Source organism: Necator americanus, chromosome II, assembly GCF_031761385.1.
Source record: "Necator americanus strain Aroian chromosome II, whole genome shotgun sequence".
Classification (NCBI taxonomy): Eukaryota; Metazoa; Nematoda; class Chromadorea; order Rhabditida; family Ancylostomatidae; genus Necator; species Necator americanus.
In genome coordinates, this window is record NC_087372.1 from 40029431 (window position 1) to 40090546 (window position 61116).

General features: G+C 35.4%; 3 protein-coding genes across 6 annotated transcripts; 2 read left to right on the plus strand and 1 right to left on the minus strand.

The window, feature by feature from the left end:
• Positions 1-24950: 24950 nt before the first annotated feature.
• Positions 24951-44362, plus strand: RB195_020874 (uncharacterized protein; the record flags this gene model as incomplete). Of its 3 annotated transcripts, XM_064189395.1 has the most annotated exons (9): positions 24951-24975; positions 37942-37991; positions 41378-41560; positions 41629-41730; positions 42593-42699; positions 42824-42893; positions 43841-44096; positions 44159-44210; positions 44284-44362. In XM_064189395.1, 9 exons carry the CDS (start codon positions 24951-24953, stop codon positions 44360-44362), a joined length of 924 nt encoding a protein of 307 aa, XP_064045276.1. The 3 variants fall into 3 exon arrangements, with proteins under 3 accessions (XP_064045276.1, XP_064045277.1, XP_013292742.2); XM_064189396.1 differs by lacking the exon at positions 24951-24975 and having other exon boundaries at positions 37950-37991; XM_013437288.2 differs by lacking the exons at positions 24951-24975; positions 44284-44362 and having other exon boundaries at positions 37950-37991; positions 43841-44209.
• A 1018-nt stretch (positions 44363-45380) lies between these two features.
• Positions 45381-53468, minus strand: RB195_020875 (uncharacterized protein; the record flags this gene model as incomplete). Of its 2 annotated transcripts, XM_064189398.1 has the most annotated exons (11): positions 45381-45508; positions 46247-46322; positions 47003-47126; positions 47615-47733; positions 48514-48588; positions 49240-49322; positions 49403-49485; positions 51198-51268; positions 51805-51916; positions 52418-52454; positions 53432-53468. In XM_064189398.1, 11 exons carry the CDS (start codon positions 53466-53468, stop codon positions 45381-45383), a joined length of 945 nt encoding a protein of 314 aa, XP_064045278.1. The 2 variants fall into 2 exon arrangements, with proteins under 2 accessions (XP_064045278.1, XP_064045279.1); XM_064189397.1 differs by lacking the exon at positions 45381-45508 and having other exon boundaries at positions 46218-46322; positions 53432-53465.
• A 6643-nt stretch (positions 53469-60111) lies between these two features.
• On the plus strand, positions 60112-60453 carry RB195_020876 (uncharacterized protein; the record flags this gene model as incomplete). Its single annotated transcript, XM_064189399.1, has 1 exon — positions 60112-60453. One exon carries the CDS (start codon positions 60112-60114, stop codon positions 60451-60453), a length of 342 nt encoding a protein of 113 aa, XP_064045280.1.
• Positions 60454-61116: the final 663 nt, after the last annotated feature.

Genomic DNA, 61116 nt, shown 5'->3' on the forward strand with positions numbered 1-61116 from the left:
AAACAAACAATATTTAGGATTTTCTCTACAGGAAGGAGAAAAGATTAATTAGTACTGGACATTATCGAATTTTTTGGGACTCAGACTTAAGAATCTTTTGGGACATCTCAGATGAGTTTTTTGGTCTCTTTGATCATCTTTCCTTGCCTCTTACTCTGGGCACGCCTTTGTGCGTAATAAATAAATAAATAAATAAATAAAAATGAGATGTCACTATATGTAGATTTAATAAAAACCGCAGTACAACGACAAAATTGGAGAAATTCCAATAAATTGGGGCGTCAATATAGGAACTGTTTATTATTTGTCTGAATTTTTTCGTTAGTTATAGTGTTGTTTCGAGAAAAAATAACAAATTATTGCGATTATATGGATTGATTGAGCTTCAATACAAATCGATTTTCTCCCTTGAAAATGCCACTTTCTTCACAAAAAAAAACAATAGTGGTAGGGGTTTGAGACCACTTTGAGTTTTTTTTGAGACCAGTTTGAGAGGGTTTTTTTTCTTTTTGAAAAAACCCTATCTTTCTGTTTGAGCGTACCGTGTCCTACGAAGAATCGATACATTTTTCTTCGGATGTCGGATCGCTGCGTAAGAAAACATGGATTTCTCCTTGGTTACACTTTCCTAAGGGCGAACAAATGGAAAAAGTGGAACTGTTCCTATAAGTGGAGCATGGACGTATGTATATGTTTCGTTTCAGGTGTTTAGGAACAGATATGAGTCACAAACTGGCCTCTGTGATGAGAATACCCTCAAATGTGGTGGATACACCTAAATGTGACTAACACCATGTCATTGTTTGCTATTCTAAGACACACACACACACCATTCTGGAATAGGGCCTTATTGTTAAATGTTTCGTATTCCGTAGAATTGACGATGAGCAAAAAATAAGCGAAGGAGAATGCAAACGAATAATTCGAATGATCGAACAGGAGAGATGAGAAAAATGAAACGAACAGGACGAAAGTAAGGAAAAGGAATGAAATAGATGTTCTTTCCCAGAAAACGGTTAGAAATCTCACGGAGCTATATGCATATGCAGTTTAATTGTAAATACCGCCATGTAAAGAATAAATAAACAAATAAATAAATAAATAGCATAGTTATTGAGAAGATATTCCAGGAAATCGCTGTGTATGTCAATATTTCACGGAATAATTCGCCAACAGAGTTGGATAGTAAATCTTAAGGACGTTAGCACTGAATGATCAGTTTAGAAAGATTTTTCAAAAAGAAATAAAAGACTGAAAGGTGAAGAAAATTATATTTGGATCGATAATGATCGGCCAACGACGAAATACTTGGTGAATAAACGAATGAATGAACGAATGAATAGACGAATGGATGAGTTGTCATTTAAACTTTGCGAAAGATATTATCCAAATAAAAGAAATGAACTTTGTTCTACAATTAAATTTGTGGTAGCAAATAATTTAGGGCGATCCACGAATGCCATAGAAATTTCTTGAATTTAAATTTTTTAAAAATAAATTCCGAAATTGGAATGGAACCTACTGGTTATATGTGTGGTCATTGCTATACGGCTAGGATCGTAAAGAATAACGTGTGGATAACGTAGAGAAGCATAGTCAACCAGGGCCTAGTAAGTAAAGAAAAAAAACAAAGAAAAAAACTACAAGAGGAAAAAAAAGTAAAAAAAAAGAGAAAAAATTTAACGAAATATTTGATCTTAACTACTGCAGGAGCAGACCGCGAAGGCAATAATCTTTCCTGATGTATTTATTTATTTATTTATTGAAAACACCTGCAGGTGGGCCATAAAACAAAAAAACAAGATGGAACAGAAAAATTTCGTCTGAATAAAAAAAAAATGTATCCCTAAGTTAATCAACCGATTAGGATAATCTTCCTCAATATTAGATCTCATTTCTTCCGCTTAATGTAGGTTTTCCTTCAAGAAATGGCTGTGTGAAATAGAACTGTGATGTTTCCTGTGTTTTTCAAACATTTCTTTCATTTTTATCGTAGTTTTGAATTGTTAACGAGGTTAGAAACGAGGAAATCAAAAAGAAGCAAGAGAACGCAAGAAGACTAGGCGAATTTTAAACGAAGACAAAAAAAACGAAAGAAAAAAAACCTAGGCATAAAATAATACGACTGTTATCAAAAGATTTTTTTGAAAGGCAGATTTTCAGCTTAAAATTTTCAGTTGGAATGAATGTTGCCTGAAAATCAATGTGTGGGAAACAGAAAAGCTGTATAAATAACTAAAATTCAGCGAAAACATGTCTTTCTGGCTTTTAGTTTTCAAAAAAATGATAATTTGTTAATTTCGACGAAGCGGATTTTCTGGATTAAAATCCGCAGCATGATTTACGTTTTGCAAACATTTTTGTCCAATAATTACGTCTCTATAAAGAGATAGCACTTTTCCCACCAATCAATCATGGAAAAATTACATGTCGGTAAGAAAATGACGCTAAAAAATGGCGGATCCCCGCTGATCGGATCAGTTCTCCCCTTGATTTCGGATTTTATGAAAGTGTTCATAGTTTTTTTTTTTTTTGCGCGCGCTACACTACATGATTAGAAGGATGAGGATGCGGCAACTGAGGGCTCCTGGCTACTGTAAATGAGGTCAAGAATTCTCCTCAACGCTTTTTGTCGTGCGCCTGACCTGTAGCTGACAGTCACGTGTGGACGGTTGCGATCGTGGCGGGACCCTTGCTAGCTGCTAAGGGGTTGCGGACCTGCGCCTGGCTTCACCGGACCACTTCAAAAGCAACAAAGTACGCAATTGCACCATACGTCAGGTACGTGTTGTTTTCTGCGCTTGCGTGAGAAACGAAATCCATAAATTTCCTCCTTTTGCATGTGATTTTTTGGGAACTCTGTAAGAAATCCAGCAATTAGGAAAAAGTAGAAGGAAATGACTACCCGAAGAAACTGTAAAGTATAAAGATAAGATATAAGTACAGATGTAAGTATAAAGAGTAAAAAAGAGTCAGAAAGAAATTAATCCGACATCACTGCGTATTTTACGCCATACAGTACCTTGATTGAAACTTAAAGACGTCAAAATAATAAACTCTTTCAAGCACAGTAAACGCCAATAAATTATTGGAACTCACAAAAGAGGTGGTTTTTGAACCTAGAACTGGTTGCAAACCCACCAGTAGATGCTCATCCTTTTTCAAGTTTGGTTTATTGATTTGATCGTTGATGCCGCCTCACATTAGAATCACATTCGAAAACGGTTGTTAGAAGTAAGAAAAAAAAACGAAGAAACTCATCACAAACTGCCTCTTAACCAAGTAAATAGTACCGGTTCTATCATGCAAAATGACAGAAGTTTCTGGAATAAAATCGAGAACTGTTACCTGTAGGGACTGCTACCGTCTTTATGTACCTCATATACGGATTCTAAGCAGGGAAAAGACATCAGCACCATCCACATCACCAGAATTCAATCTTATCTTGGCAAAAAAAAACTTTAATAGTTGTTTTAATTGATTTTCTTGAGCTGTACCTAAGATTGGTATTGATCGTCTTTATTAAAGAACAGCTAACGTTTCGGTGTTATCGCCTTCGTCAGAGCCTGGAAAAAATCAAATCCATTAGTGATTTATCCTCTCAAGCGCCTCATCACCCTACAGAAAACATCCATACGGTAGGCAAACTCTAAAAGTGTTTTGATTTCCAGGACGATGTTTATCCACACAGTGATTCTCGATTGCTTTGAATGTTTCTTGATTGTTTGCCATTAATCAGCTAAAATTTGCTACCTCAGCTGTTCCGCGATGAGTTTTTTTTTTGTTGTTGTTGAGGTCAAATCCATCAATTCAAGCTCCGTTGATTTTTGTGAATTTTATCTGGTTTTGTTGTGAGTGATTGATAAGAATGACCCTTTCTCTTTCTATTCATCTCTTTATTTTTCTACTATACCTGTCATTCTGTTTTTTTTTACTCATTAAATAGTCACAAAAATAGACGTAGTTGCAAGCACAAGCATTAAAAAATTAAAATTAGAAAAAGAAGCGCGCAAGAACCAAGGAATAAGGTAGCATAAGGTTGTTTTTATCGAAAAACTTGAAAAACTGAGTTTTCAGAAAGAACAACGGAAATTTTTCTTTAAACCCTCTTTCAAATCCAGAAATAACACTCGTCTAAAGAATCAACGGTATTTATTTACTTTCTACCACCCATCACCTTGCTACTTGGATGAAATCATCCGTTAATGATTTCCTCGGATCCAAAATCAGCAAAAAAATCTTTCACCAAATTATCTATTATCATTATCAAAATTATCTACTAAATAAATTTAAAAAATAAATTATATCTAAACTAAATATCTAGGTTATTTCTTTAACACCACTAATTATGAAAGCAAACCAAATTATCTATTAGAAGAAATCCTTCAAATCATTCCACCCGTAGCTAAGCTTAACGGATAAAAGGAGAACAATTTTACTGTGACCGACAAAATTTTGCCCTTGAGCGTTTCAGTTGAATTCTCGCATAGAACTTTTTTTTTTAGATCAGTTAGGCTTTTTTCAAACTGAATGAGGAATGATAATGATCCCAGGATAATAAATAATAAATAATGAATTTAAGACATTTATTCGAAAACCGGAATAGCTTGGAAGATTAGAGAGAAGCATTAGAAGAATTGCAAAGTTTCACTGTGTAAACATTCAACAGCAACTTGAAAAGATGAATGTTCAAGTGTTCGAAAAGTTCGAATAGTTGAGAATGATCCCAGGATAATAAATAATGAATAATGAATGTGAGAACAGCGATAATTCGAGTCCGAATTTGAAGTAAAATAGAAATAAAATAATAATAATAAATAATAATAACAAAATATAAAATAGAAAATAAATTATTTGAAACAAAAATGTCCTACAACTCGGGACAACAATATAACATAATATTTTTTTAATAATTAATAAATTTAATAGTTAATTAGCTTTTAATAGTAATACACCCATGCTATTACCTCGAGGTTGTGATAACAAAAATTTGATGTCGTTGACTTTGAGTGAAAGATAGGAGTGGCATGAGATCAATGAGGTCCAATGGATTTATCGACACCAATATGATCTATGATCAATCGAGAACATTCCACTGTTGCATCGCGAAGATCACCTTATAAAGAAAGATAATAATAATAATAACAATAAAAAGCTAAAGTGACGATCTAGTTCTAGCCGCAACGCAAGAAAAATCGATATCGATGTGAAATCACCTGCAAACAGTTCCATGCCATAGATAAACACAACTCTTCAGAGTCATTCAGTTTGACACTGAACCATTAACTAAATCAATCAATACGTAATTTACGAAGGTAACCGTGCCAAGTATCTTTTTATTACTGTTTATTTCCATAAAATACCCCGTAGAAAGATAAGCATAGCGTAAACCGCAGGCAAAAAATCAAAAATAGAAAAAAATAAATAAAAATAATCAAATGAAAATCAATTAGAGACACATTGATTTTCCTCGATCTAGAGTACCGAAAGACAAAGATTTTTCTTAAAAAAAAGTCTCAGTTCCATCATTTAACCATTGGGAACCATTTAGCGCAAAGTACGTTATAAATTTTCTTAGTTATGATTCAATATCGCGTACGCAGTTGCGTACAAAACGTTGCGATTTTCATTCGTTCGCTTATGACTGCCTTGAGACTTGAGGATAGGACTTACAGGACGAAAGCGAAGTCACACGAGGAGATCTTATCGCGCGAACGTGTACCGTGAATCCGAGTGCACACCGTGGAAAGTGTTATTCAAGTTTTTTTTTCACTATTTATTTATTTTTCATTTTTTATCCCGAGGTTTTTTTTGTCGGAATATACATCAAATAGTGTCATCGAGCAAATCCAACCAGGTGTCGACGATTCGTTTCGATAGTTCCAGGGGCAAAAGTAGTTGAAAGTCTTCCAGAAAAAAAATCGTTTTGGCTTCTGCATCGCGGTTACCCCGTCAGAGATGAAAACGAAAAAAATTTTCTGAGCTACATGTGTCCGGACCGTCGTACCTCGGATTATCAACGGGCAAAAAATAGGGATATAAGGCCCTAACATAAACTAAAATCAGGGTTTTATATAAATAACCACAGCGAACCATAAGGACCATCTACAGGCACAGATACCAATGAAATATTAATATGTAAATATTTTTTTAGAGCAATTTACATAGTTAATACAACACGAGAACGTCCAAAGCAGAAAAATTCAATATGCTATCAGAATATACTTATTTCATTTTAAAAAAAGTTGCACCTGTAGATCATATTTGACCGGCAGCAAACGATTTCTACTCAAAATTAGAACGATATGGATAGTAGAAGATTTCTGGATATCATAAATTGTGGAGTCCAGTGAAGGAATCGCAACATTGTGGTCTCTACAGAAGCAAAAAAGTGTGTATTCCACTTGTGGTACCAATAGCAGTTCTACCGGAGTAAAATCAAAGGTGGAGTTGGTGGAGAAGGATTTGAGGATCCACTATGTGCGCCTAAAGATGGTTAAATCGACGGTTGGTCAAAACGGACCTTTTCGCTTGGGTCGATCTCGTTGCGGTCAATTATAAAAATCTTCCGCGAGACTTTATCACTTCGAAAAAAAATTCGAAAAAGCAGATACGCACGAATAACTGAGTCATGAAAATGAAATAAATCAGAAATGAACTTTTTATACGGTTGAGAAAATTAACACGCGAAAAAATTCCGGTTTTCTAAAGGTCTTAGGTACTTTAAAAATCTCTGGAAAGTGTACACAAACACTGCGGTGACAGCATTCGCAGATAGATTGGAAACATGAGAAGTACGAATTTTTTCTGCTTACAAAGAATTAATTAATTAATTTTCAGGGAAATAATTACCGTAACAAAAAAAACTTAAACACACTACACTATAAAAAGCTGCTCTAGGGGAACAGATAATCAGTTTGATCAGTTTCCAGGTGTGATCTGTGAGAAATCCATGAGAAAACAATGTCCATGTATAACAATGTTTTATACTGTACCGTAATTAGATGGAACTGTAACCGAAATTTGCGCAGAACCTGCAGAACGTCTGAATTTCGATTTGAATTCAGAATTTTTAAAGCGATAAAGAATTTAATATTACCAAATCATACGAAAAATGCACAATGATTTCGATTCGTATTCTTTATCAGATCACCGGTCGTTTGATTGATTGATTGATCTGATTTCAAGGTCTCACTGTTATGCGATGATTGATGATTGAAGAAGGGAAAGGTGGAAGAACAGTGCCTTCTTTATATTTGGTGGGGGTGAGTTAAATATTTAAATTTAAACTTAAACCATTTATTTATTTAAGTTAATTAGGTTGGGAAATTCAAAAATTAAACAAAAAACAAACAAACATAAACAAAAATGAATATAAAAAATATATAACATAAAATTCGCAAAAAATGCACAGAACCCTTCAAATAGCGTCAGAAAGAAGAATGAACAATAAAAAATTAATCTAAAAAATCAATTAATTAATGCCTAATACTTTTAAACGAAGATTGCTAAAATGATCTGATCTAATCAATCATCATATAGAAGGAAGCAGAAGCACTCCGCAAGCTCTGCAAGGGAAAATTCCAGTGAATCCCTAAGAAATCCCAGAGAAATCGCGCAGACACCGGCCACGCCCAACGAGAAGATTCTACTCGAATTTATCACACAACAATAAAACGACACTCCACGGACGGCACGCACTCTTCGCGGCCGCCCGCCCCGCAAATGACCGAAACCGGTCGCCCCGAGAAAACGCGGCAAGATTATCCGAAAATGGCAAACAACCTGGCACAACCCTACATACCAACTTGTCAGGGCCGGGTTTTTTCTAAGGCCATAAGAGAAACCTTGGGGAAGGCTTGGCTTTGCAGAGGACAAGTTTTTCATCCATAATCTCCGGTTACGTACGGATGATTTCTCATCCTTTAAGTGCTTGTGGCTCATCTATTAAACACTGTAAAAAGTTTGTAAGAGGGATCGTATGGAGAAGAAGAGGAAAATTATCCGAGTCCTACTCCTCTATGATTACAGATTTGCGCTTGTATATTATGGACCACAAGTTTGCGACGGCGCGACGCGGATGCGTTGCATCCGCACAGTCTGACCCCAGCTGCTTTCATCGATCAGCGCACGCGAGCGCATCGCAGCGGATCTAAAGCGCAACGGATCTCATAATATCCAAAAATTACTCGGAGATACATCGAGGAAAGAAGGAATTTCGCCAAATTTCAAAGAAAAAAAGTTCTTTCCAAAATTCTTTCTTACCTTCTAAATCCAAATTCTAAAAAAAAAATCTTTATTTTTGAAAAAAAGAACCCAATTATTTGTTACTAGTTGTCATTTAATTGTTAATTTCATTTAATCGTTCTAAGCTTAAGATGTCGTCATCAATGAAGGATTAGAAATATTTTCCACTTCTAATTTTCCGATCCAAGAAAAGTGCAGCACAAATTTTTTCCCTGATTTCTACGGAAAATGCGAAGAAAGGCAAATCAGAGTGTTTGCTGATTTTTTCCACTTATTTCTCATCATCTTTCCATGAGCGAACCTTTTCGTGCTTCCAGTATATCCAACAATTATTTTAAGCAACGTTTTTTTTCTTTTCTTTTTTCCTTTCCTTTTTTCCGGATATCACCACACCTCGCCAAATTTTTTCCCTCGTTGTCCGTCACCCAAATGTAGTAGCAAACAAAAAAAAAAACGCCATACGGGACCTATGGACGTCACAACGAAACCCATGTTCTGGCTCAGCATACGCGTATTTGTGGATTAGCGCCGGCATAGGACGCTGGTAGTTTTGCCGAAAAGAGAAAAACTACCCTGATTCAAGTCAGCGGCGGCTGGAAGCGAAATTGTCATCGAATTCTATATACCAGTTGTGGAAAATCTATATAGATTTTCATCTTCCTGAAATAATGATCTCCAGCAGCCACTGAAAATAAGAAAACAAGGAAACCTAGATCCTAGAATACTACCGTAATCACGACGTAAAGCTTGTATTATTCGTTTACTTCTATTGCTGAGCTTATACAATGGATTTTTTTCCATGAAATGAATAGTTTCTTGGATATGAGACATGACAATCTGCTTCCGAGGTTTGAGGAACGGTCAAAAAAGAAAAAATCTTGCGGATTTCTTTGACGCCATTGCTTGAATTATTTCCAATGGTCGTTAACCAACCGTATGCTTCGAGTATCCCACAACGAATAGACTAGTCAACTTGTAGAGAAATTTCTGGAAAAGAAAATGGGCTCAAAGTTTTACGAATCACCTGGATGAGGAGAGGAAAAAGAGAAGGGGATCGTCGACGAGCACTAAGAACATGAAAAATGATGTTTATTTGAATTCTCAGCTTTCCATCTCGGAATTTTTCTTCCCATTTAACCTTTAGCACATGTCGTTATTACGGTACTGAAATCCTCAAATCCTACAGTATCCAATATTTTACGAACACCGTTTATCGCTACTGCATACGTTGAAAATGTGAACATACGTAGTTGAGAACAGATGTTAGTGCATTTTCTGGATTTTTGTCAGATGTTCTGGAAATTTCTCTCCATGTACCTCGTTGATAGGAAGGGATTTTTATGGTTTACTTAATTTCGAGTTCCTTCTACATATGTCATAGGGGTGGTGCAATTGGAGTAAATTACTGGAATATTTTTAAAAAAATTATGTGAAAAAGACAAAAAAAAAAACTAGGAAAGGAAATGTTCGCTTTCAATAACGACTCGTATAAAAATTACTTTGATATTTTATTGACTCCATGTTTTATTTTCTTTAAAAAAACAGCTTTAGCAGCACCATTACGAGGTCGTAGTAGTAAGTCCTTGAAAATCCTTCACATTTTCACTGTCATATACAGAAGTCGTAGAAACTAACTGCCTACTTTATGGGCACTTTGTGAATGCGTCGTTCTGTCTCATGACCTCATTTAGAGTTTAAGTTTTTAGAGAGGTAACCATTTTCAGGAAATGAGAACTGCTGGAAGAAATGTTCCTTAGCAGTTCCAGAAATTTTCCGTATGGCTAAGTGCTTGCTTAAGGGATTTGAAGCAATTTCTTCTACTGAAACACGCATTTCTATGATATGTATCCCAGTTCTTCCGGACAACAATAAAATTGTCGCCACCAAGGGGCGATGAAGATTCGTTGCTCGTAAACTGCGACATTTGCTACAATTAACGAAAGATATTTCGCCTCATACATGCGTAAGTACGAAGGAGAACTTAGCAGCTGCCCGGTAGAAATCAAATCAAAGCACAAGATCACGGAATCACGGAATCGAGGGGAAAAGAGAATCCTCGTTGAAGATTCAGCTATGTAGTAGAGGTAGTGAAGCTATTAAGGCGGGTTTGGTGCAGTCGGTTAGAGGTCCGTTGTAGCCACACGGTCGAGAGTTCGAAACCAACTAAGCTTTTCATCCATCCAGAATCTTCGGATAAATTGGCATTAGACTTGTCTGGGAGGATAAGAACACTGACTTGATCATCGGGTGAACTCCGCAAGTCAGGAATAATACGCCAGTGACATTACCGTTTATCCTTTTATTGATGATATGCGTATTTATATTATTTATATATCATTTATATTATTATTATTTATGTATATTGTTTATATTATTATTTGTATATTATTTATATTATTATCTACATTTATATGATTATTTAATTTTTTTGGTGTCGGAATTATTTATACATAGATGAGTATTCAGGGAGCTGCCTGTTTTTCTCTGCTGGTAAGGAAATGAGTGAAGTCGATATAAAAACCCGTACAACAGAAATATAGTTATAGAAAATGAGTACTGTAGAAGATAGATTATATTATATATATATTATTTACATTATTATCATTCGCATATTATTTATATTATTATTTATATTTATATGATCATTTAATTATTTTTGCCGGAATTATTTATAAATTGAGGAGTTATAACAATATTTTTTAGTGTTTAGTACTCGGCAAAAATTTATTTATTTATTATTAATCTATAAAGCTGTCTAATTACTAATTTATTTTTACTAATTTGTACTATCACATCATTAAAGCTTATTCCAAGTTTTTATTTGAAAAATGCTAACACCTCACAATTGAGCGAAACAATTCATTTTCGATCCGTGACCCAGTTGTTGGTCAAACTATCCGTTGAGGGCAACAATTCCTATAGCACTGAAGTGTCAGAAAAACGTCATGGGACCATGTCATGGGACATTTCGATCATTCACTATTTGAGGATTTCAGCTTAGCTCCTTACATTGACTTTATAGCTTACTTTATAAAAAATGTGAAAATTTCACACCGGTCAACAATGTAGTTTTGACCATCAATAATCAATGTTATCGAGCAAAAAAAAAACCCATCCTGCACCTACACCTGTGCATCCTTACATAACTCCTCACATAAAACATCCAGGCCAGTAAGTTAAGGTTGTTAGGGGTTAGGGTTGTTGCATATGTATTTTTAAAAAAAAATAAAAAGGGTCTGCTCAGTTTCTACAATAATTCCATTCTTCTTATTTACACATTCATTTGTTAGAATTTTCACTTCATTTCAGTTAATTTTAATTTCTTTCGAAAGGAAAATGTATGGATTTTGCAACGATTGAACTTTCTTCCTTTTTCTTTCTTCCTTTTCTTTCATTCTTTTTTGAACAACCTTTTTCTACGAACCTCTAGCTCTGAAAAAAGTTCGAATTGGAAGAGTTTGGAAATTCTGGAGGGATCCGAATTCCGCACGATTATTAGCTTTGTCCTTAAGGTTAAGGTCCCTAAAAACCTTGACTGAGTAGAATCATTTCTTTGGTTGTTTCTATTATGGTATTCTGATGTTTTTCGACGTTTGAACACTTGATAGCGGCAAAAATTTGCGAATGATATTCGTTGATCTTTGATCACTTCTAGAAAAATCGAACTGTTTACGCTTAGCGAAGAAATTTATCCATGGAGGAACTCACAGAACTGTTTTACGGTTATATTTGTATGGATTAGCGGTGAATTATTGCTTTGTACACAACTTCATTCGTAAGAATTTTTTTTTACTGGAGAAAGTCCAATTCCATTCAGTTATCAAAAAATACGGGGCAGTAATTTTAAATAAGTGGAAAAATTCCAGGAAACTGAACAAACTTATGCATTCTCCCAAATCCTGCGGCCGGAGAGAGCCCAGAATATTCCAGTAGTGTCTTTTGTTGAGTTCAAGCTCACCAGCAATCACAAAGAAAATGATCATCCATCTTAATCAATCATTTATTTGATTATTTATCCAGATTTTATCTCCAACGATCAACACACTCATTTAGAAGGTAAGAATCTCCAGAAAATAATTTTAAGCATTCAGGATAATTCCAAGAAAATCATTGTTTATTTTGGTCACCTCCGATAGCCACATACTGTCCAGTCCGCTCTAAAAGATCGAACTCGATGAAAGCGGACGAAAAATCCGGAAACCCTAAGAAAATTCGAAATCAAGCGATTAACTTGTGTATTAAACTTCATGTTTTTTTGTGGACTTATCCATGAACTTTTCTGTTTACTCGCTGCAATATGTTTATGTGAATATCTGATTGATGCAGCTGATTATTTCATGTTCAAAAGCGGATTAGAATTTTTGGCGAACAGCAAACACATGTTTTCACACAAACGACCTCTGAGCTGCTTTAAAATTCAGTTAAATCTCAAACATCTAAAAAAACATGCTCATGAATAACATAAAAACAAGGGTTTCCTGATGGAATTTCTTTTTGTTGTAGGTTTTCTTTCTTTCTTGTAAAAAAATATTATTAAGTCATTATTAAAATTTATCCTTTTCTTTCTTGCAAAATTTTATCTCTTGCTTTCTATAATAGATTATTACATAAATTTACAGATTAAAGACCAATGTGGCGCGACGTTTTAGGCTTCGAATGTGAAGAAAAACAAGTTGAAGGAAAAATATTGTTTTTTCTCAAATAATTCATAATGCATCACTTTTTTTTGCGCATAGAAGAGAGGACTTCATATTAACCTAATCTAAAGTTCCTTTCTTTTCTGGAGAAAAGTTTTAGGATAAAGTAGGACTGCTTAGCTTTATCCTTTACTTTTCTTTTTCTTCACACAAACTAAGCACCTATCCTTATTTCTTCTACATACTTCTCTACACGGAGTATGTAGAAGAAATAAGGATAGGAGCTTAGTAGTATGAACAGATACTTTAAATATAAGATTAAAAAATAAAAATAAAATAATGCAGAAAGAGAAGATGACAGGAAGAGTATTTCATCAATTTTTTATTTCCTCTTGGATATATAAGGACAAGGCGGATGTAGTGTAGCGCGTAGAGGTTCCACCTCCTGCACGATCGAAAGCAGATACATTTCGAATAATCTGAACAGAATTCACTTATTTTACTTGTTAGATGAGAAGTCTTAGTTGAAAAGACGAAAAGAATAGATGAAAATAAAATTTAGCACGGTACACCTAATAACACTTGACAAGAAAAGTAAATAAAAAACAACACAAATCAACAAACTATGCATGTATATAGACGTAAACATATGTAGACGGGGCGGGTGTAGTATAGCGGTTAGAAGTTCCGCTTCCTGCACAATCGATCTGTGGTTCGAACCCGCCCTAGTGCTCACCAAGCCTTTCATCCTTCCGGGGTCGAAAAATGGGTACAAGACTTGTCTGAGAGAATAAAAACACGGACCTGACACATCGGCTAGCCACCGCAAGTCACTATATAAGCCAGATACACGTTCGTAAACCTCAAACGATTCTGAATTGAAGCGAACGTGGGGGCACATCCGAAGCGGAATGATTGACGCCAGAAACTTTATCCCTTAACTTTACACTTTTGTCAGAGCCTGAAAAATTAGAAAATTTGCAACTTTACCTCACGGATGCTTCATCCGCAATAAGCTACCACTCCCAACGGGATCACATCTCGAACCGTGAACAAAAGAGCCCAAATCGTTGTGCTTTCGTAAGTAACTGAGTTGCCATGATAAATAAGGAGAAAAATCATTTCACATATTTTCGTTCAAGACTGGAAATAACCCAAATAATTTGAAAGAAACAATAGAAGTTCGAAAATAAGTTTGTATGTAATTTTTTCTTGTTCAGAGCCATCGTTACACTTGGAATTACCTTATACGATGTCCAAGCTGTTCTTATGGATTTATTCGATCCAATCAGTTCCAGCAAGCAAAAAGAACCTATCTCTAACAGAGGCAAGGCCCTAACTCGATATTGATGTACAAACACTCCTTGGGTTAAACTTCTAATAGAAATATTACTATTTTATTATAAAGAAAAAAGAAAAGGACGATAAAGACTAAAAATTATAATTTTTCTAGCCAGTCCCAGTTTTTTTTTTGTTCAAAAATGGTCTCTAAAAGAAAAATCATGTGATATACAGATTATTTTCAATGTTTGATCAGTACATTCCTCATTTTTATCAGCACCGCTATGTTTTTGTCATTCTGTAGTGAGGTTACGCCGTTCTCCGCTTAGTTTTTCTACCATGTGACCACTCATATGAGCGTTACACACACACAGCGTTTCATGGAATTTTAATGAATTCCATGTTGGCGTCAGTGGAAAAAAAAACTGCTTAGATATTCATGGTTGTGGTGTCAGTTGGCGCTTGGCTTTGTTTGGGCACATGTAAAATATTCTCATAGTAGATATCTATAAAAATAAGTGCGAGAGAGAAAATTTCCCATTTTGGTACATATCTTTTATTGTAGGAAAAAAAAACATCCGGACAAGATTTTGATGAACGTATCCTTTACACTACTCTACCCTCCACAAAAATTTTTTTCTGAAATTTTCTTTCTGGGAATTTTTGTATAGTTTTCGGACCGTGGAATTTGCTGCGCCATTCACTGATCTGCCATTTTTCTGAAGAAGAAAGGAGAGAATTTTCAGCGCTCCTCTCCCTTCTTCTTCATTAATTCGCTTCATTCCCCGGTTTTTTTACCACTACCATCCTCTTTCCTCTCCTATCCTTTTCTTGTTTTCCAGCCCTTTTTTATCTCTATTTTTTTTTAGTTTTCAGTTTCAACCAGTTTCTTTTCTTTTCCTCCGTTCCCTTTTTCACTCTTTCTATTCTTTTTTTTCTTCCTATACAACTCTTTTCTTCTTATCACCTTCTAAATTCGTTCTAGCCCACATTTTGCCTTCCAGATTCATTGCAAGGTTCACAATTCATCTTTAGGATTCATTCTTAAATTCTTGGGCTACGCTTGGGCCTAAGGAACAAAAAAATGCTGAATTTATTTCAAAATTCTGACAACTATGTAAAGATGGCCCTAATCTGGTCATATTGTTTCGTTATAATATATCGTTCTAAGAGAAAAAAGATCGAAGTCATTCGAATGAGGAACGAGTATTTGAACATTCGCGAATGTTTACATGTCTAGCATTTATTGTCTCTCAGGCGGTAAAAATTGTTTTTTTTTTCGAAGTTCCTTCACAAAGCAGGAATTCTACAAAATACTATCTAGTAAAGACAAAAACCTTCGTTTGGGAAATTCCTTGGTGGTCCTTGGATACGACTGATATTATTTCTCTTTCTGTTTGAGTTTGCTTTTTTTATGGAAAAGTGGGTCTCCTAAAGAATATACATATATAATGAATGTATGTGACGCATATGAGCAATATGTGTTTATTTATTTATTTAGGACTCAATCTTTAGGATTTGGTGCAGTTCTACTAATCACTACAGTATCATTGATTTGGTGGCGGTCGGTCACACATCAATACCGCAATCGATTTCCCAATGATGACACAAATACGTCCTGAGTGCTGTGTAGCCTATAAACTTCTAGTTTTTCTTTTTCTTTTTTTGTTTTTCATCATTTTTTTTACTTTCTTTCACATTTTTTAAATTCGTTGAAGCATACTCACTGAACTTTCATCTTTTGCCATTAATATTCGCAGAGAAATTGAAAAAATTAAGTGATTTTTTGGTCCGGGATTGTGGTAGCCCGGGATTTTTCCAAGTTTCATCGATCATGATTGATTAGTGATTATTGTTTCCGAGTTACAGTGATTATGATTTTAAAAACATGATAGATATATTTCCATTAAAACTATTAAAGTAAACTATTAAAAACTATTAAATAATTTAAAACTATCAAAATAAATCATTAAAAACCATTAAACTATTAAAATAAACTATTAAAAACTATTAAGGTACTAAAATAAACTATCCCACATTAAAAAATCCATTTAAAAAAATTAAAATCCCACATTAAATTAAAATATCCCACATTTCGTAGTCTGACAAACTTCCGACCTGTGTTATCCTTGCCTTCCTCCATCACACATTCGCCATTTTCAAGAAAATCTTTCTAAGATGTTATTAAAAGATATGACGGCCGTGTGTAAAACACGTTGCTTCAAGCTTCGGCCAACTACTTGATATCGATTACTACGGATTTACTAGGCTACTTTTTATTCGATCTTTTTTATTTTTATTATTTTTATTCTATCCTTTTTTATTCCTTTTATATCTTAGTTGTTTCAGATTGTGAATTATTTGTTGTCGCTACACCTTAACATTTTTGTTACTTGCTAGTTACTTGCTACGGTAGATATGTAGCTTTAGCAAATCATTGCATGACTGGCATGGAATACTTGCGTATGTAGTTACAATTAGCCCCGCCTACCTCACATCGAACAACTATAAACTATAAATAAAGATTTTCGGCGGAAGAGGACTCTTTCAAAAAATCATCAGTGCATGATGCAATTTAATTATAATCTGTAGATACAGTATGATTTTTTTGTAGTGTCATCAATCAATAAACTTGCATTGTGACCTTCAATATAAGTTTCAATCCAATTTTATTGATGAAACAAGTAATCGAAATTTTATTGCTCGTAAGTCGAATCAAGACACGAAAAAAAAAATCGAAGCAGAAGGACCGCAGCACACGAGCCGGAAATTTCTTCCAAGTTTTTTTGGATTATATCCCCTTTATTTGATAATTGACCTTTTCCATTGCCGTTTTTCTATCTATAGTTCTAACTGTGTATCTATTTTTCAACTTAAATTTGTTTTTCCCACTTTTTACCCAAGGGAAAAGTGAAGTCGCCGCTTATTTCTTAAAAACAGCAAGTTAGCCGTGTAAGTAAACGTGATTTTTCGCTAGTTTCCTTTATTTTTAGTTAGTATTAACGAGAATTTTCATTGATTTTTCATTGATCAATCAAAAATCCAGCACAAATCCAGGAATATTTCCGGTGGTGTTCGTTGCTCATCGTCTCGTCTTATGGCGTTATTTTGCCGGCGATCAGATGCAATTAAACGATTTCGCCTAGCACACAAAGTTGTTTTTCAGCGGCTATAGTTTTATTTGATGTGAGCAGCTGAAAATTGGTTTAAATTTGCGATGCGTCAACTTTAGACGGGAATTGTGATTCCTTTCCGTCTACATGTTACGTATCCTTCCATCCATGTTACGTATCCAAACTTTCAGTTGGAAATTCTCTTATTCTTCTCCGTATTGTATAATATAATAATTTTTGAATTATTCTTTCTGAATATTCGACCATGTTCGACTGTCTTCGAATCTCGGATGTTGAAACGTAGTTTTAAACGTTAGCGTTGTTGTTTAAAGACGATCAATATCCATCTTAGCTACAGCTCAAAAAAATCAATTAAAATCTTCTTGAAGAGCTCGACAATTGAAAAAATCTGAGAGATGAAACTGAAACAGGTCGTATTTTATGTTATTTTTCAAAGGATTTATGTTTTTCTAGGAAGAGGTTCAAAATGTTTCTGTAATTTTAGCGAGAATATTTCCGCAGATTGTTGTCTTAAAGTCAAAGGCAACCTCTGAGTCCTCTTTCCTTGAATCTTCAGCATTGTGATCTGGATTTATGTTTTCTTGTTATGCCAAACAAGGTTTTGGTGAAACTTAATTAGTGGCGTGACGTTTCGTGAAACTCCTCGTTATCTAAGGCCTGAAAATGGTTCGAGGTCTTCCATGCTATGGATATCCTCCTATCAAGCTCCTCCTCTATCCTTGCGAAGCCTCGATATCCTTCTGAGTACAGTACGCAAGATGTCCAGATGGAAAACAAACCAATCTCACTGTCTAACGGAGCTGGTGAACTACAGGTTGTCACCCGATCTACGTTCTGGGCAGTATCCTTAAGAACTAGTGTCTGGATATTGTTAAAGGCAGCATACCACGAATCTGAGGTGGTACGGATCTCAGGTGGAGTACTCGTATACTGGATCGTAGATAATGAAGAGAAGGGTGATTCCGTTCATCTTTCCCTAATTGCCGTAAAAATCGATCCGGAAGATAAGGCTTCGGGCGTTCTGGCGCCCTATTTTCTACAATAAGTTCGATTGGAGCGCGCCAGCCTTGTGCACCCACCTCATCTTCCGGGGCGTTTTTTTTACGGCAATTAGGAAGAAATAGACGGAATCACCCCCCTCTCCATAATCTACTATGCCGTACACGAATACTCCACCTGAAATCCGTACCACCTCATATTCGTGGAGTGATGCCTTCAAGGAACTGCATGTGGAGCAATCGTATAGCTCAGAGCATCACGAACGGCATAAAGTAATTGGTAATTGAAAAGCACTCATTTCTGTTATTCATGGACGGAAATCCAGAATGCTTCCAATGCTTTCCTTGCATAGTTTCCTTCCTCATGGGTGTATATCGTGCACTTTATTTCAAACTCATTTCCAGGCATGTTTCTCATTCTCGTGCTACCCCATGGTGTAATCGAATTTCCATAAGTTCTACCAGCCAAATATTTTTTGACACACAATCTTCCAGCTCAGCATCACTGCACCATCCATCATCTGCGTGCAAAGTTATTAATCATGCAGAAACTGGAAGGTTCCTGAGATTGTGTATCGAAGAACATTTGGCTGGTAGAGGACGAGGAAGCTCGATGACACCATTAGAATCGCACAAGAATGAGAAACATGATGGGAATGAGTTTGGAAAAAAAAGGTAAAACCATGGAATCCATCCATGTATAACAGAAATGAGTGCCCATCATTTACCAATGACTTTATGCCGTTCCTAACACTCTGTGAGCTATACGATTTTCTCACATGCAGTTCCTTAACGTTGTCCAGACATCAGTACTTAAGGATACTGCACAGTCCGTAGATCTCATTCGCCTTGGGCGGCAATTTGTAAGAAAACGGTGGTTCACTAGCCATGGCCATAGGCGGTGTCACTAGTCATTTTGTTATTTTTTTCTTTTGGAGCACTTGCGTTGTGAACGTAGAACGATATCGAGGCTTGTCAAGGAGAGAGGATGGGTTTGATGGGTTGACGCATAGTGTCAAAAACCTCGACCATTTCATAAAAACCTCGTTGGCACGACAAAAAAAGATATAAATCTTTGTAGATTGTCTGTAGAAAGTTCTTGAGTGAATTTTCTGAAGTGAATTTAACAAATAAGATTAACTAAATCTATTCAGGTAACCAATAAAGAATATGAATTTCAATCATTAGGAATAAATTACGGAAACACTTCAAGCATTGTCCTAAGAAAAATGGAATGATATGGATGTGATGAGAACCAAATTAGGTCAACTCTACATACTATCAATGCTAGTAACCTCTCAAAGCCGAGGATTAACATCTACTGTCGATCACTGATTCCAAAAACGTGGAAGGCAAAGTTTTGTAGTTCGTACTAAGATTTTTCTTCCTATAACACTATGATTAGAATGTTTTTTGATGCTTCAGTACTGTCGATGTACTGTAATTGTATATTGTCAATAAGATTTCCTGATTTCGGAACATTTTATTTAGGTGGGCGTAGCTGCTGTAATTGTATAAATGGCTCCCCGTTTCAGAAATTCCACAAATATTTTTTGTTAAATTATCCAGAGCTTTGACGTGGAACGTCTTTATAACCTTAGTGGTCTTTTCCTCTTAATATTCCGCTAGGATGGATAACCACAGAAAAATATCAACCCTTTATCATTAACGGCATCTGCTATTTTCATCCTTAGAATTCAGGAATCATAAATTTCCCAGCTTGTCCGATAATGAATATTTTTTGATAGTTTAGTGGACTTTTTTTGATAGTTAGGGGGGAAAACGTGTAGAGAGGAAATTCCCTCATTCTTTATTAATGAAGATTCATTAAGAGAGATCTTTTAATGCTAAATTCTACATATCTTGTTTTTTTTTGTCCTTTTATAGTCCTATTTTTCTCTAAATAATTATTTATGAACCTCCACTCTATTCCCTTCACCTTACAAAGTTTATAATTTTTTATCGCTACGAGAAAAAAACTCTTGCACACAGCTCAGTTGTCTTTTTTTTTGTCGTATTCGTCTCAAAACTCAGCAAGAGAATTTCTACCCCGAAAATTTTGAAATTCTTTTCACACTTTTTTCCTGGGCCCATAGCTTTACGTTTTCGACTAATCCTGAACGGCTCCATCTCTTGCCGCTAGGAACTCTCTAAGCAATGAAATTAGCCATGCATTCGACGAGAACACCGAGCACATCCATACCCACACACACACACACACATCCACGTTCTCATCCATGACCTACACGTATGTATTCGCGTCGAATATTTAACTCGGCCGAATAATGTCTCTCATTTCCCACTGGAAGTACGAAACGATCAATCTTTTTTGAAATTCCTTAAAACTTAGGGTAAAACTTCTCAGGGATTCTTGTTTTATACGTGCAATTGAGCGTGTACCCGTGTTCCTCGCCGAGTATTTATTACACTCCGGCATCGGGGTGTTCGACTAATATTCGCCTCTGTCATGCTGCAGTCACATACATCTGCCACTCATACATCGCGAACGTCATGACAAAAATCTGTCATGTTCTCCTGAATGTTTACTACTCTTTCTTTTCTGTCTACTTTTATGTTTTTCTTATGTCTATAAGGTTTTGTTTGATACCACTAAATCCTTGAAATATATTAGCAGCAAGAAATCCGCCCACACATACGTTATTTCGTCCTTATTTTGAAAAATAGGTTAATTAAATCTGTACCAATTAGTTCTAAAATGTAGTGTTGCCATTTTAGAGTTTTATGACTCTATGGTATTTTCCCAAATTTTTGAATTATTTTAAACTACACCTTAAAAATTTTTTTGGGATATGTGTCTCCATAAAAAGAGATTTTTTTTGGAAATTTTCTCATAACTCTGCTAGAGAATTTTTTTTTCAAAATTTCGTAATTCTTTTCGCATTTTTTTGGGTGAATGTAGTGAATTCATCCTTAGTTTGAAATTTAGGTCAACTAAATTCTTACCAATTATTTCTAAAATGTAGAGTTTCCGTTTTAGAGTTTTATGACTTTAAGATATTTTTTCCAAATTTTTAAATTATTGTAGACTACACGTTAAAAATCTTCTTTGGGATATATGTCTCTATAGAACGAGAATTCTGTCTTGAAAAAAATAAATAATATAAACAATTAATAATAAGTAATTTTTTTCTGGAAATAGCAAACACGTGCCAATGAAAAATTGTAATAGCATTGGTAAGCAAAATAAAATAACGCGTAACTTCTCTTTCATTTCATTCATGGATTAAGCTACTAAGGCAATTTGTAAGAGGGAAAAAAAAAGAAAAACAGGTTAAACTGGACTCGAATTTCCCAAAGGATGGTAGGTTGAGCTAGAAAATTTGAATTTTTGGTAAAATGAAATGGTGGTAATTTGAATTTTTTGGAAAATTATGGAGAGAGGTCCATAGGTCATCAATAATCGGATAAATAAATCCGAGGTATTGTATACTCTGATCATACATGGATCTAATGCGTTACAGATCTCATCAGAAGTTGACCATATTCTACTGTCCTTGAATCTCGGCGTACGTTGAATACGTAGCTATAAAATAAAATAAAATAAAATAATAAAATGCGTGTAGAAAAAAGCCCATCAGAAGTGTTTTTCAACCTCCTAGGACCATCCGGGGCATGAGCTCCGAGGAATATTCCAGTAAAATGCATTAGTTGGTTTTTATCCTCGCATAAGGGCATGTGACGCTCACAATGTCCTTGGTTTAAAAGCGTTCTGTCTTTGCCTTCTCCTGAAACGATCGCTTTTTCTCTCACATCAACGTGAGACATATTCAATATTCTGCTCTTAAACGCTAAACTCAGTCAGGAAAACTACTTCAAAATTATTTCTTAGAAGAATTTCGAGAACGATCAGGGTCCCACAGGTACCGCACAGGTAATGGCACCGACGTACAGTACGTACAAATGCTATAGATGCCTTCTATGTATTGTTTAAATTTAAAATACTTTTTTTACAATTCCAACCCTCAAAAAAATAAAAAGAAAACATCTATAAATGGTCGGTTTTTTGTTTGAAAATGAAAAATACGATATACACAGATGTATTTACTGTGTAACACGTAACCTTTACGTAACCTTTCGCAGTTGGGACCAGACTCTTCCACAGTCCCATGTATGTAACTCATTTATTTTACTCTCTTGAGGAGAGTATCGATATTTCATTGCAGAACGTCGCTCGTATCAAAACTCGAGAAAATTCTCTATGAAAAAATGAACATTTAATGCATCCTTTGTGGTTTTCTGGATTTTTTTGTATCTCTCAACTATTCAATAGAAGTGATTTCATCCAGAACTTTACACAAATCCACAGATGCTGCTGTGACGCAATTTTTCCACAGAGTAATTTTCTTGTTTCGACGACGACGTAAAAAAATTTTTTAGATCTTTTTTATTACGAAATCGAGCTCGATTAGCGTGTTGCCTATCAAGAGAACTTTCAATTATTCGACTACTCGACAATTCGTCGATATGATTACTGAAGAATTGTTCACTTACAGCAAAACCACTTTATTTACCGACTATTTACTTTTTATTTATTATTTACTCAATATGGTGCTTATATACTGCATTTGTTTACTTTTTTTGATGCTGTAATAGTATCAGCAGTGGATAGGTACTTGAATTCTGGGAAATATGGATTTTTTTTACAAAATACAAAGTCAGAAAACTTCCGGGTTTACAATCTCTGAACTCTGTTCCCAAATAATAAATTCTGATATTTTCGTCCGCCAAAATGTTAATTTACATATGTACTGCTTGCCTAAAAACAACGATCAAACGTTTCAGCGGGCAGAGCAGACGCACGAACGGGACCCCGTGACCAGCGGCGAGCGTGCGTCTCCGTTGAGCGCACGTTATTTTCTCTCGTATCAAAGAACTACTACTTACGAGGACACTGACGCCGCCGGGATTAACGAGCACCTGACCAAAAATTTTCATATGTTAAATATCATATGTTAAATATCAGCTCTCTTAGTTTTCCAGATATTATTCGTAGGTTCCCGTGGAGAAAAATTTCTTATTTTCCTTGTAAGTTCTCCTGAAACGCACTTAGAGGATATGATTAATGGATTAAGGATTCCCTTCAGAGGGGAATTGAGGAGTACATTTGGAGTAATGGAACGGAGAACTTCAACATTTGTGAGGAAAGTGCATGCGTACTTTATGGTGTTGGTCGTACATATAACACGATCAGCCGATGTCACACGTGAGGGCACACCTTCCTCCATCATCCACGCCTCAGAGAACAAATATTTTCTGATTATCAATTCACCGATTTGTTTTTATTTTACTAATTAATTACCTTATTCATTTGTCTAGTTATACCATTTCATTCGTTCTCAATTTCGTTGCATCCTTTTTTTTTGGTCTGAAAATTCCACCTAAATAAGTTTTAATTACTGTTGTAATTTTTTATTTGTACATAGCTATTAGAGTTCCTACAGTATTCAAGTTTCCAGAAAAGAAACTCTGAAAACGCAGTCTAGAATAAATGTGGCGATGACTCGCCAGAAAAAAAAATCATTTTCTTCCCGCAAGTCATCGTCGTCCCTGTAAAAAAAACACAAAGATTACTTTTTTTGAGAAGCTGAACTTATTAACAACTCTACTTGTATATATTCAATAACTCCATACAACCTTGTCCTTACCATTTATTTATTCATTCATTCATGCGCCCATTCATTCATTCGTTCATTCATCCATCCATCCATTTATTCATTGTTTCACCATTCACTAATTTTCCCATCCATTTTGTCCTTACATAACCTCATCCAAGCAAAATATTTAAAAGACACATCATAATTTTTTCCTAGTTGTACTTGAATTTATAAAAAATTCAAAATGTTGGCTTAATGGGAAAACCCGATTAGAAACGTACATAGCGATCAGGTGCAGAGATTCTCTTCGTTCTATGAAGGAAACAAGAAAACTCTACAATTCTTCCAATCCTTTTCGAAAAATTTTTGCTGGAAATCCTTTTTCTTTGTGGAAGTTCCGGTGTGTCAACATTTACATTTATCAGCTACGCCCTTACTTCTTCTCGACTAAGAGGTTAGATTCTTGCCTACTTGACTCGGATTTGGGTGGTTTGGTACTTTTTTTTAAAAAAAACTGTAGAACTGGAAAATTGAAAGGCTTTTTCTCCAAATGATTTTCTGATATTTCTGGATAAAGACAGCTCGAAATATTTTATCATGGAAGAAAAATTATAAGACGAGAACTAATTTCTTAACGATACAGGAGTGAAAGAGAATAATCTGAAGCTGAGGTCCCACCCGAAAAAAGGAAAATATATCAAATTTTTGTACTTAACTAAACTTTGTCATTATTTTACATCTTACGTCAATTAATCCCCTCCAACTAATAAATAAATAAATAGAAGACGATGCTGCACGCGTCTATGCGGTCGCACTAATTGCTGGCCGTGTTGATTCCCTGACTCGGACCGTAAACAAGTTAATCGACTAATTTTCGACGTTCTCTCTTCTATTATGCTATTAATTCGTTACGTAAAATATAGAAATAATGCATATATACTTATTTTTGGAAATTTTCCTCTTTTCAGATACTCAGAGGAGATCAGAACAATTAGTTAGGATCGGTTAAGGAGTCAAAGAACCGCACATACAACGGGAATGACTTCAACGATTCCCTTCCAAGGTAAACATTGTTTTTTTTGTCCACAGAGGTCCTGCAACAATTTCTGCAAGCCATCGGTGCATTGGATAGCATTATATTTTAAGAATTACTAATAACTACATTTGTTAACAAGTAAAAGTATCACCTTTCATGCACGTTTTTTCCCTAAAAAAACCCCCGCGCGAAACATGAGGAATGAAACAAAGAAATCTCTGCTTATTGTGGAAAATTGCGTCAGAACAAAGGGGTCAACGATTGTAATTCGGGATTAAACTCATCTGGTGAGTTCATGATTGGGTGCGGATCTAGATCTGACCCAGTTTTTTTTTTTCTAATACGAGATAAGAGTACTTTGCGGAGTACATCAGAACGGAGTTCATTGCTGTAGTCAATTTTTATTGGCCTCGGCGATGGATAAAGAGGATAAAGGATTATTTGAAGTTTACGGACGCGTCAGCCAGCCTTACAATGAATTCCAGGGACTAGCCGATCTCCCATGTTAGCGCTTTTAACCCTCCCAAACAACTCCGACTCAACTCAAAGTCAATTTACTTTGCTTTACTTTACTACTTACTTTACTTTACTTTACTTAATTTACTCCTAGAGGGATAAAAGGCTTGGTTGGCACTAGGACGGATGATCATGGAAAAAAATTTCTGTAAAATTGAAAAAGCTACCTCACAGCGAATTACATCCCAATCGATCGATCGAAGGTCGATTTAAGTATAGCAATTCACCTTGAACTTGACCCAAAATACACGAAGTTACATTAATGTTTCGATTTTTATTCTCGATTCGAGGTTATTGTTTCGATGGGGGCGGTTGTGGCGCAGTCGGTTAGAGGTCCGTCGTAGCCACACGGTCAAGAGTTCGGAACCGCCTTAGTGCAAACCAAGCCTTTCATCTCTCCGGGATCGATAAATTGGGAGGATAAAAACACTGACTTGATCCATCAGCTGAGCCCCGCAAGTCATTGTATAGGCCAACACGCGTTCCAGAAAACCTCAATGATTAAGAATTTCAGTAAAACGCGTTGGCGCATCCCAAGTGGATTGATACGCCAGTGACTTTATCCTTTTACTGCTGCGATTAAAAGTGAATTTCTGTTTATTTTTTACAGTGATTCGCTCAGAATCTCTTCTAGAGATATTGCTACATAGTTCCTATCATTGCCATTCCAATGTGATGATGTTTTTGGCCGCCAAATACTGATAAATTTTGTCCACAAAGCAGAAACAAGAAGGTTTTACTTTAAAAAAAACTTTGGCCGCACTCACTTCCATTTTAGGAATCACTATTAGTAGCTTATTGTTTCTCCGAATCTCATTTAATTTACAATAATTTTCTGACCATAGTACCTTTTATCCGGACCTTTTTTTCCTTATCGCTATCAATATTTTTTTCTGAAATGAAACGATCGCTTAGCTTAGTTAACACTTTTCAACGGCATCTCGTTTAAATTATTCTATTTTCCGTTAAAGTTCATTTACGTCATTTCAGCAACTTTTTTCTCCCCTAAAAAACTTTCTAAATCTAATTTAAATAATTGCATTAATTGCTTACTAACAAAGGAAGTTTAATTTTCGCCTACTTTTTATGGTTACAGGCTGCATTTCATTTCTTCTCGATATAATTTATAGTATTTGGATGAAAAAGTTTCTATGCTCTTAGAATAAGATTCGCTTATTATGAAAATTCCCCCAGTAATCCAGAAAAAGGCGTGTGAATCAACCATTGCGTGGTCCTCTCTCTACAACGATGCAACTTATTACGCTGTAAAAAACAAGCACTCCCATCGTCGTCTAGCTACCCAATCCGCGTGCCAAGAATGCCCCTCAAGAAATCCGACCAGTTATAGGTTGTCGTATGCTCCGCCTACCTACCATGCTCCTCCTCCATAGCAGTACTACTACTTCTGTAGTGATCTACTGCAAGTCCGAACAGTAATGTAATAAAAAATAAAATAATAAAATAGAAGCTGTGAGAGTAAAGGAACTCTTACAGTTTCTATTTTATTATTTTTTTATTTTATAATCTATATTTTTATTGGGTTTCTGGGACAGCAGGCTAGGAGAAACTTACAAAATCCAGATCTTTTCGGTTTAGTAGTCTGAGGTTGAACAAACCCCTGTCTTTTCAGGATTTGACCTTCGCCTTTGCAACTGCGTTAATAAATAGCCCAATTTTATACAGTGAAGATTTACTTACCTCTTTCTGAGTCCCCCACCCCACCCTCTTTTTTTTGTAATCTCCACTGTTAACTCACTTTCGTCCCGTGTTTTTCCCCGAATTGCAAAAATGCCAAAAATTTTGTTCTTCAGCTCCGTGGATTCCAGTGACTCATCAAGAATGGGAAGCAGCTATAAACAGAATGGTTATAAAATAAGTTTTCTATGACTGTGCTGTTTGAAATTTGAAACATTCTCTAATTCTTTCTTTTTTCTGTGATGATTGAAAATTTAAAGGTGCTGTATGTACATTGTTCTTCACATATTTTCACATTCTCTTCCCGAAGCTTTAATGTCAATTATTTTTTTCCATATTATTATTAATTATTCTGGAGCTCTAGCTGATCACCTTCATTCATTCTTGTGAATGAACGAGTTTTCTTTCGACCCCATAAATCTGTCACTCAAATGTGGACCTCCTCATTTTTCTGCCGCTTATCCTACAGTTGGTTACATTTATAAATACTTAATCTAATTTAATTTTTTTTTAATTTTTAAGCACTCAATTATTACTAATTTAGCGGTTAATTTAAAATCATTATGGTATCCAGGTAAAAGATGCGGTGCGAACCATTTATACTTTGATCGCTGTCACTTTTCGCTGTGTAGAATGCATGTGATAGTCGGAGCCGGTGACCCCCTTCACTTCTGAATGGTTGGCGAAGGGACCCCGTTCTTTTTTGCACAAGGGATCCTCATCACTTGAGCTGCACCTCATGAGTTAGTGCCCGTTCACCTGAGTCTGAGGATGGTCTGGCTCCTGCGGAGCTCAAGCACGTCGCAAATACTTCTGTTGTACTTCATCGGAAAGGTCATCGGAAAGCAGTGGTGCCCTAGAGGACGGCACCTCCAGAGAACGTTAATCCGAAATTACGTCGGTTTACGACTAGTTTGGGCGGTGAACCTAAGCCGACAGATCATCCACGTTCCACCAGTACCTCCTCAGTTAATCGGTCGCCTAGACCTACTCGTTTGTGAATCAATTCGTCTTTTTTTCTGGATGGAACGTTGCTCACTTCACAATCCGTGGAGTTTCTGTCGAAGACGAGTTTTCATCGAATTATTTATGCAAGAGTACGATGGGGAATCCGTGCCCAGTCGATGATACTCGCCGGGACTAGTGAAACCCGGAAAAGTTGTAGTTTGTATGGATTTTAGCTAAGGAATTCAGTTTCTATTGATTTTCACTACAGGAACTAAGTTTAAGGGTTTTTTTTAAATATTTACCGTAAAAAAATCGAAGGAACCTTACACCCTTTTAAAGTCACAGACTTCTATTCCCCGTCTCTCCCCTCGCCTTGTACTTTTGAACTTTCGGCAAACTTTGATATGTTGATACCTCATTCTGAGATGGTAAATAAAATTATTTTACATCTGCTAGTTAAGGGCAGATGTTTAAGGATTGCTCTTTGACCGCTCACTATGTACATTCGTTTCGCAAAAATTCCTGTCAGTTTTGCAGAAACTTATTTCCCGTTAAGATTTTACCATATTAACTCGAAAAAAAAAACACAAACCTCGCTAACATTTTTATCTAAAATCCATCTTGTTCCATTAACGTTGAGAGATTTCTAATGATCTTGACAGAAATGTTTCTAATGGCGGGAGTTTTTGGAGAACTAAAAGACCGGCGAAAAGGAATGTGTCGAATCCTCAATTTTCAAGAACAATTCGTTGCTTTCTAGCAAGGTTTTTTTTTGTTTATAGTTTGTTTTAGGAAAATCTATATATTTACTTTTTTCTTTGTATTTTCCTATTTTTTTCTTCGGGATCCAGGACTAGAAATTTTTTTTCTCACTTTAAAGAAAAACCTCTATGGGTATATGCTACTGCTTTTCCTCCTGTTATAACAACCTCCTTTCCCATTTCAGACTCCTCTTCTTATTTTCATTTCTTGATATTTATCACTCCCTATTTTTTAACTCCGAATTTAATTTTTTTCTACGATAAGCTCAGCCCCTCTTATGCTCTATTCTGTTGTTCATCCACTTCCACTTCGCCTCTAACTCGTCGTTTTATTTCTTCATGCCTTTTTTCTCCTTATTCCCCTTTTTTCCTTTCGTATGATCATTCATTGTTTTCCTCCAAGTTCATTTCTTATTTCTTTCCTTTCCTACACTTCTTTCCTCATCTTCCTTTTTTCTTTTTTTCTAAGGTCCAATTTCTTTGCCTAGTCGTTCTTTGTTTTTCATTGCCTTTATTTTTCCTTCTCCTGTTCCCTACCGACATTTATTATAATGACATCTTTTTTTCCCTTAACATAATCTTTCATTGTTTCTTTCTATTTTCATCTTTTATTTCTTTCCTTTCCTGTGCTCCTCTCTCCTCTCCTCATCGCCTTTTCTTCTCTTTTTCCTAAGATCTAATTTCTTGCCTAGTCGTTCTTTCTTTTTTATTTCCTTTCTCTTTCCCTTTTCTGTTCCTAGCTTACATTTATGATCATAACATACTTCTTTTTTTCATTTTTTTTCTACGCTTGAAGATTGTGTACTATTAATTTGTTGACCAAGCCATCTTTTCTTTTTTTTGTGCGCTTGTTCGAGGAATGAGTTTACACTTCACCTACATATTCATAGGCTTCTCGTGAAACAGCGCTAGAGGTGAGCAAATCATATTCATAATGCGCTTGAGTTTAAAAAATATCAATGTTTCAATTGGATAAGGATAGTTCTTTCAGAAGGTAAAGTTTTAATGTATTAATATGCCCCAGGCTCTTAAAAAGAATAGAAAATAAACTAAAAATTAATTAACAGAAAATTCTTTTTAGGATGACAGTAATCATCGTAGATTCGTCCTCTGTTCCCTCATTTAAATTATTTGTTGTGTTTTCGCGACAGCACAAAGCGCTTAAAAATAGGTATTGTTGTGATAAAATTGACTGTAAACACGTACACAATAATCGAGGTGGCTTGCATCAATGGGCGTCAATTGTGCACTCGCCTCGACAATTTCTCATGAGTCATCCGGAATTTTTGAGTCTTAATAGCCTCATGACGCCGTATTTTGTCTCGGCGATGTCCAAAACAAACTCTTTTACCAGCGTTCGTTTCGATGGTGGTTTCGTTTATTTCTTTTTTGTTCTCCATGTATTTCTTTTTCTTTTTTTCTTTTTTTTTGGAGGGGAGGGAGGGGGTGAGAGGTAGGGATAGGGGTAGATGTGTGAAGTCATTAGAGTCTGAACACCTCTGAACTACGAAGAACAGATTTCTACCCCCGAAAACCGTAAAATTTCAAAAAAAATTTTACAGCCACACTTTAGCACGGCTCAAAAAAAGTTTCATGGATTCAATAAGGCGCACCTGTTTTTCGCTATCATCACTATCATTAAAAAAAATTATGAGGGAAATCCATATATGTATCTTGAAACTTTAACGTGGCATAAAAATTTTCTTTTTTTCTCAGTTATATATTGATCCTCCTATCGTGGATAATCACTGCTTTTTATTCGATGTCTGGAATCTTCACTTCAAAATAAAACTGGGTACCATTTTTCTGGTTAGAAACAAAGTTGGATATTCCTTCGTTGTTTTTATTTTTGTTGTTGTTTTTTTGCTCTAAATGCTACGCACCTAGGCTACCTATTCCCTAAATACCTATTCCCTAAAAACCAAAACAAATTTTTATAACAATTTTCTTTCAGAAACTATAATAAATTCTAGACATTTCTCCGCGAGCAGTTTACAGCGTTGTTCCTCATTCAACCCTAAATTTTGATGTTCTATCTTGACAAAACTCTCCTCGTGGACGCATCTAATACTATAATTCGGCCCCTATAGTTAGTTTTCCAATAAAACGAAAGATTTTCTTTTCCTAACAATAAATTGTGAAAACAAAAAAAAAATGAAAAAAGTGACTACCTTCCTATTTTTACTGAATTATAACTGGTTCATAATCACATACAGTCCTCGTCAAGCAGAAGCTTCCATGACACTTTGAAAAAATCCACCCACAAATTAAACCCCCGCTCAAAGAGCCGTAATTTGCGGGTAATTTGAGAAATAATAATTGTAGCTGTGAGATTCGCAAAAAAAAACACACATACACAAAAGCGCACAGACCTTGTAATCCCCTTGCATGTTTCCTTTATGAAGAAAAAAAATTGAAAAATCGATCTTCCGGAAGAAAAAACACATTTATTCAACGTAATACATATGTGATTATAAGATAGAGGATTCAGAATCAGTAAATTAGTAGTTTTCAACCAAGATTCCCCTGTTGTTCCCTCCCATGTCTGTAATTACAGAAAACAGTAAATCACAGTTCAAATCGTACACGTCGGATTGCAAGAGAGCTCTTTAGTTTTACGTATATGACGGGTGAGCTGAAAAAAGACAGTGTTGTGATGTTTGTTGGCAACAATTCATCTTTGTTTACTTATTTACTTTGTTTACTGTATACTTGCAACACATGATACGACTTTCCAGGGATTGAAGGGGATCCACAAGAGTTTGGCTTCTTTCCGCGTACTTCTCACTCACAATTTAAATATTTGTACATCGTACATAGATTAATTTTATCTATTATTATTTTTATTTATTTATCTTTAATTATATCATATTTTCAAAACAGTATTATATCACTACTATATTAGGAATGAAATAATAGTATCTGAAAATTAGGAAAAATGATTTACTTAAAAGTTTTGCTGCACAAATCTCGAGTCATTTTCCCAGAAATCCCGAGAAGACTGAATTTTTGATAGGATGTACCTTCTGGTCACTATTTCTTGCCCACCAACCGTACTGAACACATTTTTGTGGATCACAAAACTGTGAGATTTACACTGTAAAGTTTATCCGGGAAAAAATCATCAAATTATAATGCGGCTTTGTTTTATGTACAGTACTTAGCTGATTAGTAGCGCTTGACAAGAAAATAAGGACTCACTTACATATCTACACCTTACAACCTCATTTAAAATAATAATAATAAAATAATAATAATAAAATCATTTTATTACTTACTTCATCTGAGTGAAAAATCCTAAATCTGTCTTCTTTTCTCCCAAAAGCGTTTTATATGAAATTCCATAGCTTGCTGGGATTCGCTCGCAGATCAAATTCAACTGATTGGATCCGTTTGATCACCCGGCATTGATCCGCGTTTTCTGTCGAAACCAGGTATCTAAACACTTTTCCGCGCTGGTTGTGGGTTGTTTTCACTTATAGCTTGTTTACTTGTTTACCTGCATGACTTGTAAACAGCAATCAACGTCGCTATACAGTTAAAAGCAAAACATTGCTAATCGTTAGGATTTTTCCACATGGAACATTCGCGAACACGGAACACTCGATCCGATTGTGGTTTCTAATCGATTCGCATGTTTTTCAGTGCAATATCTCGTCTGAACTTGTTCAATTATGTTAGAACGTGTTTTTACGAGTTTCGCCACGTAAACAATTGTGATTAGTTGCACCGTTTATGATCTTTTTTCCGAGTTTTCTTTCCAGAATTTTAATTTGTCACTGCCGTCGTCCTCCGCGGAATTTCTATTTAAAGACAGCGTTTGTGGAAATTTTCCACGTTTCCACAAGCGTTTCTTTTCCCTGTTAAGTATTGTTTAATGGATAGTTTACAGGTGTTTTCGTATCCTATCCTAAGTATCCTGAAATCCTAAAGATTTTCAGAAGTCATGTGGCTTAGTCAACCCAATATCGAAGTTCTTCCTAACACTACGAGTAGTGAAATCCATTTTCAATTTTCTGGTTATGTTCACTTGGATTTGAGCAAACTTACTATCGATATTGATTGATGGTGCCGATACCACTGACTTCTGAGTCTATAAATGGAGCCATAAGTTGGAATTTTCATTGTGGTACTATTAAAGCGAAAAAAAGATCGGAAAAAAAAGAAGAAAAAAAAAGAAAACTCCTTCAGATGCTGTTCCTGACACATGTTTTCGTCCTTACCTTTCGTTAAGTCTTCGTAATCACTGCTGAATCTCAGCTACTCGTCTTTCTGTCCTACTCTTTTTTTATTCTCTATTTTTTTACTCTTTTTTATTTTTCTACTTTGAAATTTCAAATTTATGTGATTCCTACGGAAACCATTAGGTGAAAAACCAACCTCATTCTGCTCTCTATATGTCTCTCTCTTGACTCAATAATCATAAACTCTCATTAACTTAAATATATGTAAAAATATGAATATTTATGTAATAAATATGATCGTTTTGTTTTGTTCACATGGCAGTATTCATTCTTAAAATTCTTTTCTTCTTTTTTTTATTATATTATATACATTTATACTTATTCTTTCCTTAAAGTATTCATTCCTTTTCTTATTGGTGACATTTCGATCGTACATCCAACTGTTAACTCCTATTCTTATTTGTTCCACATTTACTTTGGGGTTGGGAGGGGGGCGAACAAAGACCGGCGACGTTTTTATGACGTTATTCGTACGTCATACACGTTCTACAACCTTGGTATTTCGGTATTTGATGTTCGAAGACGTACGTACGTACAAACAACCGATCGTTTATCACCTCTATCAAAAAACTAAAAAATTGCTTCAATTAATTAGGAATAATTTAAAAATTTTCCTCTGTAGGAAACACTTTTGAAAGTGTCTAACCGCGACGGTCCTTCCAAAAAAAAAGGTGGAATATTCAATATCGTAAAATAACATTAGTCCAGGATAATATTTAGAAATTATCCTTCACTTCCCAATCTTCATTCACAACGTCTATTTTATTTCATGTAATTTCAGCGAGGGCAAAGACCTTGCATTTCTCATCAAGAAACGTTTTTTTTCCCCGATGAGCGTAGCTTAATAAAGAGTATGAGACTCACTAATGAATTTTTTTTCGGCCAGTAAAATATTGCTCAGTAAAATGAGTGTACTTCTACGAAAATTCTATTTTTAGACATTGTAATAGTGGACTTTTCAATCTATAGGTTTTATAGGTCACTCTACAGATGTAATACTTTCTTTTTTATGATTTTAGTTTGTGAAATGAATTTTTTTCTGCAATATTTAATTGACGAATGATTTAAGACGACTTCGAAACGAATGTGTGAGTTTTAATGTCGGAAGCAACCGATCGAAAAAAAAAGAGATGCAAGAGATCTAAAAAACAAAATTCTAGGGACTTCTATGGATTCTAGGGATTATTATAGTGAAAAGAAAGTTGCAGTGTTATGGAAAAGATAAAGGAGATTTCTTAGTTCGAAAAATGTACTTCTCCAGAAAAAAAATCCATTTTTTATTATCAAATTTGCAGGTTTAAAGAGTAACAATAGAACTGGTTTGCTTTTTTTTTACTAATATCTTAGCAATTTTTTCATGTCATTGGCATTAATTATTTCGGACGAATTTTCCATGAATTCCTGGGATCGCTTTGTGACTTTTATTTGTCAATTTTGGAAACCTTTACTAGCTGATACCTATAATTGAATATATAATTTTCTTCCGCCTAACTATTTTTAAATGCCTAAGTTCGATTATAGGGATCATTTAAACATTTTGACAAAAACTTTCCGGAAGTAATTATTTCAGTACGTGATCTATCTTCACGTATGTTTCCCCTGTCAATCTATTTATGTAAGTAAAGGTCTCTGGGATTCGATAAAGATTGTTGTTCGTAGAGGACAAATTTTCTTCGATCGTCGCTTTTCCACGAGTTCTCCTTGTCATGCTAAACATGCTATTGTGACTCTGGACTCTGGACATCAATTTCAACTCTGGACATCAATTTCGGAATTTCTCCCAGAAGGACTACACACGTCTTTTTTGAGCGTAAAAGTGCAACTACAACGCTTGGTTTTTCTCATTTCATTAAATAGGGATCGAAGAGAAAATCCAGGGAATTTTTATCTTTCGATGGCTGAGATGATGCCTTATCCTCGCTATCTTCACTTCTTTAACATCCTTAGACGCTTAATTCTAATTTCTTATATTTCGAATAAATCAGTTCGTTTTTTACTCGCTAACTCGGCGAGGCTTTTTGTTTTTGAAACTATACTTTTTAGAACTGGTTATCCGGTCTTTCCGGCGTTTCTGCGGTTTTTTTTGTGCACTTTTGCCCGGAGCTGTGGAAATCTCCCCTAGAGATTAATTTCCTAGCCATTATAGCATGTTTGTCTCGTTTTTCAGCCCTTTCAAGTGTTAATTCTCACTGAATACGGTTGACGTCAATAGCGTGGTGCCATTGATAGAAAGCAACACTCTGGACAATACTAATCCCTAGTGAGGTTTCCTGGAATCCGACAGCTTGTTTTCATTCGCGGTGAATAAGAGCGCGAGGATTTTTACTTCACGTACATTTTTACTTCACGTAACAGCGCCGTAGAACACAACGCAACGCATAGCGACTGCGATCCTAGCGTCGTACTTCTGTCGCAAGCGGCTGCGGAATTGTTTCGGGCGCGTTGCGGTCATCTGGTGCTACATAAGTGTACCGGTCCCTGCAACTCTTCCTTCTATTTGTCTATAGGACTCATTCTTAACCACGATAGCCATAAAAATTATATATTTGGAGAAATAGCATCGAGGATTTAAGTGCCCAGAGAGAGAAATATGGTCCATAATGGACATAATGGAAATAAAATTCTCTAACATTGTGTAAATGAACCTCATACTCCTCACCCAAATCCTGGATGTTATTCCTTCAAATATATAATTTTTCTAGTGATTGAATCTCCATGTTTTGAACATAAATTTTGTTTATTTGCATGAAATCGCTCCTGTACATATATTTGCTTCCGTTTCTTGCAAAAATCTTTGCAGAACACATCTCAAAATTTGCATAAAACAAGCAGAATGCATCTCTAAACAATAAAAATTATGATGAATATTCTAAGCTCGGATGTGATATATGGTTCTTAATCGCCTGGGACTCTCTTTTTGCCCTCAGGGCAGCGCAGCTATGAAAGTAGCAATGGTAATGGAATAGAAAATTTGGAAATATTCCATGCGATGTTTATGTTTACAAATATCCCAACTGTTGCTGTTATTTCTCAAATATTGCAGGAATATTTGAGAAATAACAGGAACAGGTGGCCTATTTCTCATGCCATTTATTTGTGGCTTTTAATTTCTAAATTCTCACCATATGTTTCAGGATATTCGCTCGAATAATTCGCATAATAAACGTTCACCGAGAGTAAAACAAAATGTGATAGAAGGAAGAAAAAATTAATACTTTGAAAATATTCACAAATGTGGTGGGAAAACAGTAGAAAAAGATTCCCAGCGTTGGAAAGAAATTACTTAATTTACTTATTGGGTCGAAACTTATCTTACTAAGAAATTACTGGGTGGAAATTATCCGCAATGGCAAATAAGAATTTTTTCTATGAGAATCCACACAAAACTATGATGACGTTTGAAAGAGAAAGAAAAAAATCCGGGAAAAATAATCTGAATAGTATTTAACATCAATGCAATGATTTCCTGCCATTTAACTCGTGGATAAACTTTTCATCAGTAGTTACATCTCATCATCATTTCATCTAAGAAATAAATAAAATAGTGATAGTAATAAAATAGTAAAAGTAATATTAATAGAATAAACTAAAAAAAGTAATAAATAAAATAAGAAAGAATTAAATTTGTCTATTTACTCTATGCTTTCTATTTTATTTGAGTAAGAATAATCTCTCAACGCTTCTTTTCCATGCCAGTTGTGTCCACCTTATCCTAGCTATCTCCTCCTGAAATCGTATAGAGTGAAGTTGTATCCGTATCCATGCTGTTGATGATGGATCAGATCCATTTTCTCCATAGTTGCCATGAAATCATTTTTTTTTCAGTTCTAATTTTTCCTATCTAGTTCTTTTCCACTCTGATTCCTAAATTCAGGGGCTTTTTTGTTCCTTTGAATTTCTCTAAAAAAAAACTGTGCTGGTCAGCAACCCAGCAGCAAATTCCTTCTAAACACTGATTTTTTTAAACATACTCCTCTTTTTAAGGATAGGATACTCCTCTTTTTAAGGATAGGATAGGATACTTTTAAGGACAGCAAATTCCTTCTAAATATTGATTTTTTAAGGTAGGTGTTGCGCTGGAATGGATGACCCTAAAGCCATCAAGACAACAGATGGGGGGCTACACACCTTATGAACTTAGCGCAGGCGGCGGTGCAGGGAATACCCCGCCCTGTTCGTCACCGCCTCCTCCGCACGTTTGACGCGCTTAAATTCACATTCTAATCAGATAACGAGTGCTGTAACTGTATCCAGTAATGAGTATCTGTCGTCGATTCTGTTTACTTTCACTGCGAATGGATTTTATGTCTCTTTTCAGCCGTGGTTAAGCCGTGTTTTTTTTTTCAACATATCAAGCGCCTAATAACTGAAAAACAGATTAGTGCCGCCCACTAGGATTATCACAGGTTTATTAGCAACAAAAAATATGCGCTTAGCAACGAAGAAATGTCAACTGAAGTCTCTTCGTCTGAAATCAGTCTATAACAGTTTGAAAGTTTATTTATTTATTCATTCATTTATTTATTCATTTATTTATTTATTCACATACACCAATGCAGCCCCAAAAGAACAGAAAAGAACGAAACCACATTTGTCTAAATCATTTAAAATTAAATTCATTCATTTAAAAAACATTTTAAAAACATTCAAGAAAATCTTGAGTTTTTTTTTCGTGTTTTTTTTTCATCCTGGCACTTCACCTATTTAGATGTTTAGCCCTTACGATATTCATTACCGCCTTTACTTTTCGAGTCCTCGTCGAGTCCTCAGATAATTCCTCAGCCACTTCTGACTCCAATAAATTCCAATAATTTTTTTATTGATTCCAGATCAACCTATGGTGACAACGTCACGAGTCTGTGATACATTGTGGCATAGCGTAAGTACATCTTTTTTTCTATTATTTTTTCTCTATTTTTGTTAGTTAAATTTGCAATGGCGAGCAGAAATATGTACTTATTTGAGGAATCAGTAAAAATAGTTGTATTTTTCACGGCAGCTGTATAGACCGTGGACGAATCTTTCAAAGTTATTGAATAAAATTTTGGTTTTTTTCTTCAGAGACGTAGAGAAGGAATTACTATGAAAAGAAAATATTTTATTAAGTTACCGATAAAGTGACGTTTCGCCTGCTATCCAGCAATAATTTTCTTTCATTCAGTTAATTAATGACAGCCTTGGTATATTCCTTCTAATGAAAGAACATTTTTGCTCAAATAAATTCTCACGGGTACGGCTAGCGTTGGTTTTTCATGCCATTTCAAAAAATAAAGAATTAATCTTTTTTGACCTCGTTTTATTACCATAGCACTCGTGTTTTTGTATTTTCTAGAACTTTCTTTGTTTTATACTCGTTTTGTGCACTATTTTTCAGATGTTTTCCTTGTCCATTTATTTTTAATCGCATCTCTTTCTTGATGCTTTTTTTTCTTCTAGGGATAAATTGTTTTTTTATTCGCTATATTTCTCCTCCATCACAGATGTGTAATATTGTCATATAAAATTCTATTAAACTTTATATAAAATTTCGCTACTTTATATAACTAACTAACTCTACATTACTTTACTACAATTACTTTGTAAATTTTATGCTGTATTGTAATATTTCTCAGCTCTGAGTTAAGCCAAATTTAGGAAAAGCATCGTACATTCGTAGAATTTCTCGGTGCTCAACAAATAGAACAGAACTGATCTATTTTTGGTCCAATAGAGCTTCACAATAATGGAATTGTAATAAATGGCGTCACACCCGGATAAAGTGCACCTTTTATTCTTTTTAGCTTGTTATTGGAAATATTGGTCCTCATTTAATGTACTCCTAAATGGCTAAAAGTACTTAGCTAGTTTGTAACATGAACATCGTGGAAAGCCATGGATTTAATTTGCCATAAAGTGCAGAAAACATTTGGATATTTTTACTCTTACTGTTTCGTTAATTTTCCTCCTTCTGAATCCACGTGTTGTGACAGCTAATCTAACGTAGAAAACCCATCGGATATCGAGAATCCGTTCAATCTTACGCCTTGGACACAACAGTAAACTCTGGAAATGCACCGAATAACCGCAATTGTCATTCCCAGTCGCCGGGTACGTCACGTCATTTGCATCGTCGTCGTCGTCGTCGACGACGTATACGTTCTTTTCGGGTTCCCGTCTAATGATATCATCGAGTATGTTTTCATATCGGGGGTTATTTATACTTTGACAACTGCCGTCCATCCAACTGGTATTTGAGTAGAAAGAACAAATCATTAAAAGAACATTTTTCTATTTGGAATATTTCAATAACTTTGAATTTTTAAGGACATCCAACACTTAAATTATTGGAAACATCACGTCAGTCTAAATCACTCCTTAACATTCAAAAACGAACAAATGAAGGATGATAGGATGACACAATACCAGGAATTTCACGGAAAAGCAGTCCCATTACTCTTTTCTCACTTCTCATTTATAAAGGAAAAAAGATATATCACTTTGAATAATTCCAATGTTTTGGTGGAAGTATTCAATATCGATCGATCAATATTCGTTCCTCTTCCGTTCTCTCTTTGTTTTTCTCTTTCTTTCTTTCTCTCTCTCTCTTCATCTGCTGCTGTCTTTCATCTCCCAAGTCGCAGCTACAATGAATGACTTTTTTTCATATTTCTATATTAAGTGGGAGCCCTCGAAAATAACAGGAGCTGCTAAAGGAAAATTCGATTTTTTTTTTGAAAAATGACGTGATCAAGGATAAAAATGAAACGGTTCTTCTGTCTTTTTTCGTCCAGTTACCGTTTCTGGAGGCGACCGTGCGTACATCTTCTCTATGTATATGTAGAAAATTTATTCAACCATACGAGCGAAAATGAAAAACTGAATTTCAAAAAATCGTGCGTCCAAATAGACATTGCGGTCAATGTTTTAATAAATTTCCAGCCTAATAGATGCGTAACCGCGACGTAGCGCATGGTTAACTTTGGTCGTGGAACGAAATTGAATATTCCCATGCGATCATGCTACGGTAGATTCGTGGATTAACCGCACTAAGAGCACATCAGGTCCTAGGACGGATTACAAACCAATTTTACTCGACTCATCCACTCATTTTTCTCATTACCTCCCATACGTGGTGACCGGGCACTCCATTAAAGGACGACTTTCGTTGTTGGACCTAAACGGGATTCTAAGGTAGGACCGAAGAAGTTTGAAGTTTGAGTTTGCGTAGTTTTCGCGTTCTCCGACTCGTTCCTGACCTGAGATCCAAGATTTCCATTGATCCTCATCTAAAAAAATATTTGCTGCTGTGTCGCAACCGTTGCCATTGACAAATTATTACTCATTTTTTTGTTGTTCATATGATCATAGCCAACCAGCTGTCCGCTACTACATTTACACGCGACAATAATTTTCTTGTCTGTCAACAAATGAAAAAAGAATGAATTAATGTGGATGGCGCTAAATAACAGCTGTAATACCTCTTGTTTTAGAGTTCACCTCACCTTCGGTTTCATTCCGCGTTCACAAATTCTAGTTGTTTCCCTTACAGAACGGTTTTTCCGCCTGAAATAACGTCAAAACCGGTTTTTTATACACAATCTATTAAGTACAAAGTGATTTTTGTTATGTGAGACATGGATTTGCACTTTGATGACTTTTTTGGAACTGTGATACTTAAAATGAGGCTATTTGTCACGTTTTCATTTTGGTTCTAATCGAGGAGTCCGGATTTCAAAGCTAACGTCCAAAAGGCACCATGAAGGACTCGGTAAAGAATAAGGAGGATAAAGAGTAACGGATCCATTAAGAAAATTTTGTTATTCGAAGGGATTCCATCGAGAAAATGAATATATTTTGAAAAAATGGAAAAGAAAGAAAAAGATGTCATATTTGTCGAAAGAAGCGGCTGAAATCCATAAATAATTGGAGTGTTCTTTGTATGCAATTGAATACTTTGTTAAATTTCGAATATTTTTGTTTTTTCATTTTTTATACCTTAATTATCACTGGTTTTATATTCTAAATTTTTAGGAAATATTCTAATACGCTGTGGTCCTTTTCGAATTGTGTATTGTGTCAAGTTATAGTTTCTAATTATTTTCCGATTATTTTAAAATTTCTAATTTTCTAAAAGACTTTTTAAGACTTTCCAGTGGCCAGTATTGTTTATTATTTTATTATTTATTATTTTGTTTATTATTTTGAGCAATTCTATTCATTCGAATTTAGACCGCAGCTGATTCATTTACTTCTAATTCTTCGCCGCCTTCAATGTTTTCGTTACAGGACGCGCGTGCTCTACAGTATGCAGTGCCAGCTAACTGTCTATTTATCGGCGCATTGTCGTTTCTTCTTCCGATAGGACCGCTATCAGCGGCTATGATGTTGGACGCTTTTCTTCTTGCTATGGCTGCTATTGGTATTACTGGTAAAGCAGCCGTACTTATTGTGCCTAATATAGCCATCAAGGTAAAGCACAGATCGATCGATTATCGATCGGACGTGTTGGAAGCTTAAAAAGATTGAATTCTGTTTAGATTCTACTACTGCTCATTATGCTGTTCATAGGTTGTGTTTCGATCGATACTTTTCATGCTCATTATCTTAAGGAGACGGCTCCATTGATCCAAGGGACGGAGGTGAGCAAATTGTCCCTGTATTCCTAAGGTCTGCAAAATCACGTATTTTTTGCTGAAATTCTATAAAAGACTATAAGGTAGTTAATTAAGTTTGAGAGAACTCTAACGAATGCTTGTTGCTGCGTTTATGCAGGGGGCGTTACCAGTGCCCTGTTCTCATTGGCTCTTGCTTCCAGTGAGTCGAAAATAATAGTGAAACTGGAAAAGATGGATTTTTATGAATCACACAAATCAGTGTTCTCCTTTCTATTTCCTTTTTATTTCCTAGTATTAATTATCCAAGAATTCCATGAAATTCTGTTCATAGAGTGGAAAAAAAAGAAAAAAAAATTCCTTCAAAAAGGTGCTGCCAAGGATCGTATGTTAATGATAATCGCTCTGCTCATATTTTTTAAAAATGATTTCGCACAAAGTTATCATACTTTAGACAAAACATGTATAATTTTTCGATTATTTTAGTAGTACTTCGGAAATAAATATCTTTCTTCTGGTTCTAAGAATTAAATTATGAATTAAAGGAATTAATCTAAGGAATACATAGCATTTTTTTAGTCCACCATTGGATAAAAGTCAGTATAAGTATACTGATCAGGAATTTTCCTAATTTATATTAAATTACTTATCCATTCTGGATCATAACATTAGAAAATCAAAGCTTATTTTATTTAATTTTCGAATAGTTTTAAATTTTTGACGCGTTTCCACTGACACTGCTCTGAACCAGCAGCGGGTGAACAACCTCAAGCCAGATTTTTTTGGTTTGGGTCCAGAAAAAGGATTTTGAGATGGAAATATGTATACTATGGAAAAAATAAATCTTCTTTTCAATAGTGTAATCGTTCCCGAGAAATCGTTTTTCCAGATTGTTTCACAGTCACCAGTTTCGTTGTGGCGTACCGTTGTTCATGCCTATCCGTCCTTACCGTTATGGACTGTCGCATTTATTCTGCTCATATGTATAGAAATTAGGTGTGGATTTTCTTCCAAGTTTTTTTTCTTCTCTCAACTTATTCATTCTGCACATTTTTTTTTTGTATTACAACTATTTTTACTTTTGAATACTGTCGGAAAAAATCCCTAACTCCACTTTCAGATTATTTTTCTGCGCTTGGTACAGAATTGCTTTCGGGAATAGTGACGGGGAAGAGAAGGAAGTTGAAAGGGTGAGAGTTTCTTCTATTTTTATTTTATCCAGAAAAACCCAACAACAGATCCGAACATCGATCTGGTTAAGAAATTTCGGTATTTCATTGCATATGATTTAAAATAGACTTTTACTGCCTTATTTTTATTTTTTATTCATTTTATAAATCGGCTGGATGATCAGAAAGCTCTAAAAATTATTTTTTAAGACTTTTGTAAGCAGTAAAGCTTGTAATTGTAATTTTAGGATGACAGGAAGACGTTTAATTTTTGAACATCTTCCTGTAATCCTAAAATTACAATTTTTAAAAGGAGTTCGTTGAGGTGTAATGAGGCCAGGCCTATCGGTCGCAAATTAGCGTTGGAATTTTTTTTAACACCTTGATGACCAAGCGATTTTTTTCATATTTGCCGCTTATTTTTTGTGCATTTTTTTGCGCGCCGTTTGGCCGACTGCATCGTGTCCGAACATTGTCCTAAAAAACAAATAACAAATACCACTAAATATCTGACAACTCCTCGTAGAGGTTTTTTTTTCGAGGCTGTACATCAACATCGTCGGACATTCTCCAACGAGGCAAAAAAAAGTGTCTGGTGGTCACGGTCGGACATTGTCCTCATTGAGTCAACCAACTATCCATGGAAACTCGCCTATTCAGTCCACAAATCTGAGTAATGCCTCAAAATTCCGTAAATGTACAGTAAAATGTCTCGCCAGGCAATGTGAAATCTGCTTCTCCCTCTTATCCGTCCGCCTTTGGATGAGATGGAGTTTTCCTTTTTTTTAAAGTCAACTTTGATCTCCCGAGAAATACTAAAAGTAGAGAATAAAGATCAATCTAGGATTTATTCCAGGGATAAACTGATGGACCATTGAATTGAACGTTTTCCTCCACAAGAAATTAAGAAATATGATTTTTTTTTAAATCTGTTGCTGAGAATTACGAGTAACTTTAGTTAATTTCAGCATCCTCCCTCATATGCGTACTGTATTTCTCATGCTGCACCGAACGTATGTTCTGTCGATGAACTTCCATCGTATGAAGAGGCGATACGACGAAGTAGTCTACAGAAGCCATGTTGCTCAAAGACGTTACTGCCTCGTTCTGGACAAGCATTCCCAAGCTGTTCGACGTCAAAACCAACAACACCTGTCGCTCAGACATCAACACGATCACAGCCCAACGAAAAGGCTAAAGCTCAACTGAAAGCACAGGTGCAACGTTATCTGAAGACCACCACCACCACCACCACATCTCAGAGGCCATCTCAACCTCGACCACAGCGAATTGTGGCCATTCAAATCGAACAACCACGTTCGGAAGCGGATCGATAATGTGAGTCCCTTTATTTGGTTACGGTAGAGGAAAATTAGTTACTTTCTAAAATATTGATCATCATCAATTTTAGGGCAACAGTCCTCGCGTTTGTCGAAAACGGTTACTGCGTTTCTCCTACATGGAGAAAAATTATGTATATATGTATATAATAAATATTAATACATCATCATTGTATTATTTTGTTTTCCAATACATGGAGACGGGTTGTTTGCCTCATCCAACGCTTTCTAAGATTTATAAGTAGGTAATTCTAGTTAGTTAATTAATTATAAATATATATTCCGGTTCGGAGAAGATCACAAACCGCTATCACATGATAAATGTTCGCAAACGATTCAATTAAGCGGAGCCTAGGATTTATTCCAGAGGATAAACTGGTGAACCGATAAATATAACGTTTTACTCGACTGAAAATCAGAGTACAAAGAATTATCTGGTCCTATTAACTGACATAATTAGATTTCCGGATACTTATTTTGATGCACGATCCCATTGATTGTGAGAGGGAAGGATTACGAGTTCGACGTTTCTAATTTCTCTATTAAAAAAATTTACATACTTACTTTGCAGAGTGAAAAAAAAAAACAAAAACAGGTATTTTACGAAAAAAAAAATTCTGTCCTCTTTCTTGTCTTGTTAGTTATCCTTAGATGATAGGTAGACCGTAGAGAAACATAAGTTCAAGATATTTCCCATGTGAAGGGAATGTTTGCGTAATTTCAAAAATCCTTGACTTTATGAAGAGTTGAGCAGAGATATCAGACTTTTATTTTTGTATGCACACGGAGATCCTTTGAGACAGCCGACCACACGAATCCTTTTTCTATTTTTCCCTTTCCTTTTGAAAAATGGATAATCGAGTAATTATTAGGTGTTAAATCAACGTAGTAAACTGGTGTGTTGCAAGGATAATTTTATTATTTATGTGGATAATTTCTAACAAGAACCTTGACAATATGTAATCAAATAATCCGACAAAGTGTCCTACATACAGTCGTTTGAGATTTCCAAGGATTGATGACGCTTGAGAAACCCTTGACACCTTGTTGATATATTTGCTCTCCGTATATCTCGTGGGTTTCCTTTGATTCAGTGCATCGAATTGAAAACACGAAATGTTCAGCAAAATCTTTAGAAGAGTGCCATCAGAAAAAAATTCGATTTCCATCAAACAGAATCAAAAAAAAGTAAGAAATTTCGAATACATTCGATCACTTGATAAATCATCCTGGAATTCTTCTTAACAACTCGTAGAAAACAAGTTGAGAAGGGCCCTTCTAAGCCATTCTCCTCTACTGAAACAGAAAAAAATTCCTCATTGGAAAACTACAGGAAGACAACTGAACTGAAATTTTACTTCGACACATAAACTACTCGTGAAAATATTATGTACACCGTATTCACTCAAACACACAAAACACCATTTGTACTTTAATAGAAAATCTGTCCATCCGTAATTAATCGATCGATCGAACGCAGAATAGCGGATACCTTTCTTAAGCACACTTGTACAGTAAACAATCTCATTCCTGAATATGCGAAAAAAAAAGCGTTGGAATTACGGTAGTAATATTACGGTGTCTACTCGGCTGCGTAACCAGAAATGGAACCCGAACTATGTCGAGTTCAGAAATCAAAGTCACGGTGACGAACTCCTACGAAGACGTCACTGACCACTGGCTTGTGAACAAGTGTCACTTTAAGGAAGCGATGTGGAATGGAACATATAAACACACACACACGCACACCAGAATTACGAAAGGGATTACGATGATCACAATTAAAGGGACCAGATGCAGAAAAGAAAACATTTCTTGCTTAAAGTCGACAACACGGTCAAATCAAATCAATCACCACATGTACCGAGAGTTCTTCAGGAGTGAACGAAAAGAAAAAACGCACACACAGAGAGAAAACATGAAGAATGAGTCAATGAGATTATGTTAATTTAGAGCTGAAGGATCACCGAAACCGGAGGCCCTACCGCAAGAGAAAAATTATTGTCTATTTCTCTTTTTTCACTTTTACTGAACCTAATGGATCCACGCTATCCTCGTCAAGTGCTTGCATTTCGTAGCCGAAAAATCCATCCGCTTTGATCATCGATATCTGAAATGTGAAAAAATACGTCAAAATATGATATAGAAGAAAAATTGTAAAAATGTGGATATTTTTCTGTCATTAATGTTAGAATGATAACCGTAATACATGAAAATAAACCATTCAGAGGGAAATAGTGGCAATTTTATTCACATGAAATGATTGGAAAAAAATCTGAAAAAGAAATAAAAAATCAAAGTGGCGGTTAGAGAAAATTTGTTATTGTTATTTTTACGTACAAAGTCCACTTTTGCAAGAGAAAAAAAAAGAAAAAAAAGCGGATATTTAAATACTAAGCTATTGCTACTACGCTTACGCTGCTACTTTCTACATGAGTTGCCTGAATTTCAATGAAGTTCCAAAAAAAAAACTGATTTCTGAAGTTAGTGTAGATAAATCGGCTTTCTTTACAGCTAGAACATTTGGTGTAGATTTTTAGCTTAACCTAAACTAGCTTCAGAAAATGATTTTTTCAAAGATCTCTAGGAATTTTTCATGAGTTCAAAATTTGAAAAGTTGATTCTTTGAGTTCGAAATTTCACAATTTTTCATAGCTAACTTCAGCAAAACTTTACTCCCTAGTGAAAATTCTCAGGAATCTTCTCCGTATTTAAACCTTCGCTTTCGACAAAAAATATTTCGAATTCTTTCCTTTTTTCAATTAACGTCGTTGAAATGGAAGAACTTACTGTTAAATGAGTATTGTGATAGCTCAAAAATGATAATCCTCCAATAAGGAAAGTTCGTAGGACCAACGGAGTTTTTTCATCCTTCACCAACATCACATAGAGAAGATACGTGACAGGGATGTGCCTAAAATATTCTCTTAATATTTTATTGCTATTCAAAATACGTACACGAATAATTTTCATTCCTAAAAGTCGCACACAGAGCGTACGCCTACGCCAGCTGATCCGAACGGGATAAGTTTTTTACTGTTGGTTACCTTGTCAACGGTAACGTTTCACAGAACAAGTACCGACACCTTTTGCATTTTATGGGTATCGATTGCAGGCAGGAGATATATCATAAGGAAATGTTTCTGTAGTTATCTTTTCTAGGGGAGCGCGTGGCGGAGTCGGTTAGAAGTCCCCTGTGGCCACATGGTCGATGCTCGATTTCGCGATAAAACAAAACAACAAAACAAAATTACAAGATTAAAATAGACAAAATTTCAGAACATCAAAACAAAATTCTCGAATTCAACGACTTTGCATCAATTTTAGGTCCAATATTAAACGATATCATTTCGCCTAATGCTCCGAAAGTCCACTGAAAAGTACGGAAAAGAGAAAACTCACCTGAATAGGAATAAGCACAACATATTGGCATTGATTAAAGCATTATAAGCAGTAGTACCACGTTTTGAACAACCAGCTAATCGTACCATTGTTCGTAAATGCAGGAATATCGTTTGCACCTAAATCATAAGAATCGCCTTTTAAAAAGCTTTGTACTAAGCTATAATTAAATCAGAGGGAAGACAAATAGAGTTGTTAATGAGACCGACTGCAATTTGTCTAAAAGATGGATTCAAGAAAATTCCAAGTAAACAAAAAACGAGCTGGTAAATCACGGGACCATTTCCTTACTACTAAAATTGACTATGACGTCAACTTTAAAATTTTTCGCGCAATTTAACCTTGAAAAGCGATTAATCAATATTTTGAAGGTGAAGAGAATTGTTAATGAGATTAAATTGCTAAAAAGTGTCATACACTACAAGATGGTTGCTTTTTATATTATAAAGTTAAAAAAAAAAATTAATCGAAAATACGTTAGCACCTAAAACCCAAAAAATATCCAGTCAAAATTCCTTTCTTACGTAATACTAGGAGGAAAAGGAAGTGGGAAGTTCGGCCATCTTTGATGATTATTTCGTCCAGTATAAAGTAGGAAAGGGCAGGAATCCTTATTTCACATCTGATGAAGTATGTAGTCCCAAGAACAGTCTTAAACGTCTCAGGATATAGTCTCAAAAGTCCATAATTTTTCATAATTTCTGTTTACATGATATCGATAATGTTTAGCTCAATGGCACTGTAAATTCTAGATGGAAGTTCCTACTAAGCGGGCTTTTTATTTTTTACTTTTTTAAAATACTTCAATGTTGAAAGCTTTCATCAATGTTTACATACGGTTTTGTTTTTTATTCTTATTGAAAGAGCTATGAACAGGAAAAAAAAAGACTCAAGCGAACCTCAACAAGTAATCCGATCATTGCAAACCCGAATAGTTTACCCGTGATGAGAATTACTGTAAACGCAGTAATCACCTGAAACAAGTAGCCTGTAGAAATATTTATATAAGATTTTCAAGAAAAAAGTATTAGGAGAACAGAAAAAAAATATATAAATTAGTTCTGAACGTTTTACGTACAAACTTCTGCATAGGGTTCTAACTGCGAAGAAAAGTAGTACGAAATTAATCAAGAATCAATTTAATCAAGAATGGAGTTTTTGGGTGGAGAAGGACCGCAAAATATTGGGACGGATACCCTTCTGATCCTTTTTGAAAATAAGTGGAAGTATTTGTAGTACTATTTGTAGTATATTTATTGAAGAATTCGGAAACACAACAAGTGAATACAATTCTTGAGAAGAAGTCCTACTGGAAACAGAATCCCATTTTAGGATTTCGGGAATTTCGGGATTTTATTTTGTTCGGCTGCTCTGCTATGAAAATAAATAGGAATATGGAGAAAAAGATACTCGGAGGAAGCTACGCAATAATTCTCCAAACAAGAGCAGCAAACATCGAACAGAATCAAATTCCCCCGAAAAACCACTTATTTTCTGAATGAAACAATTTAAAAAAATAATTGGGAAAGAGAAAAAAGAATGTTTAGCAAACATCGCTTCGAAGAAAGTTTTCAATAATAAAAAAAACCCTCTAAAAAAATATCCCAAAAGAAAGTAAAACTAACAAGTGAATGATGCACGAAGTATTCCTTAGAGTTTGGTGCTTCTCCATGGATATACATATCGATGAGGTCATAAATAAAATATCCTGAAAAACACTTTAAAAATCGATTAATCGATATCTCTCTGATCTGTATGTGTGGAAGTAGATGAGATCAAACTGCTCACCCATAGAGAATAGGAATACGTACTGCGCTGAGTCTGTTCTATAGTCGTACGGTTCTTTGAAATAATTAGGATCGGACAGAAGGCTGAAACATGTGGATTTTGAGTTCTTAATCAATCAAATAACAGCACACGTCAGAAACTGACGTTTTGAAAAATTTTATAAAAGTCTTACTTCCTCAGATAAAAAACTACAACTTCCAGCAGAACTTATGCGTTTGATTCTTGTGCCCCATTGAACTTTCTTCTAATCTTGTTAAGCAATGTCGCTCAAAATAGCGAAGCTTTGTGGAGCAGCAAGTGTAATACACGGCAAACGATGTGAATACGGTTTTTTGTGCACGTACGAGCCCTGTAGTTGCTCGCTGCGATTTCTTTGGTTTATCGCGGGAGATTAAATGGGCCTAGGTAGTTCTTTGCGGATAAGTTCTAGTATAGACTAGTTTGCTGGGAATTTCCGCCCATTTTTTTGTTGTTTTGCAAGGAAAATGCTCCCAACTCCGTGATTTTCCGACAGTTAAGCCTACACTGACCTACAGTAACCTTTACAACTTTCGCAAGCCCCAAATGGGAAACCATAGTTGTGAAAGGAAGAGATAAACCACACATGAGATCACAAATCATAGTGCCCCCTAACGCACATATTTCGTACCAACTGGCAGACTCATAAGTGTGACCCCTTAGTAACTTCCGTCCACATCATCTGCCGATTCAAATGCTCCGGATGAAACTGGGATTTTTTTGCTCAAAATTTCGGAATTTTTCAATGAACAGGAAAATAAAGTATGGGTAAGATGGGAATTCTGTGCAGCTTTCTTTCTTTAAACGATAAAGGATAAAGCGTCTGGCGTTAATCAATCCGCCTGGGATGCACCACCACGCTCACTTCAATTCAGAATCGTTTGAGGTTCACGAACGTGTAACCGGCCCATACAATGACTTGCGGGGGCTAGCCAATGAGTCAAGTCAGTATTTTTATCCTCCCAGACAAGTCTGGTACCTATCTGTCGCCCCAGGAAGGATGAATGGTTTGGTGAGCGCTAGGACGGATTCGAACCTGCGATCGATTGTGCAGACATAGTGGAACCTCTAACCGACTGCGCTACACCTGCCCTTTTCCTTCCTTATGTTCGGCAATTCAACGCAACGAAACAGTGTTATTATCATACATTCCGTGCTTCGCTCCTTCTAGGTATTTGATCTATTTGAGTTGATTGGTGATTTACTGGATAACAGGACTTTTTTTGTTATATTTGGATAAATTCCACCGTTAATTGAGGTCGCTTGCATTTACCACAACCAGGGCCTCAGGGAGGTAGTAATCAAGCTCGCATACGTTGGAAAAGTTTATAATTGGCCGAAACTCTTAAACGTCGCCTATTGACAAAACTTTTCTATGTGGAATTAATCTCGTTATTTAATTACGTCTAATCGATATCCGATAGTACAGATATTTAACCTATGTTCATTTATCCACCAGAGCTCGTTTAACCAGCTGGATAAATTTATCCAGTTGGTTAAACGAGCTCTCGCGGATAAATGAACATAGTTCAAATTCTCGTTGCTATAAAGTAAAAATTTCTCCGTTAATAAATGCGTCATGCAGCAAAATCAAAAAATACATAATTCTACTCGTTTTACTGATTTTTTGTAAAGCGCTGCTACATAAGCGATAAACCTATGTATCAGTCGGAATATCCCTTTGGAAATGATGGATCGTTCAGACAGGAAACGTCTCACTCTCCTCTCTCGCTCATATTAGACCCCATGTAGACTGTAATATCATCAAAGAATTCACCTGCAAAGGCATCCTAATGATGAGATCGTTGCATGTGTGAAAGAGACAACACGGACGGAAAAAATACGGACCTGAAAATGGGCAACAATAGAACGGGTGAATCCAAGAAAAAAATTAACAATTATTATCTGTAATCCATAGAAATATTCCACGATTCCTCTTTTTTTAAAATAAAAAACTTGTGTTTTTGAGATCTGCAGCAATGGTAAAAATCCCAGCATTTCGCTCGCGTTTTCTCTACTCAAATTGACCCCACAAAAGACTTAACCTCAACCTTGAGCTCAACCTTAACCTCAATCTTGTAACCTCCACTTACAGCACTGCAGACGTCTTTATTTCGACAAGCTACCTATAACTCATGTAATTTTGGCTTAAGGTAGCATAAGAAGTTTCCGATTTTCCTCAAAGGCAGCTCTTGAGCCTACATTGTGCAAGAGATAGCTATTGATTGCTGGTGTTCTAGCAAAGATGCTAAACATGGAATAATTCTCAATGGATGAAATAAAAGAAAATGCAGCGAAAAAAAAAACTACAAAAACAAACAGGTTAGTGGCGTATGAATAGAAGTCCTTCTGAACAATGTCAATAATCCAGAAATGATACTGACTTTATTTTGTGACCAATCTGGAGCGAAACTGGCAACGATGGCGGCGGCAACCAGGTATTCGATTCGAAGTAATGCGGATACACCGATACAGAAGAGTAATCGCAGCATAGTTCTGGAAAAGAGAAGAACTATCCAGAAAAAGATCGTAATGCGGCGCATGTGGTATCATGGAACTGCACGGAAAAAAAGGACGTTTGTCAAACTACTCATGAAATTAGAAGAGTACAGAAAGAAATGCGACCTCTAAATCCCAAACAAACAAACAAACAAACAAACACAGCCAAAACTCCACACAAACACATTGAAAACACAAAAGTAAACTGAGACACCGCTCTTAACTGAGTTCTGTCAAAAACGAAACCACCATCTTTTTCCTAGGAACGTCTCAAAATGATGGAACGTGGAAAACTGGAGCAGATCACATATCAAATTCTATCGTACTACATTCATTTTTAAGAAGAGACGCTCGATTCAAACATTATGACTAAATTTCTGCACTCGATAAATTTTTACAATTTTAATTTTCTTGAATTTTGTAAGATTTTTATAACTCATCAATTTTATAATCATCCCAAATAAAAAAAATAAAGCGAAACTACAGAAATATACGAACTTGTAAGGCGAAAAAGTCGTGGACAACTCCCATGAATCTGTAAAAAAAATGAATAAATAAAAAATAAATATAAATAAATGAATGAATAAGTAAAAAATAATATAAACAAATAATACAAATAAATAACAATATAAATATATTAATATATATTATATATAAATATATAAAGAAATATAAAGAAATCCCTACGAAACCAGACTGGATTTGATTGAACGTAAATAAATACTCTGTACTAAGTAGTGTGTGTCAATATTAGCAGTTCTATTGCCGCAATGAAACAGAAATGTCAAGGACATTTTCTACAGCAAAGGACAAAAGAAAACCAGATCAAGGAAGTGTTAATTTTTACTGTATTTCCCCGCAACTGTTTTTACACGTATTCAGATTCCCAGCAGAAACAGCCTCTCGTTAGTAAGATGAGGGGGTATTCCGGAAATTCACACAATTTCCTAGAAACTGCTGCTGCGTTAGATTAAGTCCTACCGTAACGCCCCAAATATATAACTGGGCAAGGACGAAGGAAAGCAGTAACGCTCGATTCAATATGTGTTCGGAAGACATTTAAAAGATAAGAGAAAACGACAAGCGTCAACGGATTCCCCTGAGAAATCCGGGAGAGGAGAAAGCGAGCATAAAAGCAAAGGAAAAAAGAGAAGACGTCAGAGATGAGAAATGATTGAGAAGAAGATGATGAGAGAGAGAAATCTGAAGAGAAAACTAAAAGAAACGTCGAAGAAAAGAGTTTGAGCAGAAAAAAAGAACCAAAAAAAGGCAAAACTGGGAATTTCCACGGATTCAGTGCCTTCTTGCAGGCGAAAAGTCTCTCAGAATCATACCGAGTACTCGCCCTTGAGGGGAATCGTCCTCAAACTCGTACATTTTTCTAGCAAATTGAATTCCCTCATTATTATTTTCTTAACTAAAGTATGTAACTTATAAAAACTACATTAAAACCTTAAAAACGTGCAAAAATTTTAAATTTTTCCAGAGTTCCTAAATCAAAACGGAACGAGCCTGAATAGTTGCTATCCAGAACTGCTGCAATCATCATTCCAATTGACCGCCGCCGGTTAGGGTAAATGATTTAGTAGAAGTGAGAGGTTTTTGTTGTTCTGTCTTTGAAAAATAAAGGAATTATCAAGGAGGTGTATGTTTTCGACTTCTTATCAGATATTTTTTCAAACTTCCAGGAAACATTACTCATTTTCTCAAGGAAAAAAAACTAGTGTTTGAAATGGAAGGAAAAGATTCGTATCTCTTTGGATGGGATTACTCTCTTTGCGATCCATTTAATTTCAAAAAAACATTCATTAAGTATATCATATATTTATTTGGGATTAAGTAGGAAGTGACTCAAGTCCTCTCTCCTCTCCCTCCCTATCCCTAATAACGGCTAACTCTTGTACAGTCGAGTCAATAACTACATATTTCTTTGAGTTAGAATCACTTAAGTACGCAACTATATGTATTATTTTTAGTCTGTAGCTCTAAAACGGCAAAAAAACTTTTTTCTCTTATCCTGAGGTGAATCTGGAATCAAACACTGAGAATTTTGCAAAATTTGGCTCATAACTAATCCATTTGATGATTCCCGGACTCACATTTCTACATCCATCCAACGGCTCTAGAAGTGGTATTAACTAGTACATTTATCCCTCCATTAATGTTTATGAGGTGAATAACATCCTCATCCCTTGCATACCAAACAACTTCCATGCATTTGAAGAGGAAAAATGTGTTTTTATAAAAAAAAAGATGTAGAAATAGCAGTAATAATAGGCTTTAGGTAAAGTTCACAAAATTCTCAGTGTTTGATTCCAGATTCTCCTCAGAATAAGTGAAGAACATTAATATTGCCGTTTTTGATCTCTTGATCTGGATTCAACGGAAGCAGAGTTATAGTAAAAATCTATGGACGGTACACGCAGCTTCTAAGATCAAATACTATCTCCTTCAAACTCCGGAAATAAGTTGTTTTTTTTCCAAGAATTTAGTGTTTTTTTTTGAAGAAATCGAATCTCATACACGAGCCACTTGGTTGAAGCTGTGACCAGGACGATTTTCTAATGTTTAAAAAAAAACAAAAAATTTATTAAGGTAAATGCGCTCCACCGCGAGCGCATAATTCTATAACTATAATAATTTAAAATGTTAATCGAGACTGATTCTGTCAAACCAGTTGAGCGCGGTAATCCCGTCCCGATCGGGACAGTGCAAAAGGAAGAGAGAATGCGTCGCGACTAAAGCGTCGCGGCCAGCTGGTTGAACCCATTGGAAACCAAATGTCATTTACTACCAGAACAAGGTGAAAGAGCGAGTTGTGAGTGAATAATGTTCTAACTCTCGTAAATACATTCATGCGAAGTGTTGAAAGGAAATTTCCATTTTAAGTTATGAAGTTCTGATCTAATCAATAACGATCAATTCACGCCTGAATAACATTTAGAAAGAGATAGGACAGTTTAGAGGAAATAACTTTGTGGTCTGAAAAATTCTTAGAACATCAGAACGCTCTCGAAATCCCCGAAATTTCATCCCTAATAAAAAAAAGATACATTATTTAGAAGTAGTTAACTAGTTTATTTTTCAAGAATTAGCAAATCGTAGCTTAAAAAAACAACTTTGAGAAAAACTTCGGCATCATTTCTGTGTTATTGAGATGGTTCTGCAGATGGTGCGCAAAAATATGAGAAAAAAAAACTAAATAGTCGATTAAAGGTCTACTGATTGATTGATTGATCTAAAAAAATGTGCTAAGAGCAGATTTTTAATGATGCGAAAATTTTTCTCATATTTTTGCGAATAATCCTTTGCGGAACCATGTTAAAAGCACAAAAATCATGCCGAAGTTTTCTTTCAGAGTTGTTTTTTTAGCTACTTTGCTAATTTTCGAAAAATAAATTACTTCTGACAGGAATTAGGACCAAATTTCTAGGTGAATGAATAAAGGAAGGTGCATATAAGGAGAAATCCTTGCCTTCCAAACGGAAACCGACCATAAACTTCTATGTACAGCAATCAATAACGAGAATGTTGAGGGAAAACGCGATAATAATGTTTATAAGAGCGCATGGAATCGTTCGCAAAAAGGAAGTTCGCCCATCGAATGCAATGGATTCAGAGTGTCAATCCAGTCATAATCCAAGGAAACCAGTCGAGTTCAAAGGATGAAGATTCCGGTATTCGAATAAAACGACCAAGGAAAATGTTCCATAATGGCATGCAAATAGCATGTAATTTTCCAGTGTATTGAAGAAAAAGAGGTACTTAAACGGACGGACATGGACATGTCAAGAATAATTCATGTGAATAGTCTGACGCGCACGCTTCGTATTTGACACTGGAGGTCTTTAAAATATTCGCCAGTTTCCTCTGACGAAATAATGAAAAACGGTGATTTTTTTTTTTAAAAAAAAAAAGAAACCCACATCAAATCACAGCACACAAATTAAATCGCCCCCAAAGAGGATCGCGATACTAATCAACACGAAAAAAGAACGAAATAGGAACCAAAAAAGATAAAGGAATGAAAAACGAAAGAAATACGGGGGAAAAGATGCTGCAAGGTGAAGATGAATTAAAAAGGAAAAGAAAAAGTTAGAAAGGGACGAAAAATGAAGGAAATAAAGGGAAAAATTGATGAAAGGTGAACAAAAAATGAAATGAATTGAAAAGAAAAATTGAAAAGGTGAATTATAAAGGCAAGAAAAAGTTTGAAATGAAGGAGTTCATGATGAAGAAGGATTCAATGCCGTATTCTTGGACCGACGCCCTATGGAAAAATCAAAGAAAAACAAATATCGATGATTTTTTAACACAGTGTTTCGAAAGGTACCAAAAAAGACAAATTTTTGCAATAGTGACCAAATTATAGAAATATGGCTCAAAAATAACAAATAATGAAGGTTTTTAAACTGTCAGAAAAAGAAAAACGTCAGAAAAAGTAGATATATTTCAAATAAATCTGAAAAAAAAAACTCATTTCTTTTAATAGTTAGATAAGAGCTCTTAGTTGACGGAATAAAAAGAAAGGATAAAAATAATATTTTGCATGATGCATCTAGTAACACTTGACAAGAAAAGTAAATAAAAAAACAAAAATCAATAGACTATGTATGCATAAAGAAGATAGAAATCTTTAGAAAAAAATCAGTCGTGATTACATGTTTATTTGTTTACATTTCTTCAGGCCTTCAATTATTCGTCTGTGCTGGTATTCAGGATAGTAACAATAATACGTTCAAAAATAAGTGTTTCAAATAGAGGAGTGGATGATTCCAGAGATGTCTCCTGAAAGAAACATGCCAAAGGTTAATCGTGTGTAAGTGAAAATAACCGAGTGTCGGTGAAAAATTTCTGGAATATTCCAATTCCAATGGGAAACAGCACCATTCACGAAGTAAAGGTTGCAGTAAAATGGCTCGATTAGTGAAAAGCATACATATGTAGGCCGATACCACCCTACAACGCTATCTCCTCCGAGGAATTCACGATAAATGCAGCATAAAAGCTCGTCGCAAGAAAAAAAAACGCGAATCAAGCGCTGATATTCCCAGAAACCGCTTATCTTTACACTGATAGGAGTAGCGAAACTAATCAACCTCCCATAAAACTATGCTGCACCTGAGCCTTTTTTTCTTAGGAATTTTTTGAAGAAAAATCCTTAAATTTGAGAGGATTTTTGCTGGCTCACAACCTTCTTATGCGTAGACTCAAATGTGTTTAGAGAGGAACGAGCTCGATTTGTTGTCCGTAGGACTGTAGCGCCCAGTCGCGGCTCAATCGGGACAGTTCATCGGGAGTGCTTTGTTATTCACCTCAGACCGGCGTCCTCCGTCGTGACCCCCTTCGGTCTAGCCATTTTTAGACTGTTTCCTCCGATACTGAGGATCCTATTCAGCTTATATACTCTACATAAAAATACTAAAGTCATTTCTCCTCTTTTCTAGCGTCACAACAATTTTGTCACAATCTCTGTACTTTTCGACGACTTAAACTCAACCTTTTTTGTGACGTCGGGTTTTCTTCGGCTCAGTTGAATCCATGTAAAATTGTTCCAAAGAGGTTAAAAAACGAAAAATCACAAGAAAGAGAAAATCAATCATTTGATCTGAACGCTTAAGTACAAAATGAATAGACTATCACTTAATTTCACAGCAAATTTCTAGAGAGAACAGTAAAACCAGGCAAAAACTAGAAAAAAATTAAAATAGAACTAAAATAGAAAACTAGCAGGTATCTTACGATAAATAAACAAACCAACAAAGTTTATTTAGCGGTTTATGAGATGATTAAACCATACACCAATATATGTGCATGGATATCTCAAAAACTGATAGAATGTGAATAAATAAGTAGTACAATTATAAAAAAATTGCAGTAAAAAATCTCCTCAACCACAGTTAAAAATGAAATTTTCCTAAACGATGAGTGCGTGTATGAAGAATTCTTGATAAGAATAGAAATCAGATGGTAGAATTCAAAAAATTCCACCGAGGGAGCAAAAAAAATGCATTTACCTAGTTTTAACGGTAAATATGTAATATCAACTATTCTGAGAATTTCAAGCGCAAGAACACTTACCAAAAGGAGAAGAAAGACCTTCATTAATTGTTGGAAAAAATACTTTGTGCAATAAATAGACCGTCTAAATGGTCAATTAGCAATTTTCAGTGGAACTGCATATTTCTATTTTATTTTTACTAATCAAATGAATATTACGAATATAATTAAAAACATCATCCCACGAATCTGGAGTGGTACGGGTTTCAGGTGGATTATGCCTATACTTGGACGTAGATTATGAAGAGGAGGGTGATTCCGTCCACTTCTTCCTAATTGCCGTAAAAAACGGGAGGATGCGGCTTATGCACAAGGCTGGCGCGTTCCAATCGAACTCGTTGTAGAAAAAAGCGCGCCGGAACGCTCGAAGTCGTATATTCCGGGCCGTTTTTTTACGGCAATTAGGGAGAAATGGACGGAATCACCCTTCCCTCCATAATCTACGATCCCGTAATACTCCACCTGAAATCCGTACCACCTCAGATTTGGGGATGATGCCTTTAAGTGAATTAAACTGATCACAACTCAATAAAACTCAGTAGAAAAATAGAATAGTAAATAATAAAAATAAATAAGTGAAATGTGTGATTAAAAGCTCAGAAAACGAACACAAGGGAGTCTAAGGAAACAACGAAGTTCGAGTACATTACAATGTGGAGTGTTTCTAGTTTTTTTCATTTCCCGGATGCACTTTACGTCATCGCAACGTGAAAATGTTGCCAGCAATGCAGAGAACATCCAGTTTTCAGTGGGACGTGCGATTAGATCCATGCTGGCTAACGATCCATGATCATCATCGTAAGGATAATGGCGGCCCTACATACGTCTTCTGGCTATGTAATGAAGATCCTTATCTGTTATGCTTACAAAAACAATTCTTTGTTGTTGTTTATAGCTTATTATGAGTGCATTATTTACAAAATTAGCTGCATAAATATTACAATATACACAGCTTAAATAAATAAATATATTAAATTTAATCTAATTTCAAATCCTCATAATTTAATTTTATTTTTTCTGCTTAAATTTTTCGTATAATTTTTATATTTAATTCAACAGAATTTAATTTATTGACCGAATTTTACTCTCTAAAACTCTTCCATAGCAAAGAGAAAAACAAAGAACTTCTCTCGAGTCTCGAAACTTCTAGCTTTGCCTAAGAATTGAAAAAAAAATCCTGAAATAAATTACAAATATTGAGAATAACTACTTTGACCATCTCCCACCTTTTCTCTCCCCATCTGAACTCATTCAAAAGGCGGCCTTTCAAAAAAGTAGACATTCGTTCAAAACTAACAATACGTTGTGTCAGCTGAGGCACTCGACGAGAGGTTTCGAGGGAAAAAAACCGAAAAGAAGAAAAAAAATTCTGGAGAAGGCAGCCAGGTATCATTTTAAAGCTACCTACTAGGAGAAGAATCAAATTTTGCTTTTTACGAAGCAAATATTCAGCACTGAATTAATAGGGGAATAACAACAAATGAAAAAAAAATAAATGGCAGAATTACAAAAGTAGAACTCCATTAAAACACATGAATTTTCAAACCTGTAGCTATCTCATCAATTTCTTTTCATCCTAGAATTTTCCTGAACTTATCTTTATCAAAATTATTCTCCCTTTCACTAAGCCATCCCAAATTCAAATCTTCTGAAAAAAAAAACAAGAAAACACCACATTCTTAGGGAAAATGGTCCATGGAAAATTTTCCCTGATTCTCTTTATAGAAATTGTTCGTGGAAGAAGTTAGAAATTTGAATTCGAAGAGGAGCAAAGTACGCCACGGTTCAGTTCCAGTGAGATTTTCGAGTGCTCGAAAAATGTTGACACAAAATAATTGAATGACTGACGTATCGATCAAATGTGAGAAATTGAATTCTCTGACTCTGTTGTCGTCTCGGATCTCGGAACTTCTTAGGCTGATTCTGTTGATTCCGGTTTTTCTATGCTGTTCAATTCACATGAGAAAACTTGATTCAGACCAGATACCACCGAGGAATTGGAAAAATTCCCAACCAAACTAGGTCACTAGCCATGTTACACATCAGCACTGAAGATTAATCTTTAAAAATTTACAAAAACAAAACAAGCAGAGTAAAAAAAACAAGAAGTAAATAAAATAAAGACATTGCAAATGTTGCAATGCATTAATAATCTTGAAGGCGAAAAAAAAAACGTGTTGAATGTAACTTCGGAGAGCAGAGAATATCAGCTGTTGATAGGAGGAGGCGAGCCTGTGAGGAACGCCGAAGTGAGCGGCGGCGGCGGTGGCTACGCCGACGATCACGCCACCACCGATCGTGGTGTGGAGCGATCGCGGACCGCTCTGACCTCTTGTAGAGCAAACAGTGGATGGATAGCCTGGATGCAAGGCGAAATGAATGCTCCGAAAATAGCCGTGGCGAGATTTCGGGCAACTATTCTGGGATACGGAGTGCTGGAGAGAAAAGAAAGCGCTAGCAACCCATCCAAATAAAGGTTACATGAACTTAATGAACTCTCACTGCGGAAAATAGCAATAACAATATAATTTTCAGGAAGAAGAACGATTCAGGAGGAAGGAAATAATGTTTTATTGTGGCTGTAAGAATAAAATGACTGTGGAGAGTTTATTATTTTAATTATTTTGCAATTATTTTCTTCTGCTATGATTATCCAGCCAGAACCCAAGAACAGAACGTCCTGTCCTCGATCATTTAGCGAACAGATTTGTATCGAAATAAACCATAACGATACGGCCGTGTGTGTGTGGATCGCAAGCCTCGCTTATCGGAAATCATATCTTATAGCAGAAAACGTAAAAATGCAACTAATCAGATGATACCGTAACTTTTTATTAATATTATTACATACAATAATATCGTGGAAAATAGTACCTCTAAAAATACAATGGTTTAAAGTTTAAATGAGGAAATGAGTAAAATTAAAATTAAACTAAATTTAATTAAATGAAAAGCAATTTAAATGAGTTAAACATCCTTACATTGAAATCTTTTAGATCGAATAATGAAAATATTAAATTACTGCCAGCAGGCATTGTTAATTCATTTATTTGCCTTTAAATTAGTTCATTTATTCGTTCATTCACATATTCATCTTTTCATTTGATCATTCGCTTGTTCAATCAATTATCCTGGCA